The sequence below is a fragment of the Gopherus evgoodei genome, chromosome 10 (assembly GCF_007399415.2).
Source record: "Gopherus evgoodei ecotype Sinaloan lineage chromosome 10, rGopEvg1_v1.p, whole genome shotgun sequence".
In the NCBI taxonomy this organism is placed as follows: Eukaryota; Metazoa; Chordata; order Testudines; family Testudinidae; genus Gopherus; species Gopherus evgoodei.
The window spans coordinates 61,314,567-61,386,655 of NC_044331.1; positions in this window are offsets into that span (position 1 = coordinate 61,314,567).

The window sequence follows — 72,089 nt, forward strand, 5'->3', positions numbered from 1 at the left end:
ATGATTTAGTTCTATGAATGCCATTGTGTCTGCACAGGCAAATTGTGCTGACAATCAGCATGTCATGCTATAGTTTTTAATTACCTCAATTTTTTAATTTTTTTTTTACTTTGAGGTGGGGGAAAAGAGGATCAGGCCCAGGATTTTTGGTTCTTTTTCTTATATAGGCTCCTATTACCCTCCATCCCCGTCCCGATTTTTCACATTTGCCATCTAGTCACCCTAGGGAAACTACAGTTATGTCTTATATAGGTCCATCATCCTGTGCCAGTGCTTTCCAGTTCAGTGTAGAAAAGCCCTAGTTGTCTCAGGTTTGAAGCTGCAGTTTCACTGCGCATCTCTGGAAGTGAGAGCTGTGCGTATAGGAAGCCACTGGTGCTGCCAGGTAACATTCAAGAATTTGCGTGGGCAGAGTTTGTCTTGTGGGTTGAGTCTGCGACTGTCTTATTTGCACAATCCCATACAAGTGTCCCTTGAGGAGCCGAGTAGGCCTCTTCAGTGTCACCTAGAGAGGAAACGCTGGAGCTGACTCTTATTGCATTCCTATGTTCACAGAAGTGACAGAGGAAACGCTCAAAGCAAAGGCTGCTATAGGCCCATTTGGCATTCCCTGTGTTCTGGGGCAGGATAATTTCCACTCTGTCCCTGCAGCTCTCTATGGGTCATAGGAAACAGAAGGTCTACAGTACAGTGCATTCCAGCCACACCCCAAATTGCCCTCTACACCATTGCCTGACAGCAGGATTTGTGCATAGCCCTTACTCCAGCTCTATACTGGTTAGGGAAGCAGGTCATTAACACCCACTTTAAGGCCTCTTTACATTGCCAACCAAGCTCTCTGACATCAGTATGAAAACCCGAGACAATAGGGGTCAGGAAGTATCTGAAAAGAGAGAGCAAAGAAAGAGTGAATGAGAATGAAGACTGAAATTTCAGTATTGTCAAAACATTAATCTAAGCCACGCTTCAGTTTTCTCTCCAGTAGCATCAACATTTCATGGCCTAAGCCACAGGCACCACCCAAATGGCTCCTTTTGAAAATAAGTGGCTGAGTTCACCATGATTCACCAGTATGGAATGAAATGTTTGCAACCTTGACTGGAGATCAGTATATATTACATTTCATTTTGTTGTTGTTTCTTTCTTGTGTAAAGTTTACTTGAATGGCCCTCTTTACTGTGCGGCTTGCCTTGTGAAGAATTATGGTACAACTAGTTTTTTTCAGAGCTGGAGAGAGACAAGTTATAGTTGAAATTCCACCAGCTGGAGGACATTGTGTTTACCCCAGCAGTGCCGTAAGTGATTGAAACAAGCTAATTAATATTTCTGAAGCATAATTTCGCTGTCAAATATCACCAGCATTTCCAGAAAGAAAAGAAAATGCAGTACTCGCTTTGAAAGGATTTAGGACAGATCAGACTGATCCTTCTTTCTGCAATGCCTTTTAACCTGCTACAAAGTGTGTGTTTGTCCGTGTGGCCATCACTGGCTTTCCGGGCATTCTGAGAAGTACAGTAAGATTTATCAAGGGAGTGATCAATGGAGAAAGACTAACAGACTTGAGTAAATATAGGCAGCTTGCTGGGATTGGGCATGATCAGTTAACAGTACCCACTAAGGGCTCAGTTGTGGTTTTATCACAAGTCCCAAGTAAGCGGCAGTGCATAATTTTGCTGTTACAGGAGCAGATCAAGAACTAGATTATGACTTTGGGCACTCAGTAAATAAATACTAAGTACTGATGCTATTAATTAAAGCACTGGCAAGGTGCTTTATTGTGTACCAGACACAGATATCAAGACAGCATTGCCCTGGAGATCTAACAGTACAAGGTCCAAAATTTTGGCAGAATGATTCTTTCCCCACTCTATATTCTCCAGAACCTCTCTTCCTCTGGAGCCAACTTTGTCCAGAAAACTGCACAAGAATCATGAAGGGAGACACCAGGGATCAAAAATGAGTTAGACCAGTGACTCTCAACCTTTCCAGAGCACTCTACCCCTTCCAGAAGTCTGATTTGTCCTGCATAACCCCAAGTTTCATCTCACTTAAAAATGATTTGCTTACAAAATCAGACATAAAAATATAAAAGTGTCACAGCCACTATTTCTGAAAAATTGCTGACTATATAAGTGTGAAATAAATAAATTGCAATATAAATATTGTACTTATATTTCAGTGTATACTATATAGAACAGTATAAACAAGTTATTTGTATGAATTTTTTGTCTCTACTGACTTCACTAGTGGTTTTTTTGTTTTTTTTTTTGGTAGTCTGTTGTAAAACTAGGCAAATATCTAGATGAGTTGATGTATTCCCTGGAAGACCTGTGTACCCCCAGAGGTACATCTATCCCTGGTTGAGAACCACTGCATTAGACTTCCTTGACTCCCCTGCCATGTTTCATCCCTTTTTGGGTTGGGGAAACAAACTAGCCCCTGCTCTTCCCTTCTACTTTAGCATATGCTAATCAGGGGCAGCTCCAGGCACCAGCACGCCAAGCGTGTGACTGGGGCGGCAAGCTGCGGGGGATGCTCTGCCGGTCGCTGCAAGGGTGGCAGGCAGGCTGCCTTTGGCGGCATGCTTGTGGAGGGTCTGCTGGTCCCACGGCTTTGGCAGACCTGCCGTCGAATTAGCGGGACCGGGGCCTCCTGCAGGCAAGCTGCCGAAGGTAACCTGCCTGCCCTGCTTGGGGTGGCAAAATGCCTAGAGCCACCCTTGATGCTAATGCTGTGTTTCTAATCTGGCCAAATATTCTTGTGTATTTAAAGCCTTTAGTTCATGGCATTTCATGTGAATCCCTTTGTACTGAAGTCTATAATGTGTAGCATATTTATTGTGATATCTATAACAAGATAACCAGTGTTATGAAACTTTCATTTTCTTTTAGTCATTTGCAATAAAAGGTCAAAATATCTTAATTCTGAAGCGAGGCAGTTGCCAGTGACTGACTCAGTGTTTTGCGTTTATGTATTCTACACCTTCCCTGGCTAATCTACCTGTTCAGTGAATTGAAATTAAATTGATGGAGAGTCACGTCTGTTCTTTTGCCAAGTTTTCAGTCAGATGCACTGGGATACAAATATTTTGGCTGAGAGAGCAGGAGGGAAAATTACTATAACTGTAGGAAACTGTATCAAATGTTAATCTGCTTCTGTTGGGCTTCACATAAATTAGGTGATCTTTATAATAATAATCAAAGATCTCTGCTGTCTAGCATGCAGTTGCAAAGGTAAATAGCAGAGATATAGCCAACTGCTCTGCATTCCAGCAAGCATACCCTTTGTGAAACTCGGGAGCATAGTGGTTGGATCGTTTTTCAATCTGATTCTACAAGTTGTGATATCAGGGGGCTAGGTGGTGGTGGTTTAACCAAATTAGTTGCTGGTGTCCCCTGTGGCCAGTTTCCAGTGCAGTTAAAATGAGTGGTTCCCCAGAGGCAAAAGACCTTGGATTTTGCTGAGACATTGGGCTCATGGGATAAGGTGAGACCTTGTGGCCCTCACATGCTGAGGGTGAGACCTTCTGCACCCTCTGTCCTCCTCATGGGTGGTAGGGAGTGGTAGGACTCAGAACGAGCTGATTCCTGATTGGGGTAGACCCTAACCTGAGTTACAGGTTATATGATAGGAACTCTGCAATCTCTGCACTGGAACCAACTAAATTCCTGGTATAGAAGAGTATGGGTGATGTGTGGGAAGCACCCTTTCCATGTATTTAAATGTAATTAAAGCTGAGGTCTGTGGCTTAAAATCCATCCACGTATCTGTCTTCATTTCATTGCTGTGTCCAGATCAATGTGTCACTGAGTAAGCAGGAGGTTCAAACTTTCAGAAGGTGAGGAGGAGGAAGCTGTTAAAATGTAGAGTGCAGGTGTTTACTGCATCATAGTCCCACGGCAAAGCACATTACATATTGCCATAACTAAGGGGAGAGGAAAGGGAGCTTGATATGTAGATGTCTGCTTAGCAAGAAGGAGATAGGCTGAGTTCAAACAGCTGCTCTTGCACAGTGGCTGCTAGTACTTGTAGTGCTTGGCACAGACTGAAAAAGGCGAGCACTTCCTCTGTGTGTTTTCGGATACATTGCATGTTGGCAGGTTCCTCAACCAAAGTCCTTGTTTACCATACATAAACACCACAGAGATAGGGGTTTTCTGACCTAGTCCAGTGCTGCTTCAGCTGCACTTGTTTGTCAACAAGTGAGTTGCTTAGTTAAAACTGAGTAAAATAAACCATTGAATTAATATTTCCCCCCATTATTCAAAGTAGTAAAATCTGCAAAAAAATAATTCCGTGGCTATATTTGTGAATTTATTTAGTTAGCTTTATGCATCTGGTAAATAGAGCCTGATCTGAAACTCACTGAAGTCTGTGAGAGTCTTTCTAGTGACTTCAAAGCGCTTTGGATGAGACCTCATAAGGTGCAAAATAAGAAGTCAGATAATTTATTTGAAAACTGTTTCATAAAGACTGTAATACAATGTTTTCATTTCATAAAGCTGATGAATATTATTGAACCAGATACCAAATAAGTTGTAAGAAAATTATGGTCTGATCAGTTTGCTCACAGAAAATGAATGTGAGTTATTCATCCAGTGGTAGTAGAACACCATTTTCATCACAGATACACCATGTGCAGCGTATACAACTCAGTCAACCTGCTTATCCAACCAGAGCTAGTCAAAAAAGCCAATTGTTTTGGGGGAAGAAGGGAATTTTAAAAATGTTCATTAAAAAATATCCTGTGAGACTATTTCAGTTTTTCAAACAAAAAATTGAAACTTCAATTGAAAACACTTCCAATTTTTGAAATTATTTTAAGAAAGTATTTCAAAAAATATTTTTTAAAATAATTTTTGCCAAAAACCGAAATTGTCTTAACATTGTAAAACAGGAATATTTAAACTAAAATGAAATGTTTCTATTTAAATATTGTTTTTGGTCAAAAATACATCTTTATTCAAAAAAAGTGTCAGTGGAAAAATGTCAGCCTGCTCACTGTGTAACCAATGATAGCTGTCTCCATGTCTGTGACCCCATTTTCTTCTTAATTTTATGGGGTGAACGTGGAAAACAAGAGGAGTGAGGGATCACAAGGACTCTTTTTCACACTAGAATTGTAGACTTGCCTATCATAGCCTGCAAGTGGATGGCAAAATCTACACCAGTGGTCCCCAACCTTTTTGTGACCAATAGCACATTCATGTTTTCAGAAGAGCGTTGCGGGCGCCAACAATTTTTCAAGGCTTATTTTGTATTTGTATATTAAATAATACAAAAAAAATCATATTTAATATTACATAATATATGAATCCAGAGAGAAGCTGGAGAGAAGTCATGAGGACAGAGAACAGCCGTGTACACAGCCCCGGAGTACTCTGTCCCCAGCAGGCACAGGGGCCCGGATTCTCTCCCCTGCTGGGCACTAGGCGAGTCCCGTGCCTGCTGGGGACCGAGAACACCAGCGCCTGCAGCCTGCAGCCCTGGAGTTCTCTGTCCCTGGCAGACACGGGGCCACAGCTTGTCTCCCTTGTGGGGCATTAGGCAGGCCCCGCACCTGCCGGGAACAAAGAACACTGTGTCTGCAGCCTGAGTTCTCTGTCCCCGGCAGGCGCAGGACCATGACTTCTCTCCTCTGCAGGGCATTAGGTGAGCACACATTGTCATTAACAGATAGCTAAGGGTTAATGTCTCTTTCACCTGGAAAGAAGTAACCTGAAACACCTGACCAGAGGACCAATCAGGAAACAAGACTTTTTCAAATCTGGGTGGAGGGAAGTTTGTGTGTGAGTCCTTTGTTCTTTCTCTTGAGCCTGTCTCTCTCTCGGCTATGAGAGGATTTCTGTTTCCTGCTTCTCTAATCTTCTGTTTCCCAGTTGTAAGTAGAAAAGATCAGATAGTGATTTAAATTTTTTTTTGTATTTTACATGTGTGTAGTTGCTGGAGTGTTTTGAATTGTATTCTTTTTGAATAAGGCTGTTTATTGATATTTCTTTTAAGCAATTGACTCTGTATTTGTCACCTTAATACAGAGAGACCATTTTTATGTATTTTTTTTCTTTTTACATAAAGCTTTCTCTTTAAGACCTGTTGGAGTTTTTCTTTAGTGGGGAACTCCAGGGAATTGAGTCTGTGCTCACCAGGGAATTGGTGGGAGGAAGAAGTCAGGGGGAAATCTGTATATGTTAGATTTACTAGCCTGACTTTGCTTACCCTCTGGGTGAAGAGGGTAGTACTTCTGTTTCCAGGACTGGAACTAGAGAGGGTGGAATCCCTCTGTTTAGATTCACGGAGCTTGCCTCTGTGTATCTCTCCAGGAACCCAGGGAGGAAACACCTGGAGGAGGGAAGGGAAATGGTTTATTTCCCTTTGTTGTAAGACTCAAGGGATTTGGGTCTTGGGGTCCCCAGGGAAGGTTTTTGGGGGGACTAGAGTGCCCCAAAACACTCTAATTTTTTGGGTGGTGGCAGCTTTACGAGGACCAAGCTGGTAACTAAGCTTGTAGGTTTTCATGCTAACCCCCATATTTTGGACGCTAAGGTCCAAATCTGGGACTAGGTTATGACATGGTGGCAGCGTTTGTGGGAAAGATAGAATCCAGAAGCCAGTAGGAATATTATATTTTTCTTTTCTCTGCTAGGGGCTTTTAAGCAGAGACAGTTTGATTTTAAAGGGAACCAGAGAGAAATTTTTTTTCTCTGCTCTCTCTGGCAGTTGTGGCTTGCATATTAAGCAAGAAACCATTAAGAAGCTATTAAGGGTCTTTTGTCACACAATAGCACTCCCATTAGGAGGCAAATACCAGCACTATACACATGCAAATAAAGTGGTTTTTCTGGTTTACTTTACATTGAAAAGATTAGCTAGAGGAAGAAAGGGAAAAAGGCACTATTGCTAGGCAGACCCCAGGAGGCAACAGAGCCTGCAGTTTGGACAATAAACACCAGAGGGCACCCCAACACAAAAGAACAGGAACCATGACTTCCAAGGAAAAAAGGGAGGCAGAAGAACAAATCAAAGAAGCTGAACACAGGCGACAACTGGAGCTGAAAGAAAAGGAAGAAAGCATCAAACTGGCAGCCTACAAAAGAGAACAAGCAGCCAAAGAGGCAGCCCACAAAAGAAAACTAGAAGAAGAAGAGGTGGCCCACAGAAGGAAACAAGAAGAAAAAGACATGGCTCACCGCCGAGAAATGGAAAAACAAGAAAAAGAAAGTGAAGAGAAGGAAAAACAGAAAAAACATGAACTGGACTTAGCGCAAGCTGGGCTGCATGCGCCAGCCAATCCTAACAACCCCTCGCCAATTATGGTTCCACATCACAGGAAATTTCCCACCTACAAGGCAGGTGATGACACTGAGGCCTTCTTGGAAAATTTTGAAAGAGCCTGTCTTGGGTACCGCATCTCTGAAGACCAGTACATGGTAGAATTGAGGTCACAGCTCAGTGGACCTTTAGCAGAGGTGGCAGCTGAAATGCCTAAGGAGAACATGAACGACTATAAACTTTTTCAAACCAAGGCCAGATACAGAATGGGGATAACCCCGAATCATGCCCGTCGGCGTTTCAGAACCCAAAAGTGGAAACCAGATGTGTCATTTCCCAAACACGCCTACTACGTTGGGAAAAATTATGAGGCCTGGATATCAGGACACAATGTTAAATCCTTGTGCACCTCCTCATACAAATGGAGCAGTTCTTGGATGGTGTTCCTGAGGACATAACACGGTACATACAAGATGGAAAACCCAAAAATCTCACTGAGGCGGGGGAGATTGGAGCCAAATGGATGGAAGTGGCAAAAAGCAAGAAAGCTACTGTCAAGGGGAATCAATACCCCAGGGGGCACACCAACCATAAACCCTACAGCCGAGGACAGCCAAAAACCCCACCTACAACCCAAGTAAAGCCACAGACACACTATTCTTCCACCTCACCAGTCTCCAGTAACTCACCTCGGCCCAGTGACCCATCAGATGGAAGATGCTTTAAGTATAATGAACTGGGACATATCAAGGCCAACTCTCCAAAGAACGCCATCCGAGTGCAGTTCATTACACCACCATCACACCAAAGATCCCTAGGCCCAGATGCCTCTCAAATACCCTTGGAGCAAAGGGAAAATTTGAGAGTGGGTGGAAAAAAGGTTACTGCGTGGAGAGACACAGGGGCACAAGTGTCAGCTATCCACCAATCCTTCATAGACCCCAAATTCATCAATCCAAAAGCCCAAGTGACAATTTACCCATTCATGTCACAAGCTGTAGACTTGCCTACAGCTGAACTGCCTGTCCAGTATAAAGGCTGGTCAGGAATGTGAACTTTTACAGTCTATGACAATTATCCTATCCCCATGCTACTGGGGGAAGACTTGGCCAACCAGGTGAAGCGGGCCAAGAGAGTGGGAATGGTTACACGCAGCCAAACCAGACAAGCTTCCAGACCCATTCCTGTTCCTGAGCCGTCCACAGGTGCCCCGTCTGTGTTACCAGAGACCCAGACAGAGGTAGTGGACCCGAATACCATGCCAACCACTGAAACAGCCACAGCACCTCCAGTCCCAGGCCCGGAACTGGAACAGCAACCAGCACCAGCAATTGCAACCACATCTTCAAACTCAACGCCAGAGGGCACCAGCAAGCCAGAACTGGCAGAAGCAACAGTCAGCCATACCCAAAAGGCTCAGCCAGAGCCTAAAATACCCTCAGGTGCACCAGTGGAGAGCGGTTCACCAGTAACGGAAACAACCCCATCACGTACATCGCTTCCAGAGGGACCAAGCCCAAGTCCCCAGTCTGAGGAAGAACTGGTGACCCCAGCCTCAAGGAAACAGTTCCAGACTGAGCAAGAAGCAGATGACAGCCTTCAGAAAGCTTGGGCGGCGGTACGAAGCACCCCACCACCTCTCAACTCTTCTAATCGATCCCGGTTTGTTATAGACCAAGGACTTTATACAAGGAGATTCTTTCTGGTGGACCCCGGGAAGAATGGCAGCTGCAAAAACAGTTGGTGGTTCCAACTAAGTACCAGGGGAAGCTCTTAAGCTTAGCCCATGATCATCCCAGTGGCCATGCTGGGGTGAACAGAACCAAGGACCAGTTGGGGAAGTCCTTCCACTGGGAGGGAATGGGCAAGGATGTTGCCAAGTGTGTCCGGTCTCGTAAGGTATGCCAAAGAGTGGGAAAACCCCAAGACCAGGTCAAGGCCCCTCTCTAGCCACTCCCCATAATTGAGGTCCCATTTCAGCGAGTAGCTGTGGATATTCTGGGTCCTTTCCCAAAAAAGACACCCAGAGGAAAGCAGTACGTACTGACTTTTGTGGACTTTGCTACCCGATGGCCGGAAACAGTAGCTCTAGGCAACACCAGGGCTAACACTGTGTGCCTGGCCCTAACAGACATTTTTGCCAGGGTAGGTTGGCCCTCCGACATCCTTACTGATTCAGGATCTAATTTTCTGGCAGGGACCATGAAAAAACTGTGGGAAACGCATGGGGTGAACCACTTGGTTGCCACCCCATACTACCATCAAACCAATGGCCTGGTGAAAAGGTTTAATGGAACTTTGGGGGCCATGATACGTAAATTCATCAACAAACACTCCAATAATTGGGACCTAGTGTTGCAGCAGTTGCTGTTTGCCTACAGGGCTGTACCACATCCCAGTTTAGGGTTTTCACTGTTTAAACTTGTGTATGGTCACGAGGTTAAGGGGCCATTACAGTTGGTGAAGCAGCAATGGGAGGGGTTTACGCCTTCTCCAGGAACTAACATTCTGGACTTTGTAAGCAACCTACAAAGCACCCTCCAACACTCCTTAGCCCTTGCTAAAGAGAACCTAAAGGATGCTCAGGAAGAGCAAAAGGCCTGGTATGACAAACATACCAGAGAACGTTCCTTCAAGGTAGGAGACTAGGTTATGGTCTTGAAGGCGCAACAGGCCCATAAGATGAAAGCATAATGGGAAGGGCCATTCACGGTCCAAGAGCGCCGGGGAACTGTGAACTACCTCATAGCATTTCCCAATTCCTCACTAAAGCCCAGAGTGTACCATGTTAATTCTCTGAAGCCTTTCTATTCCAGAGACTTACAGGTTTGTCAGTTTACAGTCCAGGGAGATAATGCTGAGTGGCCTAACGGTGTCTACTACGACGGGAAAAAAGACGGTGGCGTGAAAGAGGTGAACCTCTCAACCACCCTGGAACGTCTGCAGCGGTGACAAATCAAGGAGCTGTGCACTAGCTTCGCCCCATTGTTCTCAGCCACCCCAAGATGGACTAAATGAGCATACCACTCCATTGACACAGGTAATGCTCAAACCATTAGAACCCCACCCTACCGGGTGTCTCCTCATGCCCAAGCTGCTATAAAACGGAAAATCCAAAACATGCTACAGATGGGTATAATCCGCTCATCTACCAGTGCATGGGCATCTCCAGTGGTTCTGGTACCCAAACCAAATGGGGAAATACGCTTTTGCGTGAACTACCGTAAGCTAAATGCGGTAACTCGTCCGGACAACTATCCAATGCCACGCACCGATGAGCTATTAAAGAAGTTGGAACGTGCCCAGTTCATCTCTACAATAGACTTAACCAAGGGGTACTGGCAAGCACCGCTAAATGAACCTGCCAAGGAAAGGTCAGCATTCGTCACCCATGCGGGGGTGTATAAATGTCCTTCCTTTCGGGCTGCGAAATGCACCTGCCACCTTCCACAGGCTGATAGATGGTCTACTAGCAGGACTGGGAGAATATGCAGTTGCCTACCTCGATGATGTGGCCATTTTTTCAGACTCCTGGCCCGAACACCTACTACACCTGAAAAAGGTCTTTGAGCGCATCAGGCAAGCCGAACTAACTGTTAAGGCCAAAAAGTGTCAAATAGGCCAAAACAGAGTAACTTACCTGGGGCACCAGGTGGGTCGAGGAACCATAAACCCCCTACAGGCCAAGGTGGATGCTATCCAAAAGTGGCCTGTCCCAAAGTCAAAGAAACAGGTCCAATCCTTCTTAGGCTTGGCCGGGTACTACAGGCGATTTGTACCACACTACAGCCAAATCACTGCCCCACTGACCAACCTGACCCAAAAGACCTAACCAAATGCAGTTAAGTGGACTGATGAGTGTCAAAAGGCCTTTACCCAGCTTAAGGCGATGCTCATGTCTGACCCTGTGCTCAGGGCCCCGGACTTTGACAAGCCATTCCTAGTAACCACGGATGCATCTGAGCGTGGTATAGGAGCAGTTCTCATGCAGGAAGCAACGGATCACAACTTCCATCCTGTTGTGTTTCTCAGCAAGAAACTGTCTGAGAGGGAAAGTCACTGGTCAGTCAGTGAAAAGGAATGCTATGCCATTGTGTACGCCCTGGAAAAGCTACGCCCATATGTTTGAGGACGGCGGTTCCAGCTACAAACTGACCATGCTGCACTAAAGTGGCTTCATACTGCCAAGGGGAACAACAAAAAACTTCTTTGTTGGAGTTTAGCTCTCCAAAATTTTGATTTTAAAATTCAGCACATCTCAGGAGCTTCTAACAAAGTAGTTGATGCACTCTCCCGTAAAAGTTTCCCAAAATCCAGTAAATAAAAAGTGTTAGTTATATACTTAGTGGTATATGTAAGGGTGCACATGTTGTATTAATCTGTTTATTTTAAAGTTCTAGGAGGAAATCGCCGCCAGTGAGCTTCCCCACTGTCTGCAATTTGGGGGGCGTGTCATAAACAGATAGCTAAGGGTTAATGTCTCTTTCACCTGGAAAGAAGTAACCTGAAACACCTGACCAGAGGACCAATCAGGAAACAAGACTTTTTCAAATCTGGGTGGAGGGAAGTTTGTGTGTGAGTCCTTTGTTCTTTGTCTTTAGCCTGTCTCTCTCTCGGCTATGAGAGGATTTCTGTTTCCTGCTTCTCTAATCTTCTGTTTCCCAGTTGTAAGTACAAAAGATCAGATAGTGATTTAAATGTTTTTTTATATTTTACATGTGTGTAGTTGCTGGAATGTTTTGAATTGTATTCTTTTTGAATAAGGCTGTTTATTGATATTTCTTTTAAGCAATTGACCCTGTATTTGTCACCTTAATACAGAGAGACCATTTTTATGTATTTTTTTTTCTTTTTACATAAAGCTTTCTCTTTAAGACCTGTTGGAGTTTTTCTTTAGTGGGGAACTCCAGGGAATTGAGTCTGTGCTCACCAGAGAATTGGTGGGAGGAAGAAGTCAGGGGGAAATCTGTGTGTGTTAGATTTACTAGCCTGACTTTGCTTACCCTCTGGGTGAAGAGGGAAGTACTTCTATTTCCAGGACTGGAACTAGAGAGGGTGGAATCCCTCTGTTTAGATTCACGGAGCTTGCCTCTGTGTATCTCTCCAGGAACCCAGGGAGGAAACACCTGGAGGGGGGAAGGGAAATGGTTTATTTCTCTTTGTTGTAAGACTCAAGGGATTTGGGTCTTGGGGTCCCCAGGGAAGGTTTTTTGGGGGGGCAGGGTGCCCCAAAACACTCTACTTTTTGGGTGGTGGCAGCTTTACCAGGTCCAAGCTGGTAACTAAGCTTGTAGGTTTTCATGCTACCCCCCATATTTTGGACGCTAAGGTCCAAATCTGGGACTAGGTTATGATACACATAAATGCCCCTCCAGGCGCCATGGTGCCCTTGGGCACCACATTGGGACCACTGATCTACAGTGATATCCCTCAGGCTCTAAATTGCTCATATCTGACAAGATAAGCAAGGTCCCACCTTGTCAGTACTTAATGTACAAAACTGCAAGGAAACTCTAGTTTACTACAGCAACTAGTACTGGTGATGCAGTAAATTACTGCAGTATTGGCAATCTGGAGCACTCAAAAATAAGTCAGGCCTCAACAAATCATGAGATGTTAAAATAATAAAGTTGGAGGTTTTATTTGCCTTTTGTGTTTTTGAGCCTTTAGGTTCATCTTTTCAGGTTGTTTCTACAAATAGAGGTAAAAGCTGACTTAAAAACAAAGAAAAGAAAAAACTGGGATAATCACATCATCACATGGCTTCAGCTTTCAGAAAAACATGACTTGTGAAAAAGAATGTTTTGGCAACACTATGACTGATTTCTCTTTGAGGCCCTGACTCAGCAAATCATCCCAATTCAGCTAAGTGCTTAAGCAAATGGATTTAAGCATATGGTTATTTGCTTTGCTGAACCCTATGCCCCAATATGTCACTTGAGCTAAGATGAACAGTTGGAGGTGTTGACCACTTTTATTCTTTTCATTTGGTCTCCTCCTCCTCCTCCTCCCCCACAGAAAACGCACGCTAGTCTAAATCAGGCTGGTTTACAGCTGATCTGTTACAAGACCTGGAATTTTATATCAAGTTATATTTTAGTCCAATGGTTAATTTGTCTTCTCTCTATGCTTTCTCATTAATAGCATGCTTGATCCATGCCAAATATGAAGCTACGGTCTTCTACTCATGTAATGACTTATATTTGCATAAAGACCTTAGATTTGAGCCACAAGGCTCAAAATAATGCACAAGCCTTAAGATTCCATTGTATTAGGAAGATGGGTCATTATCTAAGCACTAGCAATCTGCTTAAGTTGTCTGACAATGTGGGAGCATAAATTAATTGATCCATAGAAGATGTAGAAACCATGCTGCTGAAAGGCAGAAAAGGGAAAAAAGGCGGGCACATGGATAAAGCTAGATGAGTAGAAAATAATCACTGGCAAACAAATAGTACATTGCTTGGATTAAGAAATCCTCAAGGAAGCCTGCATTTATTGGGCAGTAATGATTTCACATCCTTTTACTAAATTAAGTACATTTGATGGAAACATTCAATTGCTTTCTGCAGTGCCCCACTCTTTAGTTTTGGGCTTCTGCCAATATTTTTCATTACAGTTTTGGAGGACAGAGCTCCAGGTTCTGTGGTACCCATGGTGGCCTGCATGTCTGTGCCACCTCCCTGAATATGCTATGCAGTCTTTTTTGCCACTAGTTCTGCCAGATTCAGTGTAGTGACAGATGGCAAGGAGCAGCCAGTCAGCAGGGACCCCCTTTCCAAGATCTGAATTTATTTTCATTGGAGTTGAGAGAGGCTCCCCCACTTAGTTGGGATCCCATCCAACAATGATACAGGGAAGACATCGCTGGGAGTCCTGGAGTGGGGCATCCCATCCTCTTTACTTGACCCATAGCAATTGTGAGCACCTACTGTGCTGGGCTTGGAAGACGGGGGCCTGACAGTCAGGGATGGCTCTTCCTTTATCTGGGAGGCTGCCTGGCATTAAGGTGAAGCAATTTTAAATTTCATGATTGACATTAATTACACAAGTTTATGGAAAACAGAAACCATCCGACTAGCTTGATAAATATGGATTACAAGTTTTGTTGACAGAGGCCATAATGTTAAAGTAATAGACTTGGACATCAGTAAAGCATTTGATGTTGTATCACATGACATTTTTAATAAGAAAAAGACGGTTACTCACCTTTGTAACTGTTGTTCTTCGAGATGTGTTGCTCATATCCATTCCAGTTAGGTGTACGCGCCGCGCGTGCACATTCGTCGGAAAACTTTTACCCTAGCAACTCAGTGGGCCGGCAGGTCGCCCCCTAGAGTGGCGCCACCATGGCGCTCCATATATACTCCTGCCGGCCCACCCGCTCCTCAGTTCCTTCTTGCCGGCTACTCCGACAGTGGGGAAGGAGGGCGGGTGTGGAATGGATATGAGCAACACATCTCGAAGAACAACAGTTACAAAGGTGAGTAACCGTCTTTTCTTCTTCGAGTGATTGCTCATATCCATTCCAGTTAGGTGAATCCCAAGCCTTACAAAGGCGGTGGGGTCGGAGTGAAATGTGGCAGAATAAACTGCTGAGCCAGAGGCTACAGCCTCTCTTGACTGCTGAACCAGGGCATACTGCGAAGCAAAGGTATGGACCGAGGACCAATGGAGCTTCGCGACAGATCTCGTGGGTAGAAACATGAGCCAGCAAGGCGGCAGATGAAGCCTGAGCCCTGGTAGAATGCACGTTGATGTGGCTTGTGGAAATATGAGCCAAATCATAACAAGTGGGGATGTCCGCCATCACCCCAGATGAGATCCTCTGAGAGGAGAACAAGCAAGCCCTCCCTTTGGCCCGCTACCGGGATAGAGCTGGGGCACCTTAGGAAATGGTTCTGTCAGCACAATATAATGCGAGCACTCCACAGATGTCCAAGGAGTGCAACGGTTGTGCCCATTGCGTTGAACTGTGGGTAACATGAAAAGCCAAAACCACCTTAGGGAGGAAAGCCGGGTGCGGTCATAACTGCACCTTGTCATTGTGAAACCTAGTGTACGGCGGAACCCCCGTAAGAGCTCTGATCTCAGAGATCCGTCTGGCCAAGACTAGGTTGAGGTCCCAGGTCGGGGCTGGGCGGCGCACCCGAGGGTGCAAGCGCTCCAAGCCCTTGAGGGACCTCGAACCCATAGAGCGTGAGAACACTGAACGTCCATCTCAGCCTGCTGGAAGGTAGAGATGGCTGCTGAGTGTATCCTCAGCGCTGATACCGCCAGGTCCTGCCGCTGAAGGCCAGAGGCAGGCCAAACCGAGGGGATCGAGACCTCAGCAGGAGCAATATCGAGCGTATTGCAGCTGTAAAAGAAACGCTTCCACCTGGCCCGGTACATTGACCAGGTGGAAGGCTGCCTGTCACCCCGACTCAGGTACGCAGCAGCCACCGTGAGGCGAAGAGGCTGCAGGTCCGAGTGACGAAGCCTGTCGTTGCCCTGAGTGATGAGGTCTGGGGTAACGTGGTATGTCAGCGCTGCCTGGACCATTCTGGAGTGATCATGATGATGCACGCTCTGCCCCTGCGGAGTTTGAGCAGGACCTAATGAACCAGTGGGAACAGTGGGAAGGCATAATGCAGTTGGCCTTTCCACGGCATCAGGAATGCGTCCAAGATCGATTCCGAGGAGAGATCTTGGAAGGAGCAGAACACCTGGCATTTCCTGCTCTCGCGGTGAGCGAACAGGTCTGTGTGAGGAAACATCTCCACTTCCGGAAAGCGGGACGCCTCACATGGGGCAGAGTGATCACTCGTAAGGCAGGAAAGACCTGCTGAGGCAAAGAGTTAGGACGTTCCAAACGCCTGGGAGAAAGGACGTCGCCAGCTCCATCGAGTGGGCCATGCCAAAGACCCGGAAATGGATGGCCTCCTGACAAAAAAGGGGTGGGGGGAGGACTATGTCCCCCCTGAATACTTATGAAGCACCTGGTCGTTGTGTTGGCTGTAAACACCGAGATACAATGGCCTCGCAGCTGCCGCTGGAACCCCTGGCATGCCAGGCGGACTACTCTCAATTTTTGGGGCATTGAGGAGAAATGCCAGCTCCCTAGAAGACCAAAGGCCTTAAGCTCAGAGGTGACTATGAACACTCGAGCAGAGAGATGAGGCGTCCTCCGTCAGGGGCAGTGAGCCGGACTTGGAGAGGACGGAGGCGGAGCTTGGCGTGTTTTGTTACAAACTTGCGGGCAACCATGGACCCAGGAGACTGAGACAAGAACGAGCTGAGGTCGTTGGGAAAGCCTTCAGACCTCAGATGATTGTTGCCATCGCCTAAAATCTCAGTTGCGATAAGCAGGCTCCGGCTAGGTAGGAGACCAGGATAGCCCCTAGGGAGCCCAACCTCTGCGTCGGGACCAGAGTGGATTGCTCTATAATAAACAGCAGGCCTTGACCTGTGAATAAGACCGTGGCGATGCCCACGTGCTGAGTGGTTTGTGTCTCAGAGTCTCCGTGGATAAGCGAATCGTCCAGATACGGAAAAACGCATATCCGACATCAGCGACGGTAGGCGGCGACTATGGCCGTAAACCGGGAGTATTGACAGTCGGCTATAGAGCGGAGGCATCTCCCGTGCGGAGGGAAGATGGCATTGCGAAAGTACGCGTGCTTCATATCCAGGGTGGCACCGTAGCCCCCAGGAGGCAAGGATGGAATAATGATTCTCAGGGATACCATGCAGAACTCCAACCTTATCCTAACCCGGTTGAGTCCGTGCAGGACCAAGAAGGTCTGAGACCTGTGTTCGAGTGGGGGACTAGGGCATAACGGGGGTAAAACCCCTTACCCCTTTCGTCCGCTGAAGTGGGACAGGGCTGGAGCAAATTAAAGGTGGTACCTATGCTCCATCGTGCGCAGGACCCAGCGATCTGAAAGTAACTGGGGCCATGCCAGGAGAAAGCGGGATCGGGATCCCGTCCTGCGACTGGTACACCGCCCTCAGGTGAACCTTGGAAGGTCCGTCTTTGGTCCCAGTGGTAATTGCGAGGGACCTTGACTTTGGCTCTTCAGGGGTCCTGACGTTCGTCTGCGACCACCTTGGCCCTGCCGTTTGCCAGAGTTCTGCCTCTGGCTAGGCACAGAGTATGGCGGCTGGGGCCAGAAAGGCCTGCATTTTGTCGCTGGCGTATACATGCTGAGACGCATTAGGACCCTATTGCCCACCAGACTTCGCAGTCTGGGGCTGTCTCTGCCGCGAAGATGCCTTTACCAACAAAGGGTAAATCCTGAATGGCATACCGCAGCTCCGGCCGGAGGTTTAAAACCTGAAGCCATGAAATGCACCTCACGGCGACACTCAAGGCCAGAGTGCCGGCCGCAGAGTCTGCTGCGTCCAACGAGGCCTGGAGGGACGCTCTGGGAACCTTCTTTCCCCCCGTCCTCCAAGACGGCAGCGAACTCCAGGTGGAAGTTTTGAGGGAGAAACTCCTTCACTCAGGTGCTATAATTATCGCAGCTAAGCAAGGCTTGTTGCTTTGCTACCCCGAGCTGCAGGGCCCCTGCAGAGTACACCTGGCAGCCAAGCCTGTTCATTCGACAAGCCTCTTTCTGCTTCGGGGCTGGCGCCCGCTGGCCATCATATCAGGATCGTGGTCCTGAGCATAAAATCTGCGCATATGGGATGACACGGATGCGTGTCTGGACGGCCATGGAGGTACTAAAAGAAGGCACAGGCAGAGTCTCTGACTCACTCGGACCTTGCCCAACTCGGCACCGGGGACCGGCATCGGGAGGCGTATCGGTACCTGGAACGAGATCCAGACCCGCAACCAGAACGGTGTCGGGAGGTCGACCGAGATCTCGAGGCTCGGAGAAGGGCTACAGGAGTCAAGGTACCTGCCCCGGTGCCAGAGGTCAGAACGGTGCCGATAGCGGGTCGGCGAACGGGATACCGACCGGTGCAGCGAGTGTGACCAGTACCGAGGAAAACAGCACGGAAGCAGCGGGAGCAGGGGGCTCAACCACGGCGCGTGCCGGGGAGCCGCCAGGCACCAGCAGGAATCGTAGGCTCTCTCGACCTCGGAAGAAGGGAGCGGTGCCGAGTCGACATCGGTGCCGGCGACGGTCGGTGCCGAAAGGCCTTGGTAGTACCGGCGGGGTCCGGTGCCGAGGAGGCGCTTCTGCCCGCCGCTTGAACATCGCTCGGCGCCAAGGTGGAGGGGTAAGTGAAAGTCCCGCACCTTTTTGTTCTCGGCTTAAAAGCCTTGCAAATGGGGCACTTATCTGTCAAGTGTGATTCCCTGAGGCACTTCAAACAGGAGTCATGTAGATCTCTCTTCGGCCGCAGCTTCTGGCAGGCCGGGCCCCTTTTAAAACCCGGTGAGCCATGCATGGCTCCGGCACTGGGCTCATGGAAGGGGCTACTTCCTGAACCCCGCTAACTAAACTAACCATGTTAGCAAAGAAAACACGTATAACCATACAAATATATATATAAAAGGGTTATAACTGCATAATTATATACGAGAAAACGAGTAGCTAGGGAAGTGGAGGTCAGCTAAGCCGCGCTCCACTGTTCCAACGACCGACACGGGCGGTAAGAAGGAACTGAGGAGCGGGTGGGCCGTCAGGAGTATATATGGAGCGCCATGGTGGCGCCACTCTAGGGGGCGACCTGCCGGCCCACTGAGTTGCTAGGGTAAAAGTTTTCCGACGAATGTGCACGCGCGGCGCGTACACCTAACTGGAATGGATATGAGCAATCACTCGAAGAAGAACTAGAGTGATACAAAAATCTACCTGGCACACATTAAGTGGATTAAGAACTGGCTAACAGATAAGTCTCAGTCTAATGGTAAATGGGGAATCATAGAGAAGTTGTGTTTTTAGTGGGGTCCTACTAGGATAGTTTCTTGGCCTTGCACTGTTTAATATTTGTATCAATAAGCTGAAAGAAAACATAAAATCATTACCAATAAAGTTTTCAGATGATTGAAAAATGGGGGAGTGATAAATAATGAAGAGGACAGGTCTCTGATACTGAATGATCTGGATCACTTAGTAAAGTGGGTGTGAGCAAATAATATGGGTTTTAACATGGCCACATGTAAAGTCATACATCTAGTAACACAGAATGTAGGCCATTTTTATAGGATGGGGGAGTCTATCCTGGGAAGCAATGACAGTGAAAATGACTTGGAGGGTTTATGGTAGATAATCTGTTGAACATAAGCTCCCAGTGAGATGCTGTGGCCAAAAGAGCTAAATGCAATCCTTGGATGTATAAACAGTGGAATCTCGAGTAGGAGTAGGGTCTGGTTATATTACCTCTGTATTTGACTGCTGCTGTAATGTGGCCTTTTCTGGTGTCCACAATTCAAGAAGGATGTTGATGAACTGGAGAGGGTTCAGAGAAGAGCCACAAGAATGATTAAAGGATTAGAAAACATACTTTATAGTGAAAGGCTCACTGAGTTAAATCTGTTCAGATTAACAAAGAGAAGCTTAAGGGGTGACTTGATCAGTCCTTTACATGGGTATCAGATATTTGATAATAGTGGGCTCTTTCACCTAACAGACAAAGATATAACAAGATCCAATGGCTGGAAGTTGCAGCTAAGCAAATTTAGATTGGAATTAAGGTGCCAGTTTTTAACCAGTGAGGGTAATTAATCTTTGGATCAATTTACCAAGGGTTGTGGTGGATTCTTTATCACAAGACATTAAGTCAAAATTGGACATTTTTCTAAAATATATGCCTTAGTTCAAACAGGAGTACATTCCAGGAAGTCTGATGGACTGTGTAATATTAGATGATCACAGTGGTCCCTCCTGAATTTATAATCTATGAATGCTTCTCCCAATTTATGACAGGCTCAAAAGCCAAGGCTGCTTCTCAAGAATCTCCAGAAGGTCTTAACCTCTTCAATCTCAGGGCATACTGCTGTCCTTTCAAGATGGAATACATGCAAGGTGGACTGCTGGGACTTCAGTATCAGAGGGGTAGCTGTGTTAGTCTAGATCTGTAAAAAGCGACAAAGAGTCCTGTGACACCTTATAGACTAACAGACATACTGGAGCATGAGCTTTCGTGGGTGAATACCCTCTTCATCAGACCACATGTAAGGGAAATTTCCAGAGGCAAATATAAATATGCAGGCAAGAATCAGGCTAGAGATAACGAGGTTAGTTCAATCAGAGAGGATGAGGCCCTCTTCTAGAAGTTGAGGTGTGAACACCAAGGGAGGAGAAACTGCTTTTGTAGTTGGCTAGCCATTCACAGTCTTTGTTTAATCCTAAGCTGATCGTGTCAAATTTGCAAATGAACTGAAGTTCAGCAGTTTCTCTTTGAAGTCTGGTCTTGAAGTTTTTTTGCTGCAGGATGAGTACCTTTAAATCTGCTATTGTGTGTCCAGGGAGATTGAAGTGTTCCCCTACAGGTTTTTGTATATTGCCATTCCTAATATCTGACTTGTGTCCATTTATCCTTTTACCTGGGGACTGTCCAGTTTGGCCGATGTACATAGCAGAGGGGCATTGCTGGCACATGATGGCATGTGTTACATTGGTGGATGTACAGGTGAATGAACCGGTGATGTTGTGGCTGATCTGGTTAGGTCCTGTGATGGTGTCGCTGGTGTAAATATGTGGGCAGAGTTGGCATCAAGGTTTGTTGCATGGATTGGTTCCTGAGTTAGAGTTACTATGGTGTGGCGAGTGGTTGCTGGTGAGAATATGCTTAAGTTTGGCTGGTTGTCTGTGGGCGTGGACTCTATCGCTTCTTGGTACTTTGTGTGTAACTGCAGAAGAACCTCCCTCAATAGCTCTGTACTCCCCATGCGGACTGGTCAACATTGCTCCCTATGCACAGAGATCAAGTCACTTGTAAAGGGGATAGGAGGAAGAGCAACACCTTGTACTGTCCAGTGCTCCTCCAGAGTCAGCATGACTCCATTCTGCCCTCTACATATGCCTATGGCATAAATGGAACAAGGTAGCTTTGTATATCAAAGATGATCATCCTATTATACAGGTAGTATTCTTATGTGAGAAGATAGTTTCATGCAGAATTTCAGGGACTGGCAGAAAATCCTAGGTAGGCACAATTATTGATATCTCATCCTTTTCATTGGGAATGAAAAGCCCAAATTTTTAATTTTGGTGTAAGAAAGAAATGACGTAAAAATCGCCTTTAAAATGAAGGGGTCACTTTTTTCCTGTCCGAGGCAAAATACTTCTATCTTACACATTTGCATTTTTTTTATTACTTATGGATCAGAAATTTCTTAGTGAGAACAAAATTTGAGGATAATAAAACTATCCACATACACGCACTGGAGAAAATGCTTTTAACTGGTGACAGCATGGGAAAAGCTATTTCTTCCTTTCTCTAAATCCCGATTAAGATATTCTGGTGGCCTAAAAATAAAGAACAAGGTCAATGAAAAGACTTGAATTTGTGGTCTTTAAAGATCCCATGTTACATATTATCAGTATGGCATTGATAACTCTGGTGAAATTCTAGTAACTTTACTGAGTGGCAGCAGAGTTCAGGACCTTGCAAGCTGGTTTTCCATTGAAGGACAAATTAGTGATTCAGAATTTGGGTATTTTACTTTACACTAATCACTATACACTAATCATTTAGCAGAGATGGTGAAACACACAGGCAGTCACCTGTTTCAGAAATCTGAGCCAGGCCATCAATTCCTGGTTCTCAAGAAGCAGCTCAGCCCTAACAATGACTCTAGTTAGAGAGATTAAGGCAAAGAACAAACTAATGTTTGCACCAGCTTCTCCAAAGAGAAATTGCATCATAACAATGCAGCATTTCTTCAGATTGAACAGTGTTTGGATAATGTTACTAGGCACTGAAAACTATTTTTTCTGTTCTGACTCATTGCAGTGGTGGGTGCAGTGGTTCCTTAATGTGTGTATATGTGTCTCATAAAGTGTATAGGAATCCATTGGGAAGAAAGTTACTACATAAATGATAATAAAAATAATAATACATTTTAGTTAAAAGTAGCTAAAGGAGATGTTTGAATTACTAAATACTAAAATCTGATAATCAAATCGCATGATTCAGGACATCAGTAGTAATTGAAATTTACAGATAAGCAAAATAGGGGAAAATGCTGCTTGACAACTTATTAGAGTCTGATGTAGAGATATTTACTTTGTATACTTTGACATGTGATGTTGTGTTTTAATGGTTAAAACACTTTTACTGTTTTAAAGCTTTAACTTTTGTGTCTTAACATCTACTGTCATTAAATAATTGTCTGAACCAGCCTTCCCATAATTTCTCATGTGCGAAAATTTAAATTGATGAAAATTGGAAAAAAAATGCTTAAATCGCATAATTTTGTGCAACTGTGAAAATTTAAATTGATAACAAAATGAAACAAATGCTTAAAAATAAACATTGATATTAGCCATCTAACCTATAACAAAAAAAAATCTATTTCTGCCAAGCCTACTTACAGCTAACATTTTTTTTCCCCTAGGGACACAATGATCCTCAAACACTTTTATTATTTCTGCAAAGCTTTCCTCCCTCCATCTATGTGGAATGCATTGAATACAACTAGGTCTTCTGTGCCTGTTAGTGTTACAAGCAGGGCAGTCTTTTGCTCTTTCTTCAGTTTATTTGCCCTTGTGGCTTTCACAGCTGTTTGAACCTTTTCTAGGCACTTTCTGCATTTCTCCTGATTTTCAGGGCTGGTGGGGGAGTTACCCACACTAGCACAAGCTGTAGTAGCTAGCCACTGAAAAGTTACCTCTCCCTGGGTCTTTGTGCTTTCTACTGCTGGGCCCACATAGTAGCTTACTGAAGAGCAGAGCAGTGTCAAGATAAACCCTTTATGAACCGAACTATGTACAGGGATATGGTAGCAAACTTCCTACTGCTCTGTCCTGGGCTGCTTTGTTTCTGCCCCAACAGGAAGTGATGTCACTGGAAAGCCAAAGGTTGCAAGAAAAGAGTCCAGGGAGGGTAGCATATGTACGCTTCCTGGAGACCTTACTCTGTAATACATCCCTCATCTAGCATTGGTACTGGCTGTCTCAAGTGGTGATTGTTCTTTTCCCAGTGACGATGGTCAAACATACAAAGGTCATCTAACACACCTACCTGTTATACCCACTCCACAAAGAATCAATGACAGAAAGAAGGAACTATCATCTATCAATGGCTCTGTCTTCCTAAAGATCAGAGCACCACACGTAGGCCTGGTCTACACGACAGAGTTAGATCGATGTACGTCGAACTAATTATGTCAGTGTACACACTACAGCCTTGTCTAAGTGCCCTACTATGCTGACATCATAACTCCACCTCTAGGAGAGGTGTAAGGCTTATATTGGTGTACTTATGGTGGTACAGCATCTGTATTGACTTGTCAATTTCTTTGACAAGAAAACTGGGCAGCTAGAACCCAGCTGCCCCAGGCTCCCCGCTCCCAGCCAGGCTGCTGCCTCAATGCTTCCTGCTCAGGGAGCTGAGAAGTCCGGGCAGTTGGCCCCAACTCATAGCTGGGAGGGGGGTATCCAGGTGTCCAGGGAGGCAGCTGGGTTCCTGGTGTGGAGCTGCGTGGCGCTGAGAGCCTGGGCTCTCAGCCCCCCATGCTGCCCCTCTTCAGTTGGTGCGAGTGCTCTTGGTGAGGACATGCACCACCGACAGAAGGAGGGTAGTGTGGACATTAGGGGTGATTGTAAGTTGATCTAATATAGATCGACTTAGGATGGTAGTGTAGACATGCCCAATATAAAAAGTATTGTACTTGTAACTGTAGCTTAATTCAACTTGAAAGAGCCTGGAGGAACCATTAAAACCATGCTACCAGGTGACTCTCAGATGATTAAGCCTAACTACATTTCTGGGTTATCATGAAAATGATGAAAGCTCTTTTCACAATCCAGTTTGTGTGTCACATTCTTTTTTTTGTTGTTGTTTTGAAAGACTTAAAGAGATGGTGTCTGTCAGCGATTGCTGCTGTCAGTTGGCATGCATGTATGTTCTCTCCATAGGCTGTCCCTGCCCTGCACAGATAGTTGGTTCAGCATACCTTGATAGTACTACCCAGAAAGACCAGAGGCCCAGTTCAGTGGCAAAAAGGCTCCGCCAGGTTTAATGTCTGCAAAGCACTGTACCAGCATCCCGTATGCTGCATGCATGCTTGTGACATGGTACCAGCACATCCCCTAAGCCAGTACAAAGAATCATGGAGTGGTACTTTGATATTTATAGAGTGAAACAAACAACTGATATACCTCAGACGAAGTGGGTATTCACCCACGAAAGCTCATGCTCCAAAACGTCTGTTAGTCTATAAGGTGCCACAGGATTCTTTGCTGCTTTTACAGATCCAGACTAACACGACTACCCCTCTGATACGTACCTCCTTATGTATTTCATAACATCTGTTTAACTCTGTCTGATGTCTCAGTCAAAGCACCCCTATTCATCACTTCTGTCAAGCCATCTTATCTTGTGCTAGGTTGGGGCATGCTTGTGCTAGCCTTCTAGAATGTGTTTACATGAATATCTAGTGCTTAGCACTTCTTAGGAGCACCTGTGTTTTAGCAATGCTAGCAGTACTGTTGTCAAGTTCATGTACCAGACAGTTAACTTGTAAGTGTCTGCTTTAATACATGGACTGACTTTTTGGTTCAGACCTCAGGTCTTGCAAAGTCCCCATGTTCCAGTCTCTCTCTTTCTCTCTCCCTCTACAATTGATTCTGGCTCAATTTAAGGTACTTTTGCAAAATTAAGACTATTAAATCATAAAAAGTCGATCGCTTGATGCAGATGTAAATTGTATAATAGTGTGGGCAGAATTTGTAATGCAGACAAATTTTTATTTAGGTCTGGATCAAATCCAGCCCTGCACAGCTACAAAAGGCATAAGATCTCCTTTGGGACATAGAAATTGTCATTGCAGCTCAGACTAACCTGATATTCTGTCTTTGACAGTAACCAGCACCTGATGCCTCGGAGGAAGGTGCAAGAGATCCCTGGGTTGGCAGATTCACCCTGATACATAATATCCAAACATCTCCATTTCAGGCATAGGAACAGCATGGATTATGCTTCTCTGGTACTTGCCCCCTGCACTGGGCAAAAAGGAGATGGAACTTTTGGTTCTGCCTCCTCCAATGAGCTGGCCAGTGCAATTTGCCCAGGATGAGGATGATGTCTGGGAGCAGGAAAGAAATTGAGCCTATCTGAGGTATGATTCTTTCCTGCGGTGCTCCTTGGATGGCCCAGCTGCACAGGATAGACTTTATCAGCACAGTCTAGCCCTGGTTTTCTTCAAATGTACACAGGCTGAGCATCTTGTGGATTACAATACCATTGAAATGATATGACATTTAAATTTATTTCCATGGTATATTTGTTGTTTGCAAATGTCCAACAGGAGAGGAAACCAGGAGGGATTTTGAAAAGCCAACAGGATCAGCCTCAGTTTGTTCCCATTGAAGTCAATGGGGGTTTTACCATTGAGCTCAATGAGAGCAGAGTTAGATTAGTGCTTTGTGCTTTTGAAAATCCCACCCTATAACTATCCCAGTGACTGGACTGGAATGAAGGGCCAACATTTGTAATAATTAAAATCCAGCTTGCACAGCATTAGAAATGGGCCAAACTAGGGGTACTCAGTAGGTGCATATATACGTCTTGGAAACCAAATGAACTTCTCTGTTGGCACTCAAAGTGGAGGATGGAAGTATGTTTGGCTAATATTCCTTAAAAGTATACAATGATTTTAGAAAGAGCTGTTCTCGGCATTACTCTGCTGTTTAGCCAACAGACCATTCTGATTTGTTTCCAGCCATGATGTGCTCACAGGAGGTATCTCTTTGGTTGGGAGAAGAGAGAGTTCTTGAAATGCAAATATCCATGATGATTGGAGACAATTTGGGTAAAAATAATAGAACATCAGGGTTGGAAGGGACCTCAGGAGGTCATCTAGTCCACCCTCCTGCTCAAAGCAGGTTGAATCCCCAACTAAAACATCCCAGCCAGGGCTTTGTCAAGCCTGACCTTAAAAACCTCTAAAGAAGGAGATTCCACCACCTCCCTAGGTAACCCATTCCAGGGCTTCACCACCCTCCTAGTGAAAGTTTTTTTCTAATATCCAACCTAAACCTCCCTCATTGCAACTTGAGACTATTACTGCTTGTTCTGTCATCTGGTACCACTGAGAACAGTCTAGAGCCATGTCTAGGTCCCTCTGTATGCTATCCCTACCCTCCCAGTTTAGTGTCATCTGCAAACTTGCCGAGAGTGCAGTCCACGCCATCCTCCAGATCATTAATGAAGATATTGAACAAATCCTGCCGCAGGACTGACCCTTGGGGCACTCCACTTGTTACCAGCTGCCAACTAGACATGGAGCCATTGATCATTAACCTTTGAGCCCAACGTTCTAGCCAGCTTTCTAGCCACCTTATAGTCCATTCATCAAGCCCATGCTTGTTTAACTTGCTGACAAGAATACCGTGGGACATCATATCAAAAGCTTTGCTAAAGTCAAGGAATAACACATCCACTGCTTTTCCCTCATCCACAGAGCCAGTTTTATCATCAAAGAAGGCAATTAGGTTAGTCAGGCATGTTGTCTGCTGTACCCATGATGTATAATAGCAGCCATATGCAGGGGTAGGTTGTTTTTGGCAGAATCTATTTGTCCCAGTTTTTTTCCTCTGTCAAAAAAGCAGTTAATTTTTTTGGAAATATGAGTCATAACATTGGAGACATAAAGTGGGGGAGATAGTATTTATCATTGGAACAGCTTCTGTTGTTTCATTCTTGATCCAATACAAGGTATTGCCTCACCCACCTTGTTTCTCTAATATCCTGGGACCAACATGGCTACAGCAAAAGTGCAAACAGATAAATAACATTGAATGTTTCCACCCTAAATAACCCTTCCTCCATACTTCACATGGAGTTTTTTACAAATGTCTTCATGGCAATAAGTAAAATTAACTGTCTGAAGCTATATTTGCAGGTGTGAACTGACAGGGATTGCATAGTGGGGAGAGGGAGAAAGGGAAAGGAAGGTTTCATTTTATTCATTCTGACCAAGATTTCTGCCAAAGCACCCCTCTCAGTGATTACTTTATTCCTCCTCCAGAGATCAATTATTATATTAACAATTCTTTTCTGTTTCAGCATTTGTAATTCCAAAGACACCTTCCAGAAACATTACCTCTGTTCTGATCATGTCAGGAGTTTATGGTCCAGAGATCTCTGGAACTAGTGAGTGAGACCATGACTCGTTTTGCTTACCCAAATGATCTCCAATCACCTTGGATATTTGCATATCAAGAACTATCTCTAAGTGCTGGTCTACACTACGGGGGAAAATCGATCTTAGATACGCAACTTCAGCTACTTGAATAACATAGCTGAAGTTGAAGTATCTGAGATTGATTTACTCACCATCCTCATGGCGTGGGATCGATGTCCACGGCTCCCCCTGTCGATTCTGCAACTCCGTTCGGGTTGGTGGAGTTACGGAATCGATATAAGCATGTTCGGGGATCGATATATCGCATCTAGAGGAGACGCGATATATCGATCCCCGAGCAATCGATTGCTACCCGCTGATATGGTGAGTAGTGAAGACATACCCTAAGTTACACTCCTGAGAGGAAGGACTGTGTTGCCATGTGATATATCACATGGTTTTACTTTTAAGTTACATTGCCACATGATGTTTGATGTTTAGCCTAAGGACACACTGACATATTTCAGGTGCAGTGTTACAAGGTATCAGTTTGCCACATAGTTAACCCAGGAGGAGTAGGTGCCGCTGTTTCGCTTACAGCAAGAATGTACTGACAAATCTAACAATGTATGGCATACTCCTCATGTCTTCACAAGTTTGTTTACAGCATAGACACCATGATTCCGACAGCCCTGCTCAATGGTATCTTGTATTAATTGGAAGCAACAGGCAGGAGGCATCAGGTGTCACTGTAAATAGGCTGCTGCTGCATGAGGACCGTATGTCCTGATAGCAATATAAGATGAAGAATAAGTACACAAACCTGCTAAGGCAGTGGTTCTCAAACTTTAGCAAGCCGAGAGCCCCCATTTTGATTTAAAAATGTTCGGGGACCTCCGAGCCCTCCCCCCCCAGCCCTTGCCCTGGCCCCTTCCTTGCTCCTTCCCTGAGGTGATGACCCTGCCCTGCCCTGCCCCATCTCCAAGGCTATGTCCCCTCTCGCTCCATTCCCCCTTCCTCCCCCACCCTCACTCATTTTCACCAGGCTGGGGCAGGGAGTTGTGGTGCAGGAGGGGGTGCGGACTCTGGAAGGGATATTGGGTGCGGGAGGGGGTGTGGGCTCTGGGCTGGGGAAGGGGTTTGGCGTGTAGGAGGGGGTGAGGGGTGTGTTGTTTACCTCGGGCACTTCCGAAGTGACTGGCACATCCCTCTGGCAGCGTCTCCTAGGCAGGGGTGGGGCAGGAGGTCTCTGTGCATTGCCCCTACCCACAGGCACTGTCCGCAGTTCCTGGCCAATGAGAGCTGCAGGGTCACCGCTCGTGGTGGAGGCAGCATGTGGAGACACCCCTTCTCTCCCTGGGGCTGCAGGGATGTGCTGGCCACTATCAGGAGTGGCATGGAGCCAAGGCAGGTAGGAAGCCTGTTCCCTGGCATTCTAAGAGGGAGGGGGAGAAGTTTTTCAGCGGGGTCCTCTGGAGTACCCTTGAGGTCCCTCAGGGCTCCGCAGACCCTAGTTTGAGAAACACTGTGTTAAGGTACATAAAAATCTGGTGCAGCCTATTACTTCTTATCCAGCCAAGTAGGCTATCCCCGCCTTCAGATTCTATCCAAATCAATCACAAATCCTTTCTGCGTTTACTCTATTAGACAAATCTTTCTTAGATCTAACTGATAAGTGTATGGTTCTATATGAAGGCTGATGATTCTTAGATGTTCAGATGCATGCAGTATATATTTTCAAGATTGCCTGCATCAATTAGTGTATTTGTATGGCCTGATGCCTATTCACGAAATGGCAACATCTGTCCTCAAGGCAAACGTTATGAGCATCCTGCAGAATAAGAGTATTAAAATTTCTGCTAGTAATAATACAGTTAATGTGTTCTGGAAAGGTTCCTCTGCACTGTCTTACCTTTAAGTGCCTTGAAGTCTATGGATTGAAATCACAACTTAAATGTAGCTAATGATTTGAGTGCATCAGATTTTGGGTACCCTATTTTATGCAGCTTAAAGGGTCCTGATTGTCATAGGGAAGACACTCAACACTTTCTGTAAGTTATCTGAAGCTGATCACCCTAAGTCACTTTTGATCATTTAGACTAATAAAATTAAATATGAATTTATCACTGATTGTGTCACAAAATCCTCCTCACAATTGTGCTTGTGTTCACAATTATTGGGGATACAGGTTCCTGAATGGAGGATTAAAAGGAGGTTCAGCTCCTAGGAACGTCTCTGGCTGACAGCAGATTAGTTTTCAATACACCAGAGCCCTGGGAAAAGCATGCAAGTGACTTGGGGTGCCAGAATGTCAATACCATAAGAATATTGCCTGGAGGAGCTCCCTGTTTGTTGGCAATCCTGTGCCACACGATTTTACCAGACAAAGTGATCTGTAAATAAATGAATCACATATGTAAATACAAGATGCGTGTTTCCTCTGAAAAATGACCAACTTGGTGAAAGAGAACGGTATGGATGGTAGGCAAATTGGCCTTGTGATGTCATAGGATAAAGGAAGAGGTTAGGAAGTTCGTTAGCTGGAAATGAATTGGTAATAGAGGAGCTAATAAAATATAAAACATGGACTTATTGCCTGGCAGATCTCTCATTGGAGGAGAGAGGATGAACTCTCGTTTTCAAAGCATTCTAATCCTTTCCTAAGTACTATTTTTATAATATTTTGCATGAATATTCAAAACTTGGAAGGAAGGTTAAATAAGGTTTACTTCAAAAGAAAATTATAGTTCAAAAATTCAGAGGCTAGAGGCACATTGGGGGGAAAAAAACAGATGGAAGTCAGATTTCTTCCTTCAGGGTGAATGTCATTCTTGACAATCCAAACAGATTCCCTAGTTAGTAGCAAGACAGGGAGAAAACGCTGTATTTATATGCATTGGCATCATCAGAATGCTATCAGCATTATTTTGGGAGACGTCTATAGACTGGGATAGATTTTCGGAAACACAAAGTATTTTAGTAACATGTCTTTATTTCTGTCATAAAGAATCTTAGCAAATGCCAGAAAACTCCTGGCTAAGAAATAGTCTTCAGCCTCCCTTTTATTGTTGGCTTCATTTACACAAATAATAATAAATACATTTCACAAAATTATTTGTATCAGGCAGCTAACAAAGTTTCCAATAATGAAGGTGCATGAAAAATTGCTAGTTACCATATCTTATGAAACTGAATTAGGATGGCTGATATGCCAGAACATATTACTGAAACAGTTTGCATTCCTACTAGATTGATTGATTAATAATTATTACAAGCATTGAATTCTACAGGGGATTAGAGAGGTAAGTGAGACCAGAATTTGGCCCATTGAGGTATAGAGCAAGGGATGGATATATATTCACAATTTTGCCACTGGCTTGCTATGTGATGAGTATATCATTTAACTTCTCTGTACCTCAATTCGCATATATGAAAAATGGTCATAGTATTAATAATATAACACTAATACTTACCACGGAGAGGTAAAGCTTAATTGAGAGGAAATCAGGTCTAAGACCTCATTCAGGAAAGCACTTAGCAGTGGGACATGAATATATGCTTAAAATTAAGTGTCTATTTAAGTGCCCTTCCTGAGTACTGATGCTTTCCTGAATCTGGGCTTTAATGATCACAAGCATTGGATCTACATGGAGGAGATCTGCATTCTGTTCCCACTTCTACCATAAATTTGCTGTGTGTCTTTGGAATAGTCATTTAACTTTTCCTGTGACCCTGATTTCTCTTCTTCAAAAGAAGGGTTGATAATACTGCCCTACCTCTAATGGGTGAAATATACAACAATGCAGAGTCTTAGGCTTCCCTTTACAGCCAGGTTGAAGGGTTTCAGAAGGTCTCATTGTTACATAGGATCTTGTAGGGGCCTTCAGAGGTGAAATTCACTGTAGTATTTGTCAAGTGTTTTGAGTTCCTTGGATGGAATGGGCCTTTGCTAATACAGCTTGTCCCCATGACTTCAGCAATGTTATTTCTGTAAAGATTACTTCTCTGAGTAAAGGTTGCAGGATTAAGCTCCAGTTGAAAAGTTTTGTTATTAATTAGACTGGAAAGTGTTTGGATGAAACCTGCTGCAGTTTATAAATCCATTTATTATAACCAGTGATTCAAATACTAATATTAGGAGATATAAGATTAAATCTGGCTTTTCACATCATAGGTAGAAAAATATGGAAAGATGCCAGTGATCTGTTTAGGATAACCACAAAGTTCTTTTTTGTATACATGAAGATGGTCACTTTAGCCACATTTTCATGTCACCCTATTTAGTAGCCGTCCTTCTGTCTATAAGAAACTCAGTTTGGTATGGGTATATCTTCGAGTAGTGGGGCGGTGAAATGAATGGCCAGAGGGTCTGATGGTATTCAATTTCCAGTCTGGCCTTGGAATTATCAAAATTGACCATTGCAAGAAATCAAGTTCTCAGTAAACAGACTCATTACAAGTGTTAGTAGATGAAATTCCTGTGCTGTTGATGGATTATGGCCTGTGCTGTTCAGGTTAGACTACACAATCATAATGGTCTCTTCTGACCCTAAATTCTGTGAAGCTATGAAAATGTCCAGGATTATTTCTACACGAATGATATTCAGATACCTATGTAGTCTTAGAAAGAATAGATTTTTGTCGGGTAAATGTCAGTAAATGTTGATTTCACCATATACAGACACACTGATGAAAAAAATTTCCATCAAAGTTAATAGAGATTTACAGATCAGCAAATAAAGAAAAACGCTGCTTGAAAATATAGTAGAGTCCCATCTGAATGTGTGTAACACCTATTGTAATGAATGCTGTGTGAAGTATGTATTACAGCTCTGCGAAAACAGCTGGCTCTGGTGTTACCGGAGCTGGAACTGCAGATAATTATGCAGCATTCCTGAAGCTTTAACTTTTGAATCTCAACATGTGGTGTTGTTAAATAACTATTGTCTGACCTGCCTCCTCCATAATTTCCTGCAACTGTGAAAGCGAAATAGGTAAAAATTTTAAAAATGTAAAATATGCATTGATATTTCCATTGAACTGGTGTATATGTGCACATGCATGCTTGCGCACGCACACACACACGCAACCTGCCAAGCTTGTGTTTATGAATTAGCTGCACATAAACATAAGGGGCCATTTGGACTGGAGCTGCACCAGATTACACCAGCTGAGGATCTGGTCTCAGAATGTTTGGATGGAGCCTCCAAACCTTTTGAGGTGCAAGAGTGTGGGTATATACTAAGCACAGGGTGAAATTCTCCTCTCTGCTGCATTAATACAATCCCTCTGACTGCAGAGAAGAGAAATACATCCATAATGACTTCCCCCTTTGTTGGGGATACTTCAAATGCTGCTTCCGTGCTGACATTAATGCCAGTTTCTTACGTCACTGGGCCTGCACTTGGTGCTCTCTGGTGACTGCATGGCTATTAACTGATTGCTTCACTGTGCTTAACACTGAAGGTTAAAACCTCAGAAGGAGGGTTGGGGTATTTTTCAATCTTGTCAGCTCTGAACAGCCCATCACAAGCCTCATGAGTAATTGGAAGTCATGGCCAACATTCATAGAACACCTATAGGGCTTACTCAACGAAGCCTAAATTTCAGCCATACAGTTCTGTAGATTTAATTTTACATAAAATACAGTAGAGAGGCCAGATACATGTCATATAGCAGTACATCACACTGCCACATGGGAAACCTAGGTGTAGAAGATGAAGTACTTACAATTCCTGGGCTTTGGAAAGTACAGCTATGACCCTGTGCCCCATATTCTTCATAGGGATATGCTTATGATATTAATATGGCATAATGGGAGAGGTGGTGGAGAGGCGGGGCAGGGGGAAGCTGTACATATCTTCTTCCACATTGAGGGAAGGGATGAATTTCATGAGCTTATGCTGTATAGATCTCTATACAATGCAAGACAATACAGTTTTGGATTTACACTCCAGAAGGTGAGTGCACCAGAGTACTGGGAAATTCCCTGAGCTGAGTCTTCCCACAGAGAGCTGATTGCAGACTCTGTGTGATTCTACAGCTGGGTGTGTGCTGAAAGGGGGATTAACAGCCTGTCACAGCAGCACAGAATAAGGGGAACCCAGGCAAGTGGAACATGCAGGCTCTGTGGGACCCCAGCACAACAGGTGACACCACAAAAGAGAGGTCCAACCTGTCACAACAGCGTGTCACTAAGCTGATGTACTTATTCTTTCTGAGGCGAAGTACCAGCTTTCTTGCCTGTAGAAGTCCTGGTTTAGGGAAACAGCTGAACGTATGATTGTCTGTCAGAGCACTTAAGCACATACTTAACTTTAATCATAACATGGAATCATAGAAGATTAGGGTTGGAAGAGACCGCAGGAGGTCATGTAGTCCAACCCCCTGCTCAAAGCTACTAAATCATCCCAGCCAGGGCTTTGTCAAGCAGGGCCTTAAAAACCTCTAAACATAGAGATTCCACCAGCCCCTTGTAACCCATTCCAGTGCTTCACCTCCCATCTAATAAAATAGTTTTTCCTAATATCCAACCTGGTTCTCCCCTATGGCAACTTGAGACCATTGCTCCTTGTTCTGTCATCACTGAGAACAGCCTAGCTCCATCCTCTTTGGAAGCCCCCTTCACGCAGTTGATGGCAGCTATCAAATCCCCCCTCACTCTTCTCTTCTGCAGACTGACTAAGCCCAGTTCCCTCAGCGTCTCCTCATAAATCATGTGCCAACCCCCCTAATAATTTTCATTCCCCTCCGCTGGATTCTCTCCAATTTGTCCACATCCTTTCTGTAGTAGTGGCCCAAGACTGGACACAATACTCCACATGTGGCTTCACTAGTGCTGAATAGAGGAGAATTATCACTTCCCTCTATCTGCTGGAAATGCCCCTGCTGATGCAGCCCAATATGCTGTTAGCCTTCTTGGCAACAAGGGCACACTGTTGACTCATATCCAGCTTCTCATCCACTGTAATCCCCAGGTCATTTTTTGCAGAACTGCCGCTTAGCCAGTCAGTCCCCAGCCTGTAGCAATGCATGGGAGTCTTCCATCCTTAGTGCAGGACCCTGCACTTGTCCTTGTTGAACCTCATCAGATTTCTTTTAGCCCAGTCCTCCAATTTGTCTAGGTCACTCTGGACCCTTTCCCTACCCTCCAGCGTATCTACCTCTCCCCCTAGTAGGGTGACCAGATCACACAGGTTAAATATTGGGACACGGGAGGGCAGAGCAAAAAAAAATTAAAAAACAGCCGCAGGAGCTCTACGCCCCGCCCCACCCCGCACCAGCTTGCCTCCACTCCATCTCCACCTCACCCCTCCCTCCAGCGCTTGCGCTCCCGTACAGCTGATCAGCGCAAACCTGGAAGGGAGAGGGGAGGAGGAGGAATGCGGCATGCTTGGGGAAGAGGCGGGGCCAGGGTGGGGATTTGGGGAGGGATCTGAGGGGGCGGGGCTGAGGAAGTGGGGCCAGGGCAGGGATTTGGGGAGGGATCCAATGAGGGAAGTAAGGGGCGGAATCGGGGTGGGGGGGTGAGCCCCCTTCCGGGCTCCGCTCCGCCTGCGAGTGGAAGCAAAATATTGGGACGATTTGCATCCCGACTTACCTTCAGTTGGGACATGGGACAAATAAGCTAATATCGGGATAGTCCCAATAAAATTGGGAGGTCTGGTCACCCTATCCCCCAGCTTCATGTCATCTGCAAACTTGCTGAGGGTACAATTCATCCCATCATCCAGATCATTAATGAAAATGTTGAACAAAACCAGCCCTAGGACCAACCCCTAGGGAACTCTGCTTAATACCGTCTTTCAACTAGATATCGAGCCATTGATTACGATCCATTGAGCCTGAGAATCTAGCCAGCTTTCTATCCACCTTATAGTCCATTCATCCAATCCATACTTGTTGGCAAGAATATTGTGGGAGACTGAATCAAAAGCTTTGCTAAAGTCAAGATATATCATGTTCACCACTTTCCCTGTATCCACAGAGCCAGTTATCTCATCTCATCATAGAAAGCAATCAGGTTGGTCAGGCATAACTTGTCCTTGGGGACAAGTTGACTGTTCATGCTTACTTCCAGTTAAAGTCAATGGACAGGAAAGAGAGCTCTGGAGACATGAGGGCCTCAGTTCATAATGTTTTGCTTGGCTTTCACTATATAATGATTATTTAAAAATTATTAGGTTTAGTTTCAAACTTTTAAACACTGTCGTGTTATCTCTGTTAATGGCTCCTTCGTTTCCTTTCTCAGACTTTACTCTCCTTTCATTGCTTCCCTCTTAACTGTAGCTCAATCTTGCATCCCTTATCAGTATGCAATGCCCAGACAAATGAACATGAGATTTGTTTGTGTGGTCACTGCAGGACTGATCCTTATTAGACAGATGACAAGCAAGAGCCCTGCTTTGGCTGAGTCTATATAAATGTAACAGAGATGAAATATACACCAGGCTACAGTGGGAGTGCGTTCAGGCTCCCGATGTTCATGCACTCAGCACACCATTTCTATGTATAGTATTTTTTCTATTTTGTTTAGTTATGTAGCATATGCTGCTGTAAAGAGAAAAGACACTACAGATGTATGTGACCCTGAGAAGGAAAGGAGAGCACAGGGTTAGATAAGAAAAATGCCAGCAAGCTGAACTGTATAAATTAACATTGAAAAGGGAGAGCAGATGGGCCCTGGAGATCACATTTTAGTCTTCCTTCATTACCATGTTGAGGAGAGCGGCAGAAGAAGAGAATGGACAAATACCAAACGTATCCAGGAAATGAGCAGATCAAAACCTTCAAAGAAGAGAAAAACTTGGAAGGATTTTTCCCTCAGTCAGTAGAACCAACGTGGCTACATTTGTATTATTCCATCTTGAAGGAAAGTACATGGTTTCTGAATCCAGTGGCTAGTCAAAGCCATGGCCTTAGAGGGTCATGACTCAGGCTCTTTGGATGCTTCAAGATGCAAGCATTTCACCTACATGACTGCCCTCTCTCTGCTCGATTTCTAACCTCTCTCTTCAATTTGCTGTAATTTTTTTCTATACTATAGATTGAGTTTGTTCCAAGGGTTGTTACTGTGCTTAGCCTAAGGAAATATATGTCTATAGTTTCTTTTCACACTTGTATTACTTTAAGAAACATAAGGGTCAATATATAGCATAATAAATTCTTACTTCTCTACCCATCCCTCAAGTCCTTACTGCAAGATAAATAATTTGTTTCCACTCTATCAACGATTGGTGTTTCTTTCACCATGTGAAAAACTGGATTAAAGGTTTGATCTTGCTACCACTGAAGTCAAAGGCATTACTCCCAAGTCAGCTTCTTGCAATAATGATACTAGTCAAAGTCTGCCAAACCCATTGTCATTACGTTATAATTTTGATTTCTGTTCTGATAAAATTCCAACTTGGTGCCAAAGCTGTACTCACCATTATTCTCAAATCACACGTGCCGTGGCACCAGTTATACTGAAGGACCAGCTGGTGTATTCATCAATACTGAGTATGTATTCTTCTGATCACAGTCTGAATGAGTTTTGCCAGTAAACAACGAGGCCTTGATCCAGCAAAGCACGTAAACATGTGCTTAACGTTAGGCACATGAGTAGTTCAATTAAAATCATTGGATGTACTCAGGTGCTTTGCTGGATTGGGGACTGAGAACTTCAGGAGCAAACCTGACCCTTTCAACTGCAATGTCTCACTTCTACGATAATGCACACATTTCTTTTGTGTAAAGCAATGATGGTAAAAGGAGGCACTTTTCAGGTTTTCAATTAAAATCAATTCCAAATGTTGTGCTGAGCCTGGGGCCAAGTCCTGCTTGCCTTCTGTAGGTGAGATGTCCCACTGAAGACAATGGAATTATTTGCCTGTGGAAAGCCAGCAGGATTTGGTTCATTTTTTAAAAGAATGTGATGAAAAAAACAAATCATCAGAAGCCAACTTTGCTGCTTTGTGTTGTGTGTGAAATTATCTTCACCAGTTCAAATGTTAAACTACTTAACTAGCAGAGCCATCACTTCACTATCCTCCCAGATTCCATTCAATTACATATATATTACAAAGCTTGTGGGTAAGGTACTGTATTTATTGTAGTAACTCTCGTATATTTTGATACTGACTGCGGGACAGTGTTTTAATTACAAACATGTTGATTTATATCGCCGCAGGTAGCAAGCTGACAAGAGTCATTGTATGTAATGGCCAGAGTTTGAAAAATGTATTCTAACGAGAAGCATGATACATATAATAAGGTATAGATATTCATGGACAGCACCTCCAATGACATATCATTTGTACTGGCAATGTAATACAATAGCTAGAGGCAAAAGAGAGAAAATGTTCTGATTCTTTTGGAGATGATCTAAAAGACGTGTCTTAAAAAAAAAAAGTCATCCCTACCATCTGGAATATGTTTAGTGTAAACCACCAGTAACAAACATTGATTGTTTTTAAAGCCTCATACTCAGATTTTAAATATTAAAAGTTTCCTGTCTGGTAAATTCGATTTGCTTAAGCTGTTCAAATTGCAAAGGGAATGTGTAATTCTAAGTGGAGTTTCACAGTGCCTGGGAATTTGTGTGGATTAGTCCGAATGAGTGGAGGGGGTAATTTGGATTTTGGGAAACTTGACTGTGATGGGGACATCTTTTACTCTTTCCTCCATCCCTTCCCCAACTCCTCCCTCTCCGTTTCGGAAATACCTACTGTTGGATGGCTTCTGGAGTGGAGAGGCACGGATGTGAAAACTGAGTGTCTTCTCGGGCTTCAAAGTGAAGTCTGGCAGCAGATTTTTACTGTGAGGTCAAACAAGAAATCAGTGAGATGCTTCGGAAGAAGGATGAGGTTAAAGGCTGTATATCCCACTTGTGTATGCCACAGGAGAAGCTTTAATAATCTGTGTTTTTTAAAAAGCAAACTTGTTTCCCCCCCCCAATCAATGGATTTTTTTTGTTGTTCTGTGATTTTTCACTCAAATGAAAAGTTCTGAATGGCAGAGTCCTCTAAAGTAGTGCATATTTTGGGATTCTCCCATCCTCATTCAGAGGTCCAGAGAAGAACAAACGCATAGACAGATACAGGCAAAGTGGCAGCATTAGGAAGATAGTTAACTGGAAGTAGTTTGTGCATGGGTGTGGCCAGTGGAGAATCCATTACCATACCTACGTTGTTTTCCTTGATTTGGGACTAAGGCCCTGTTTATGCTGGCAAGTTTCTGTGCAGTAAAGCAGCTTCCTGTGCTGTAACTTCCGAGTTATATACACTGCCAAGCCACAGAAACTGCGCAGTTGTAGCGCTTTAAAAAAACCACCCCAACGAGAGGTATACAGCTTTCTGTGCCAGGGCTACAGCGCTGCGGTGCCAGTGTAGACACCATGGTCAATTACAGCGCTGCGATGCCTGTTCTCACCTCGCTGGTCATTGGTTTGAACTCTACTGCCCTGCCCTCAGGTGACCAACCATCAGCCCCACCTTGTAAATTCCTTTGTAATTTTAAAGCCCCCTTCCTGTTTTCTCGGTGATGCGTGCTGTGGTCTCAGTGCATCTTTCCAGGTGGCCATGCCTGCTCCACTCACCAGGCAATCCAGGATGGGCAGGAATGGTATCCCTAGCTTCTGTTTGCCAGAAGCTGGGAATGAGAGACATGAGATGGATCACTTGATGATTACCTGTTCTGTTCATTCCCTCTGGGGCACCTAGCACTGGTCACTGTCAGAAGACAGGATACTGGGCTAGATGGACCTGTGATGTGACCCAGTAGGACCATTCTTATGTAATCCCCCACTTGGAGCAATGCCGAGCTTCTGGACGTCATCGGCTTTTGGGGAGAAGAGGTTGTCCATTTCCAGCAATGCTCCAGCCGTAGCAATTATGATACGTACGTACAGATTTCAAGATGCATGACAGAAAGGGGCCATGACCGGGACATATTTCAGTGCAGGGTCAAAGTGAAGGAGCTGCGGAAAGCCAACCACAAGGCGTAGGATGCAAACCGCTGCTCCAGTGCTGCGCCCACAAGCTGCCAGTTCTACAAGAGCTGGACATGGTACTCGGTGGTGACCCCATCTCCACTGTGAAGACCACAGCCAATGGGAAGGCTCTTGTTAAAATTGAAACAAGACTCCCCTTTTGTCTGTCTGTTTTTTGTTCTCCGGAGAGAGGAAACAGGGCAGCAACTAGGCTGTAAGAAACTTGGGGCCAGGTATGAAAAATCATCGGTATCATACCTAGAAACTACTCATTTGAAACCCCAGATAAGTAAGTAGATCAGGAAATGTCTAGGAAGACACAATTATGTTTATCTCTTTTTTATTTATGGCTTGTGGACTAACCCCAGATGCTTTTGTTTGCTTGTAACCTTTTAGCCGGACCTCAAGGAAGTTATTCTTGGTGATTAATTCTTATTCTTGCTCTTTTAAAAAAAAAACAACTAGCAATAGCCTGAGTTTTCAGATGTATTTTTTTTTAATAAAATTTACTGTTTTTAAGAACAGAATTGGATTTTTGAGTCCTAAGAGATTTGTGCACATGTTGTTTAATTAGCTGGTGGCAACAGCTGATTTTCTTTGTTTTTCTTTGTCAGCTCTTCCCTGGAGGGGAGTGAAAAGGCTTGAGGGTATCGCACAGGAAGGAATTCCCAAATGTGCCTTCCTGGGTTCTCAAAGGGGTTTTGCACTTGGCTGGTGGCAGCATCTACCCATCCAAGGTCAGAGAAAAGCTGTAACCCTGGGAGTTTAGTACAAGCCTGGAGTGGCCGGTATTAATGTTTAGAATCCTTGCGGGCCCCACCTTCTGCAGTCCGAGTGCCAGACTGGAGAATTAGCCTTGACAGTTGGTTTGAAAGCAATCTTTATTCTATTAATTGAAAGCAAGAAGAGCCTTGCAAAGCAACATACAATTATGTTAAACGCACATATTGCATCGTGCACCAATCACTTCCTAGCATTACAAGCACTGCACTCCCGAGCATGTCAACAAATATTAGTGGCTTTCCGCTTCAAATTGCTGCCTCAAGGCATCTTTGATCCTTATGGCACCGTGCTGTGCTCCTCTAATAGACCTGGTCTCTGGATGTTCGAACTCAGCCTTCAGGTGCTCAGCCTCTGCGGTCCAGCCCTGAGTGAAGCTTTCACCCGTCCCTTCACAAATATTATGGAGTGTACAGCACACAGCTGTAAGCATAGGAATATTGTCATCGACCAGGTCCAGCTTCCCATAGAGGCAGTGCCGGCGGGCTTTTAAACGGCCAAAAGCACACTCAACAGTCATTCTGCACTTGCTCAGCCCGCTGCTGAACTGATCCTTGCTGCTGTCAAGTTGCCCCATGTATGGCTTCATAAGCCATGGCATTAAGGGTGGGCAGGGTCTCCCAGGATCACAATGGGCATTTTGACTTCCGCTATGGTGATCTTCTGGTCCAGGAAGAAAGTCCCTGCTTGCAGCTTCCTGAACAGGCCAGTGTTCTGAAACATGCGTGCGCCATCCACCTTTCCACACCAGCCTACGTTAATGTCTGTGAAACACCCACATTGATCCACAAGTGCCTGGAGAACCATTGAGAAATATCCCATGCAATGAATGTACTTGGTGACTAGGTGGTCTGGTGCCAGAATTGGAATATATGTGCCAGCTATCACCCCTCTGCAGTTAGGGAAGCCCATTTGTGCAAAGCCATCTACAATGTCATGCACATGCCGGAGTCATGGTCTTTCGGAGCAGGATGAGATTTGACCCTGTCAGCAGGTAGGGGATCTTGGGGGACAACTACTGCACTGGTGGGGTGCAAAATAAACTTTATTAAGAAAATGCAAAAACAGGGAAAATTCAGTAGTGACGGGTATGGGGTTTGTTAAGGTAGACAATTGGGGAGGGGTTTCTTTTAGTAAATAGTATAGGGGGTTTCAATAGTGGGGTACAATACAGTGGGGTACAATATAGTTGGTAACCAATTAACACTGAAGTATAAATGTAACAGGTAGCTAACAATTTCTATGTAAAGGGTTTGTCACAGCAGCATATAACCAACTAACAGTTATGGGTAAAATGTGTTAAATAACCAACAACTCTAGGTAAAAATGTGTCACAGTGGTGTAAATATAAAATGTGAGGTGTGTCAGAGAGAAAAAGGATAACCAATGGGGTTTTGTGCTAGACTTCAGTTATACAATTGAGGTTTGGCAGCAGTAGGAGCAGGGTGAACACGTGGGGGAAGGGATTAAAAGAGAGAGAGAGAGAGAGAGAGAGAGAGAGAGAAAGGCAGTGGTAGAGGAATGAGGTTGGGGGATGGGGGAAGAGGAGCACATGGTGGAGCAGAGACCAAAAGCAGAGGCGCTGCGGAGGGAGATTTAAACTCAGGGAGACACAGAGAGCAGACAGGCTGCAAGTTTAAACAGCAGAGAGACTGCAACGAGTGACTGGGGAGCTCGGGGGGAGACACAGGCAAGCTTGGGGCTGGGGGTTAGGGCAGCGGGAAGACAGACTTAACCACAATTATACAGAACACAGCAAAATCTTATTTATGATCTAACTTAACCAAGACTACACAAATTAGCAAGTAACAGAACACAATGCAACAATTCTTTTTTAAACCTAACTTACAGAGCACAATACAAACAATTCTTTAAATCTAACTTAATCACAGCTATGCAAAATGAAATTACAACTTATCTAGACTAAGAACCTGATTCTAATAGGTGCACCTTATACTATGCCAATTCTTTGATCGGGAGGGGGAGCAGTTCCAGAGGGCAGAGTGGTGTGTGCCCAGGGTACAGCCCCGGGGGGGGAGGGTGGTGGCTGCAGCAGTGGGGCGGCTGCAAGCCAGCAGCCCAGGATACAGTCCAGGAAGGCACAGCTTAGCAGCGGCACAGGCTTATTTTTAGCAGCAAAGGCGCTGCGGAGCAAGAAACAGATTACAGATACAGACCAAGGAGTTAGCTTGGGTCTGTCTGCTGGGGAAACAAGGCCAGCAGCTAGGACAGGGGGAGTCTGCAAGAGGGAGTTCTTACCAATCCCCAGGACAGCAGCAAGCACAGAGGCAGGAACAGCAGTAGCATTGGAGGATGGAGAGAGGACTCAATTCGCTTACAATAATCAGGAGATCTCCAGGCACAGATTCGTTGTTCGTGGGAGGGGAGTTTAAAAATGGGGATATGCTCAAAAACAAACGAAAGCGGGGAGAGGGCCCCCCAAAGACCCCTAGCTGATCAGATCAGGTGGCAAAGCAAGGACCTTCTCCGAGGTCTGATCAGAAAATGTCCGGCTTTAAAGGCAAACTTAGGCAGTTTCCCACCAGTACTTTTGATTGGCTCCTCTTGATACAGGGGAGGAGAGAAGGCAGGGAAAGGCTGCAGGTAAGCATAGGCATGCCTGGGCATGTTCTGAGCCACAGGTATGACTCATATACTTAATTAGTTGGCCACTTCAGGTCTTGCATTTCTGGGCAGTGCCCCCCACACCGAGCCCGGGTCTGAACAAAGGAGCCAAACGAAGAAGCAAGAAGCCCCCTTCCTAGGCAGAGCAATGGCTCCAGTTAGTCTGTACAAGACATTCCAATGAATAGGGCTGTGACTTTAGTTAGCACAATGGCCGGGAGGGGCGGCCACACAGGACAAACAGAAAGGAGAGGGGAAAAAGGAATGCAGCAGAGGGACAGCTGTAACAGACACGATTAATGGCCCTTCACACTTCCATCAACACGAATCAAAAGTAGATTTTCCCACTCTGAACTGATTAGCGACCGAAGGGTAGCAGTTTGGAATAGCCAACTTCCACAGTTCAATCACTACGTGCTTCGCCAGCAACGGGGCAGCTCTCATTCTTGTGTCCTTGTGCCACAGGGCTGGGGTGAACTCATCACACAGGCCCATGATTGTGGCTTTCCTCATCCGAAAGTTCTGCAGCCATTGCTTGTAGTCCCAGACGTGCATGACAATGTGATTCCACCACTCAGTGCTTGTTTCCCGAGCCCAAAAGTGGCATTCCACTGTGGTCAGCACCTCCATGAATGCCACAAGCAATCTCGTTCATAGCTACTATGCATGGTAAGATCAATGTCGCACTCCCTTTGCCTTTGTAGTTTAAGGAATAACTCCACTGCCACTCATGACGCATTGATCAGAGCGAGCAGCATACTGGTCAACAGTTCGGGATCCATTACTGCAGCCCGAAGAGGCAGGGTGCGCAGTACACATAACTTTGAAAGATGGTGCCAAATGTGGATGGAAGCACAGGGATTGCTGAGATGCCAAGCAATACATCATTGGGACAGGACCCAGGATGCCCCACGATTCCCTCTGCCTTCCCACAAGTCTTAGTGACAGGAGAGGAAGAGATGCTCTGTGGGATAGCTGCCCAGAGTGCACCACTCCAAATACCATTTCAAGTGCTGCAAGTGTGAACATGCTGTTGTGTAGGTAGCTGTCAGTGTGAACACACAACAGTGGTTTTCCTTCAGTGCTCTCTGAGCGGTGCTGTAACTCTGCCAGCATAGACATGCCCTAAGGGAGCAATATCAGGACAGCATACTGAAGTTAGATCTTCTCATGCCTTGTGCTAGTGGGAGGGACAGGGTTGGGATTAAGGGATTGGCAGAAAAGGCATGTTTCTAGGACTTCCTCTCTCAGGGTCATGTGATGTCAGACTCTCAGCATTCATTAAATGATTCTATGTATTGCTGGTGTGAAGAAAACTTTGAAAATGTGAACCGAGCATGACCAGTGCCTGCAGCCACCCTCTGGCAGAAGAAGGAACAGCAGTTAAACAATAGCATAGCTGGGGGGCGGGGCGGGGCGGGGCAGCGGCCTCTCCTCCACTGAGCACAAGTGGCACCTTTTTAATTTTTACTCACCCAGAGGGAACAGGGAGAATAATCCAAAAAAAAAAATGCGCCATCCACTGTGGTGCTTTTACTCACCCAGTGGCACTCTGGGTCTTTGGCAGCACTTGGGCAGAACCTTCACTCACTCCGTGGGTCTTCAGTGCCATTTCGACAGTGGGTCCTTCAGTGCTGCAGAAGACACCCGGAGCAAGTAAAGGGCCTGCCGCCGGGTGAGTAAAAGTGCCGCAGCGGGTGGCACTTTTTTTTTTGGATCAATCTCTCTGTTCCCTCCACCTGGCTACGCCACTGCTATTAGATTCAGGAGGAAGCTGCCTAGTTTCATGCCCACATCTAGATCAGTTCATGTTCCCACTGCAGGGAGGGTGGGAGGGAGAGGGAGCTGTTGCTGCCCTGAGTGAAGTGGGGGACACTTTGCCACACTCTACCCTGCTTTGGAGCAAAGGGGGCTTGGGTTGGAGGGCTTCATAGAAGTCTGTGCCTAGGGCACTTGGATTGCCTTACTCCATCCCTGGATGAGGGTACAAATAGGAGGGACCTTCAGACAGACCTCAGTGAAGTCCCTTTGCATAGGGTGAGCCAGATGACATGCTTCTCATCTTTTTATCATCTGTAACAAAACCTAGTAACCACTTGCCTGCTCTTACTGCTTGGGGAGCGGGTGGGGGGGAAGACACACACGACTGGAGTTTGTGTGGGACTTTTCTTCCAAAATGCAATTCAAGGTTTGAAATTCCCACATGCTAGACAGCTCTCCTGATTGCTTGCCACACAAGATGGGAGGGAGGGAAGAATGTTACATGCCTGGCATTTCAAGTTCCCAAGTTAATTTCTGAGAGGAGAAAGCTCACTCATAGGCATGGTTAAGACTACGAGCCCGAGTAATGTGGATCTAGGACCTGATCCAAGTGCAAATGAAGCAAAACTGAAGACTCCTTTCAAGTAAAGTAAGACTAGTCTCCTCTGAGTGTTCAGTCTTCACTTATTTCAAAAGAAGAGGTTCTTGGAGGCTCCTGTGCATTGGTAAAAAGCTAATGAAGCAGACGTGAAAATCCAAAGGGGCAGTGATCATTGAAGAGTGGCTAAATGATCAAAGTGATTTATGGTGTTATAAAGAGTTGTCTATGAAAAGATGAGATTGCAGTGTCATAATATTTTAAATCACTTTGGCTGTAATTTTATTACACTCTGGCTGCACTTAGATTTCCTTTCATCCAATGACTTTAATGCATATTAATGTATATTTTATTGTTACAAAACATGTATATGGGTCTGTAAATGTGCTTGTCATTGTAATGTATGCTTCGTGCTTACAATCTAATTAAGAAAAGAGAAATAATACGTGTAAGAGTAAACAGTGGACAACACTTCAAGAAAGGGAGGGTGAGGTGATTTTTATTTTTTTTTAAAAAGGAACAGGGCTATCTTTATTGAAGAAGAGCTTTGAAGTAATGGTGGAAGAGGGACATTGACATATGATGTGCACTAGGAGGTGAAGATCTAGCTACTGCAACACTTGCTCATATACTTAGTCCCTTTTGAAGGCTCTAACATTCAAACAAAAACAACCCTTTCAAACGCTGATACATACAAACATAACAGAAATACGTCATGTAATTATTTTCTCTTGTTTTAGTAGTTTTTTTAGAGTTGCTCAAAATTTTGATATTTCATTGAAAAAAACAACCCACAAAAATCATCCAGTTTTTCCACCAGTTGTAGTACTGGTTGAAAGATTTTGAAATTTAAAATATTGACTAACTAGTCAAAGCTTTTACAAAAAAGTTCCAATTCCAGTTCTATTTTTTTTATTTCACATCAGTAAGAACATTAAACAAAATATAAACAGAAATAAAAACATCATTATCTATGTTAAGCATGAGGAGCAGTCTTTCATTTGATGACTCAAGACTCATGTAAATCAGGTTTTCTGTGATTCTTACATAAATGGTACTTGGATATTCATTATGGTTGGGATTTTCAGAACAGTCTAAGGGAGCTGGATGTGCAAGTTATATGCACTTTAAATAGGAATTGGGCATCTAACTTCTTTAAGCTCCTTTGAAAATCCAAGTAATAAATTTCTAATAAAATGTTAACAATATAGGGAGAGGTTTTCAAAAGTTCTAAGAATTGGCCTACAGCTGCTTCCGTTGCAGTAAAACGGAGTTTTTAAATTGATTTCACTGAGAGCAAACTCAGTCCACCACACACTGAGCACTTTTCACCCACTCATAGTGCTTCAGTTCTAGAAATGCGTATGGGTTTCTTACCTGGACACATGCACATTTTTTGTAGTGTCAGATAAGTAGATGTAGCAAAATTCAATTTTTATTTTTTAAATAATTTCAGTGGATAACATCAATGTTTATTTTTAAGCATTTTAAATTTTTTATCTTTAAATATTCAGAATTGGAAATTGGGGGTCAGATTATTTAATGACAGTAGAAACTAAGATGCAAAAAAGTAAGGCTTTATAACTTTTAAAACACAAATTGTCAACATCACATGTCAGAATATACAAAGTAAATATCCTTAAATCAGAATGGAAGTTCTCAATCAGCATTGTAAATTTTGATCATTATTGATGGAAATATTTTTCTATTTGTTTGTGTGTGTGCGCTGAAATAAATGTTTATCGACATTTACAGATACAAATCTAATCCTTCCAAGCCTAATGTTAAGGAATGATGATATCCAAGACAGGAACTGAAGAGGATTGAATCCTGTGGGAAGACAATAAGTGGTGTACCTCCCAATTTGAGTAACAAGGGGCACGACTAACAATGTGAACAGTGCGAGTCCTTGCCAAATAGCTCTATCAATGTTAAAATGTAATTCTGTGGAAAAAATGCCGCCCTGGCTAATCACATTTAGTGTGTTTTTAAATGAAAGTTTATCATATCCAGTGAATGATGTGAGCAGAAGGAATAGTGTTATAAATATTGTATTGTATACTCAGAAAGTAAAACTGTTCTGCAAAGCAGAAATGGCATTCTTTTTATTACACCTACAGAGAATAAATATGTTAGTGTTTGGGATCCTACAATTCTAAAATGGTGGATTTACTACTACTTACACACCTTTGGAGTTATAGTAGGTAGGGCAAAAAAAAAATCATAAATTACACTACCCTAAATTAAATTGACTAGAGAACAGACAGCAGATCTGTCAGCACACATGATATGGAACTTGATGTGTTCTACTTACATTTTTTTTAATAGTTGGGAAATACTCCACCCAAATATATATAAAATCCTATACCTCTCTCTGAGGGGTAATAAATACTTTCCAGTCCTTTTCAACTAGGAATGAATTTAATATTTTTCACTAAAATGGCTCCATTTAGTCATTTATCACAACTCCACAGTTATCGTAGATTTCAGTATGTTAGTGTAAATTTCAGTGAGGAATCACATATCCTTTTTTCTTCTTTCTTTTCCTCATGCTTCTTAGGGCTATTTGTGCTGTTTGAAGTTATTTTTTTCTTATCTTGTCATTATTTATTTTTGATTTCTTAGAGAGTTTTCTTTTGAATCACCTACCAAAAGAAATCCTGCAGATGGCAAAGGTTAATCCAAAGTGAGTCCCTCTACAAATATTGAGAGTCTCACCCTCTATCTCAGCTCATTTTGATGTGTCTGCTAAACTAACAATGTCATACATGATTCCTCCGGCCTAAAAGGTGGAGTAGGAAATAAAAAGGCAATAATAATGTGTTTGGATTTAGAGTTCAACAAAGCTGCTTGTTAGCTAAATTTTCACAGCAAAACCAGAAATTTTCATTCAAAAAAGAGAAAGCTGAGGTCAGCTGGTTGGTCTTATGACATGTGGTATCACTAGTTGGATTCAGATTACTAGCTATTGAGTCATTGTCTCTCAGATAGTTTGATTAGTCTTCCACTCCTATATCCATGTCCAATGACCCATAGACACATCAGAACAACTGTGCAACTCTACCAGTTTCCTCCAGTTTTGCCCTCGCTAGGCACGTACCGTCATCTGTTGGGTCCTTCCACCAATGCTTGTCTTACGACCCAAATAACAGGCCATTGATCCACCTTCTGTGATTTTGTCCTCATATCCCTACCTCTACTGATGTATACTGGTCTTCACCGTCAGTGCATAATGGGGCTTTCATCTGAGCCTCTGGCTGGCACAATTGTTAAACTTCTTGGTCTGTGTTTCAAAATTGGTCAGGTGGGAGTCACAGAGACCAAGTAACTGGGCCAGCTTTATAAAGAAGATGTGCTGTAGATGAGAAAGTATAAAAGAAAATTAATGATCTAGCACCTCCAAAGGGATATTATATCTTATATTCAGAACCTTAGCATTCCACAATTCCACAGTCAATAAGGCTAAAATATTTAGGCTGCTCATGCCAGTGGCTAGTTGGATGTCCAACTGGTCACTAATACCTGCATATTTTTGCCTATACAGTTGTACAAACATGGACATGATTTTTTATCTCAATTTCCCAAAGGCCTGCTACCCTACAACTGCCTTAAATACAGCAAGACAAGCAAGTGCTTTGGGGTCCTGTGCTTTTGGGAACTTCAGCTCCCCTTAGCAACTAGGGGCTTGATTCCTACAGTCCCCAGCAGTGAGACTCGATGAGGAAACATTCATCCCTCTCTTCTAAGTCCAGGTACAAAGTCTGGAGAAAAAAAGGCTACAATATGTGCAAGAGAGCCACTGAATATATCTTTATGATTTTGGTGGCCCTTCCTTTCTTCAGCAAACTGTAAGACCACTCTGTATACTCTATATACTAAAGGAATTCTTCACAGTGGTACAATGGATGCTTTGCATTGCCTCCTAACTTTGCTACACTATATGACCTTGTTGGTACCAGTTTCTGTCTCTTGTTTTCTCTACAGTTGCTTGGTTTGCTTCTCTTCCTAGTTCTGTAGACTTATGATACTCTTGCTGAAAAAAAAATTCCAGATGGGCTGTGGGATGGTTGCAGATGTATGAGTACTTAGAACTATCTCAAAATAAAATGTATTTTAGCTGGCAGCCAATGCAACTATGCAGAGTGCTATAGAATTGTCAGGATGTTTGGTTTCTCTATTTAGAAACCTGGCAGTTGCATTTTTTTTTATCACCTAAAGACAGCATCTACTGAATGGTGGTAATGTCATCAGGAAGAAATATATATGTGACAAGCCATTTTATGATCAGACTGCAGCAAAAAGGAATGTGTCTTCCACTATTTGATTATTTAGTCTTGGCTTTATTTTTACCGCATTGAGCACTAGCTGTGTGTGCTAATGCTATGCAAAGAAAATCCAACTTCCTGTCATGAAAGGAATCAGTTATGGGAATATATCTTAACAATATAATGCATGTGCATTGGAGAAAGTAAGTGTGGCTCAAATGTGATGTCTTAGCTAAAGAAAATGAAAAAAATGTGTTTCCATCAAAAGACAGGAAAAAAGTGAATGAACTGTTATGCTGTTATGCTTTATATTTAGAACCATCTCATTATCAGGACTGAGTCTGAGCAAATTCTAAGATTAGACATTCATCAAACTGTCTGACAACACTAAGACTGCATTTTGAAATATTATTTGGGATGGTGGCATTAATCTGTATATTATCTACATATCACTGGTCTATAACACAAGGCCAAGAATAGAGCCCTGAAGTTCTCCTCATTGTACAATAGTAACATTGTTTTTCATTATAGCTTGAACTCAAACAAAAGGAAAGAAATAAGTACCACCTTTGCCAAGTCAACTGTATGTCCTAATCAATCATGCTGCACTGTGATTAACAGGGGTAAAATTTAAAGGGCTTGTTCTACAACCTTTACTCATGCTGAGAAGCACTTGCTCACTTGAGTAGTCCTATTAGTTTAATGATAGTATTTATTTGAATGCTTATTAACAGACATCAAGGAACATATTTGACATACACATTTTGTGTTCAATATATTCTTCATTCATGACTAACTCTTCAGATAATCAGGTCAGTGTGAATAGCGGGTAAATCACAGCACTAATTTACCAGTGCTAAGAAGTGCTGGCTGTTTGGTCTGCAGAGTTTTAATTAAATATTTGCTGCTCAGATATACCACACATCTCCAGAGCATTTAAAATTTATGATACGCTATAGCATGTTATGTTGCATTGCAATTTAAGCTGAAGTGATTTAACAGAAAGTGACACAAAAATAGCATAGTGTGATGTGACTACTGGCCAGTTATGTTAAAATACCTGTAAATTACATGTTACATCTTTGGAAATGAATTACGTTACAAGTGGAAGCTCCAAAGAAAATTAAAGTAATTCTTCCCGTGATTGCCTAGACTTTGGCTCTAATGATCAACTGTAGTTTTGCTCCTTGGCTGCACTTATCAGAATGGAATACAGAAGAGGGCAGACCTGATTCCAAGGCCATTAAAATCAGTGGAAAACCATTGATTGCAGTGATCTTGGGATTCCATTCATTTCAATGGGCTTTACATCAGGTCCTTGGCCAGTCGGGTAATGTGTTACAGTCAAATGTTTATGGTCAGTCATGGCATCATAATAGACAGTTTTAAAAGACTTGGTCCTGTGAGGGGATGAACATTCTCAAAATGCGTCTATGACGGTGGAAGTTGAGTGCCCTTAGCACTTTGCAAGGGTGTGGAACATATTGCCGGATCAAGCCTTCATAACATACTTTTGTTCTTGACTTTAACTCATTCCAAAAGTAGCATTGTAAAGAGGCTACAAATCTCCCAACAACTTTTGGTCACAGTCAACTCTGTCTGATGTGGGCTTGAAGATAAACTGCCCCTCATTTCATAATCTTTTAAAAGAAAACTTCTCTTTAATGCCCTTCCTTCCCCTCTCTCACCTTCCTTTTCTCTCAGCTTCACAAAAACAAAGCAACTCAGGAAATGCAAAGTACAAAAGGAGGAATGGATGTGAAATAAACCTCTGGCTCAGATCTCCTGTCTGCATTGTAAGAGCTGAAGTCAGACTGGGATCTGAATTTTATGACTGGTCCTGACCTGTAAGATAGAACAAACCAAAACCTGAGAGCCAAATACTCTGGAACTTGGGAAAAATTTGGATCAGAAAAGAGATTTGTAGATACAATATATCTTTGTGCCAGCTGGTGGCAGCCCAGAATGGAAGTAGAAGTACAGCATTAATATTCACACAGTATTTCCATACCATTTCAAACCAAGAGGGACTGAAAACCCATTCTTGTGGGTTTCCAGACTGAGGATTTTTGTTTATGTTCAGATTCGAGCATCAGTAATCCTGAGGCATGGAGCTGAGCCTCAGGCCAAGGGGATCCACTCTGGATAGAAAGGGAATGTGCTATCTCAGTAAGTCCTTAAAAATAAAAAATGAACAGTGAAGAGGCAAAATTGGCAGATGATACAAAATTACTCAAGATCGCTAAGTTCAAACTATATTGTGATGAATTACAAAAAGATCTCACAAAACTGGGTGACTGGGCAAGAAAATAGCAAATGAAATTCAAAGTTGATAAATGCAAAGTGTAATTCACATTGGAAAACATAATCCCAACTATACATACAAAATAATGGGGTCTAAATTAGCTGTTACCACTCAAGATAGAGATCTTGGTATCATTGTAGACAGTCTTCTGAAAACATCTACTCATTGAGCTGCAGCAGCCAAAAAAAGCTAACAGGCTATTGGGAACCATTAGGAAAAGTATAGATCATAAAACAGAAGATATCATAATGCCACTCTATAAAGCCAGGATACACCCAAACCTTGAATATTGCATTCATTTCTGGTTGCACCATCTCAAAAAAGATATATTAGAATTGGAAAAGGTACAGAAAAGGGCAATGAAAATGATTAGGGGTAAGGAACAGCTTCCAGATGAGGAGAGATTAAAAAGACTGGGACTGTTCATCTTAGAAAAGAAACTACTGGGGGAGGATATGATAGACCTCTATAAAATCATGCATGGAGTTGAGAAAGTGAGTAAGAAAGTGTTATTTACCCCTTCACTTAACACATGATGCAGGGATCACCCAATGAAATTAGTAGGCAGCAGGTTTAAAACTAAACAATGAAGCACTACTTCACACAATGCACCGGTTGACTGTGCATTGTGTGAAGTAGTACTTCCTTGTTTAGGTTATGTTGTGAAGGCCAAATGTTTAATTGGGTTAAGAAAGAATTAGATAAGTTCATGGAGGATAGCTCCATCAATGGTTACTATTCAAGATGGTCAGGAACACAACCCCATGCTCTGGGTGTCTATAAACCTCTGAGTGCAGAAGCTGAGACTGGACTACAGGGGATAGATCACTTGGTGATTACCCTGTTCTTTTAATTTCCTCTGTAGTGTCCGTCACCGGCCAACATTGGAGGACAGGATACTGGGCTAGATGGACCATTGGTCTAACGCAGTATGGCTGTTCTTATGTAACAAAATGGTCAGTCAGTATTAACCTCAGCCATTTCTTTTAACATGCTTAACAGTATGATTTCCTGAATGAAATGCATGTCCAATTACTTACTTCTGGAGCATGATAGGGCCCCACCTTTGGGGTGGAAATGGATCCCAAACTCTCTCTCAAATGATTGCAGGGTATTTTGCAGGGTATTTACAAAGGCTGGTGCCGGATCTGGTGTAGATAATAAACTGTTCATGACTGTCATTACCCCCATCATGTTATCTCAACTCAGGAAGCCTTTGCTTATTATAAAAAAACAAAATGATGCCTGACTAGGAAAGGAGTTATGCCTGCTGGCCCTAGCTTGGATATGAATTATTACACTGCATAGAAATAAGACGTCCTCATTGTTATGTGATGGCAACTTTATTCTCTTATGTAGCCATACTTGGGAGTCCAATACAGCCTTGATTCAGTCATGGATTGCAAGCTCTTTGAGGGCAGTAACCATCTTTATTTGTAAACATAAGGTGTACCATGGCTGAGGCTTTGAGCAGCAACCACAATACAAATAAATAATCACAATAAATGGAAATCAGAGAAAGTAAGAGAGTCCAGCAAATACCTGCAGATTGCACTAATTTGACCGCAACATAAATATTGCAAAGGTTTAATAAACCTATCAATGCATCCCACCAGAATCCCTTCTAAATAATGCTCAGCCTCACCAATCCCCTAATCAGGGCCGCCCAGAGAATTCAGGGGGCCTGGGGTCTTTGGCGGTGGGTCCCAGGGCAGAAGAACCCCCTACCGTGAGTCTTCAGGGCACTTTGGCAGCAGGTCCCATCGTGGAAGGATCTCCTGCCACCGAAGACCCAGAGCGGAAGAAGTTCCGGGGGCCAGGGCCCCACGAGTGTTTTCCAGGGCCCCTGGAGCAAGTGAAGGACCCCGCTCCAGGGGCCCCAAAAAATTCTCGTGGGGCTCGGGGCCTGGGGAAAATTGCCCCACTTACCTCTCCCCCCCCGGGCAGCCCTGCCCCCAATTCTCAACAGGCCAGACAGGAAAAAGATGGACTTTGAAGCATAAACTGTGGGCTAACAAGCTCAGGCTGGCATGGACCACGGTAGGAAGTGAGCTGTAAATGGTGTAACATGTCTGTCATTTAGACTGGGGATGTGGTTGCCTACCTTTTCATCTGAAAATAAAAAAAAGTTAGAATAGACCATGGCTGTATACATCATGTATTTACTTATAGTGACATAATAGTAGTTAGGCCCTAAATATTGTTTTTACATGTAGATCTCAAAGTGCTTTCCACATGGCAGTGAGTATCTCGGAACTACCATCGTTTGAAATGCAGATCATCCTCTATAAATGAAATTGTGAGGTGGCACATGGTTGCAACAGCATTGACTGGGCCCCATCAGCTGTCTATTCTAATTATCTGTAGTGCCAAAGAGCCCTTCCATGTGCTGCTGTGCATGAGATAAAGGGGGAAACAATTACACTGTTATATTGAACAACTAGGGAAGCAGTGTGAAAGCCTGGTCTCTCTTGCTGAGGTCTGACAAATGCAGTTCTTAGACATGCACTTGGAAAGCAGGGAGAAGGAGCCCTTGTCAACAACCTGGGAGAAGGACGTTTCTATGTAATGCATTTTGTGTGAGTTTAATGTTATACAAATGGTTTGTTTTGACAGTAAAAGGACACACCAGTTATTTTTGCCGGGGATTTTGTTGTTAGATAAGAAAGAACTGGATAATCTATAATAGAAATCTAGAAAAACAACCTTTATTATTAAGAGACTAAAGGCAGAAAAGGGAAGTTATTTTCTACAGAGGCATAGTGTTTACTGATTTCATTTGTGAATCTTTATCCAAGAGAGAGGCTGGGACCATAACATTAGCAGATATAGGGGCGAAACACACAGCTGTCTGTCTGAGGAAGGCGCGGAGAAAAGAGTTATCCCACCTAGCATCAGAAATACTTCACAATCCTTAAATCTAGTATGAGAGGGGTAGCCGTGTTAGTCTGGATCTGTAAAAAGCAACAGAGAGTCCTGTGGCACCTTTAAGACTAACAGATGTATTGGAGCATGAGCTTTCAAGGGTGAATACCCACTTTATCAGACGCATGTACATCCTTAAATCTACATCAATTAAGCCAGCTTTAGAGGGCATTCTTGGAATAAGTGATGTATTATGCATGCCAATATTGGTAAGTTTCAACACCAGACATGTTTTGCATCCTTAGCTGGAGAGTGAAGTTCATTTTGGTGAATCAGGCAATTGCAGAGATCCTCAGTAAGATATTAGTCCTGCATCCTCTTATGTATGAGTTATTCCACTGTGTCCTACACACAACCTCATTCAGCCGGACTCCACTGTCATGTATAAAGTTACTCACTTACATAATTGCTTGCGGTATCGGGGCCTATATTGTTTTGTCCAGAAGAGATCTCATTTAGGTCACATGCTGTGTTTAATTCATATGCTCCTGGATATGTGTAAACCTGTCAGTGACATGAACTGAAGCTCCACAATGCAAACTGAGGCCATGGGGCAGTATGGCCTGTAAGTCAGTGTTTGGAAATACACATGTGGATTTGAAGGTAGGATTCTACCCTCTGCATTGTTAACTTTGCTTCAGCACATAAGGTAGGGGTGGGCAAACTTTTTGTCCTGAGGGCTGCATTGGGTTTTGGAAATTGTATGGAGGGCCGGTTAGGGGAAGAAGGGATGGGCTGGCCCTACCCCCTATCGACCCCCCCCCCGCTTCTGGACCCCTGATGCCCCCCTCCCGGACTCCTGGCCCATCCAAACCCCCATGTTCCCTGATGGTTCCCCTGGGGTCCATGCTCTGTCCACCCTCTCTCCCCTAACCCTGAACCTCTGCCCCTAACTGCCCTGCGCTGCCCCATCCAACCCCTCCTGTTCTTCCTGACTGCCCCCACCCAGAACTCCTGCCCCCATCCAGCCACCACTTCTCCCTGTCCCCTGACCACCCCATCCAACCCCTCCTCTCATCCTGACTGCACCCCTGGCATCCCTGCCCCATCCAACAACCCCTTCTCCCTGACCGCCACTGGAACCCCTGCCCCTGACTGCCCCCGCTGACCCATCCAATCCGCCCTCCTTCCTGACTGCCCCCCGGTATCCCTGCCCCCATCCAGCCCCTGTTCTCTGCCCTCTGACCACCCCAACCCCTATCCAAACCCCCTGACCACCACTTCGATCTCCCCTGTTCTCTATCCAACCCCCCTACTCCCTGCCCCCTTACCGTGCTGCTTGGAGCACCAGTGCCTGGAGGCACTGCAGCTGCGCTGCCTGGCTGAAGCCAGCCACACAGCACAAAGCTGGGCTCTGCAGCTGCGCTGCCCCAGGAGCTCACCACCCCACCGCCCAGAGCATTGCGCTATTGGCACAGTGAGCTGAGGCTGCAGGGGAGGAGGAATAGCAGGGGAGGGTCCAGGGATGGGGCCGTGGGCCTCGTTGACATAAGGGGTGAAATCACATAGACTTCAGTGAAGTCTATGTGAATGTTGCCTTTGGGGTCTTTATCTCTCTTCCCCTTTATTTTTTGACAATTGAACAATCCAGGACTTAAGATAATAAATAGAATGATGCACATGACATAAATGACTAACAGTTCCATTTTCAGTGGCTAGATAAAATAACTGTGCAGTTGTGATTAGGATGAGCAATGCAGTCCCAGTACTATTCTAAGATATGTGGACAGGTGGGAACTTCAGTGCAGATATCCATATTCAATACTTTATGGAAATAAGGCCTGAATACCAGCCAAGCAGGAATATTTCATTAAAGAAGCTTTGGGCTTATCCACACTGCCTCACAGTTCAGGCTGGAGTGTGTGAATAGGAGTTCCCGCCAAAGTGCTGCACTGTAACTTCCCCATGTAGATGCTGCAGGCATGAACTAAAAGGTTCCTAATTCGCATTAACGTAATCTGCAAAGAGGATTATATCATTGTGAACTAGAACCTTTTAGTTCGTGCCTGCAGCATCCACATGGGAGAGCTACAGCGCAGCTCTTTGGAGCACACTGTTATTCACAGCCTCTGGGCTGATCTGAGGCAATGTTGGCATATTCTCAGTGTGGGTACCTGATTCACACTCTCTGGGCTGATCTGAGGCAGTGTTGGCATATTCTCAGTGTGGGTACCTGATTCACACTCTCTGGGCTGATCTGAGGCAGTGTTGGCATATTCTCAGTGTGGGTACCTGATTCACACTCTCTGGGCTGATCTGAGGCAGTGTTGGCATATTCTCAGTGTGGGTACCTGATTCACACTCTCTGGGCTGATCTGAGGCAGTGTTGGCATATTCTCAGTGTGGGTACCTGATTCACACTCTCTGGGCTGATCTGAGGCAGTGTTGGCATATTCTCAGTGTGGGTACCTGATTCACACTCTCTGGGCTGATCTGAGGCAGTGTTGGCATATTCTCAGTGTGGGTACCTGATTCACACTCTCTGGGCTGATCTGAGGCAGTGTTGGCATATTCTCAGTGTGGGTACCTGATTCACACTCTCTGGGCTGATCTGAGGCAGTGTTGGCATATTCTCAGTGTGGGTACCTGATTCACACTCTCTGGGCTGATCTGAGGCAGTGTTGGCATATTCTCAGTGTGGGTACCTGATTCACACTCTCTGGGCTGATCTGAGGCAGTGTTGGCATATTCTCAGTGTGGGTACCTGATTCACACTCTCTGGGCTGATCTGAGGCAATGTTGGCATATTCTCAGTGTGGATTCACATTCTCTGGGCTGATCTGAGGCAGTGCATGTTCTCAGTGTGGGTACCTGTCCTAGAAAGCAGTTAAAGAAACAAACAGTATGATTATACTATTCCAACTACCAAAACGCCAAGTGCACTAAAATTCTATTGCTTAATATGTTGATATTTTTTAAAAAAAAGACTGATATTTTAGTGTACAAACAAAGAGTAGTTGGGCTTGCAGTGTTGGAGATGTTATAGTGGTTTGCTGGGGAATTTCCATGAATATTAGGAAGAAAAGACAACAGCACAGATTGGAGAGAATCTGAAAAGACATTAAAACTGTTGTACCAGAAATGTATTCTAATGGTACCAGCATCAATGGAGCCTGTAAATCCAGCCTTTTAGAAAAATTGCACCATAAAAAACAGACCATCAAGTTTGGGCAGCTGAAACTTACCTCTTTGACCTTCTCCCACCATAACTCTGAGCAAGAAGCACAGTTTCTTTGCTGTGAAGAAAGGATTTAACAAAATGAGGAATATGACATGTAATACTTAGCTTCAGGGAGGCTTACCTGCTGCAAAATGCATTACCATACTGCAGCATCAGGAAGGTAACAATTCAAACACTAAATGCTTCTCCCATGAAGCCATAAAAACAAACAAGGTCAGTGTCAATATTTAAAAATGACACATAAAAATGTATTACATGATTAATTCTTTAAAAAAAACCATGACCAATAAAAATACCTTGCTACAATGCACATAGGTCCTTGTATAGTCATGTATCACAGCAGATAAACTCAACTTTGTATAGGAAATTGTCTTTAGTTCATGCAGATTTGATGCCATTTGCAAAATGATTGAGCTTTGAGTTCATAATGCTGCCAGGTAGAACCAAGTTGCCACTGATTTTTGCCCATCTATGCTATTTTCATTGATTCTTTAAACAAAGGCCATTTGCTAGTCTCTGTCTATACTTTTAAATGGGATAGTCTTTGATTGCCTCTATACCTTGTGACAGATTGGGTCACAGAAACCCCCTTGGGGCTGCCAACTGATGTGCCAAGACAACTTCTGTCCCTGCTTTCCCTGCCAGCTTGGAACTCCAGCACCCTGCCTGGTTGTGCCCGACATGCTTGCTGTCCACAAACACAGACTCAGGTCTGAACCACATCCCACAAACTGAAAACTTAACTGAAAGCAGCTTAAGAGGTGTTCCTATCTTTAACACTCAGGTCCAAACCCCAAATAAATCCAGTTTACCCTGTATAAAGCTTATACAGGGTAAACTCATAAATTGTTCGCCATCTATTACACTGATAGATATGCACAGCTGTTTGCCCCTCTCCCCCAGGTATTAAAACATAATCTGGGTTAATTAATAAGTAAAAAGTGATTTTATTAAATACAAAAAGTAGGATTTAAGTGGTTCCAAGTAGTAACAGACAGAACAAAGTGAATTACCAAGCAAAATAAAATAAAACATGCAAGTCTATGCCTAATACAGTAAGAAAACTGAATACAGATAGAACCTCACCCTCAGAGGTGTTCCAGTAAGCTTCCTTTTGAAGACTAGTCTCCTTCTAGTCTGGATCCGGCAATCACTCAGACCCCCCCTGTAGTTACTGTCCTTTGTCCCAGTTTCTTTCAGGTATCCTTTGAGGTGGAAGGGCTATCTCTTGAGCCAGCTGAAGACAAAATGGAGGCGTCTTCCAGGGGTTTAAATAGACTTTCTCTTGTGGGTGGACACCACTTACTCCCCCTGTGTTGAATCCAGCTTTTGGATTCACATGGGCAAGTCATATGTCCATGCATGCCTCAGTTCCTTACCAACCAAGACACATTCCTGGGAAAGCTCAGACGTAACTTGGCGTCTCCAAGTTCATTGCTGGCTTAAGTGATTCTTGATTGGCCACTTACTGAGAATAGGCTTTTCTCAGGATGCTGACCAACTCCTTCACTGAGGTTATTTAAAATTAAACAAGTACATAGCCAATATTCATAACTTCAAATACAAAAATGATGCTTGCATACAAATAGGAGGAATGTATTCAGTAGATCATAACCTTTGCAGAGATATGTTATATAGCATATGTAGCATAAAACATATTCCAATCATGTCATAGTTACATTCATAAGCATATTTCCATAAAGCATTGTGGGGTGCAATGTCACAGCCTACACTGTATATCCTCTGGGCTCTTGATCTGTGGGGTATTTTTGGTTTTGGTTTTAAAATTAAACTCTCATGGTGTAGGTCCTCAAGGAATCCATTTTGAAGCACTTAGAGGAGGAGTAGGTGATTAGGAACAGTCAACATGGATTCACCAAGGGCAAGTCATGCCTAACCAACATGATTGCCTTCTATGATGTGATAACTGGCTCTGTGGATATGGGGAAAGTGGTGGATGTGATATATCATGTGTTTAGCAAAGCTTTTGATACGGTCTCCCACAGTATTCTTTCCAGCAAGTTAAAGAAGTATGGATTGGATAAATGGACTATAAGGTGGATAGAAAGCTGGCTAGATTGTCAGGCTCAATGGGTAGTGATCAATGGCTCAGTGTCTAGTTGGCAGCCAGTATCGAGTGGAGTGCCCCAAGGGTCAGTCCTGGCGCTGGTTTTGTTCAACATCTTTATTAATGATCAGGATGATGGAATGAATTGCACTCTCAGCAAGTTCGAAGGTGACACTAAGCTGGGGGGTGGGATAGGGTCGAGAGTAACCTAGACAAATTGGAGGATTAGGCCAAAAGAAATCTGATGAGATTCAACAAGGACAAGTGCAGAGTCCTGCACTTAGGATGGAAGAATCCCATGCACGGCTACAGGCTGGGGACCGACTGGCTAAGCAGCAGTTCTGCAGAAAAGGACCTGGGGATTACAGAGGATGAGAAGCTGGATATGGTGTGCCTTTGTTGCCAAGAAGGCCAATGGCATATTGGACTGTATTAGTAGGAGCATTGCCAGTAGATCGAGGGAAGTGATTATTCCCCTCTATTCAGCACTGGCGAGGCCACACCTGGAGTATTGCGTCCAGTTTTGGTCCCCCCACTACAGAAGGGATCTGGACAAATTGGAGAGAGTCCAGCGAAGGGCAATGAAAATTATTAGGGAGCTGGGGCAGATGACTTAGGAGAGGCTGAGGGAAAGGGGGTTATTTAGTCTGCAGAAGAGAAGAGTGAGGAGGGATTTGATAGCAGCCTTCAACTACCTGAAGGGGTGTTTCAAAAAGGATGGAGCTAGGCTGTTCTCACTGGTGGCAGATGACAGGACAAGAAGCAATGGTCCCAAGTTGCAATGGGGAAGGTCTAGGTTGGATATTAGGAAACACTATTTCACTAGGAGGGCGGTGAAGCACTGGAATGGGTTACCTAGGGAGGTGGTGGAATCTTGTTCCTTAGAGGTTTTTAAGGCCTGGCTTGACAAAGTTTTGGCTTGGTGATTTAGTTGGTATTGGTCCTGCTTTGAGCAAGGGATTGGACTAGATGACCTCCAGAGGTCTCTTCCAACCCTAATATTTTATGATTCTATGATTCTCTTAGTCTACCTTGTTCTGTTGTCCACTTCCAAAATCCAGATCAGTAGCATTCAAAGCAGAGTCTAGACTGATGGAAAACATAGAATAATATAATAAAATCAATGGTTATTGTCTACAGCAGAAGTAAGGAAGATCAAATGATGCATGCTACCAATAAAGTGAGAGGAATAGAAAGAAGTGAGAAGTAAACGGAAAAGAGGAGAAGAAGAAAAGAGATTGTGTTTCATGGAGCCTTTGACCTTGGGTCACCTGTTTAGCAATATGGATTTTGGATTTGTCTTGCTGCCTGAGTGGTAATATTATACTTGAATTGCCAGGCTGCATAAGTCATAAGTCCTCCTCATAAGTCATGTGCCCTAGTCCTCATTCCTTGTGTGTGCAGAGGTGCATCATTTATTGCTGTCTGTTTACGTGAATAAAAGCACCTTGGCAGGATAAGATTATGTGAAAGTTTTAAAAAAGGAGGAATTGAGTCTTGTCTTGTTTGTTATTCCCGGGCTGTGATTTGTATTTATTTTATACAGAGAGAGAGAGAGAGAGAGAGAGAGAGAGACAGATCCTGTGCTGTATCTTTCAAAAGATGATCTTTGTGCTTCTCCAGTCCATGGCATAAGTTATTGCACGTCTATTTGCCATCCAGTGGGGTGATCTCCATCTCAGAATTGCCAGAATGCAGAGAAATGCCACACACCTGCCTCAACAGCGGGGGAACTTGATGGCGCAGTGGTGAAAGGAGATAGCCCCAACAGTGAAGGAGGGAGACATTAGCTGAGGGACACCAGGTAGCTCCTCCAGACCTGAGAGTCTCTGGCACCCATTGGCCAGCTGGGGGAGAAGGGTGATAGTTGACCAGTATTCCCCACCTCCCAGGATTTAACCTGAAGTGGGGCCATGTGGAACCTCTTTGGACTCCATTCCAGCAGCCCAACACTCCCCACTCTGAACTAAGAGCCTAGCCTGAAAGGTGTGCTGGTCTAGCTGATTGCACATTTGGGTGTCATGAAGGAATTTTTCTCCCACAGATGCAGTTGCCAGAGGACCAGGGAGTTTTTTGCCATCCTCACAGCATCTTCAAAGCTACAGCAGGTTTAAATAGAAATGTGCTTAGTACCTAACTGAGTTCATCACAACTTGCAGCTGGTTTCCAGTGCAGTTAAAAGGATAGATGAACGATTCACAGAAGTAAAACACCTGGGATTTTGAAGAGGGGCCTTGGGTTCATGGGATAGGGTCAGACCTTGTGGCCCTAACAGGCTGAGGTCTCCCACCCTTCTGCATCTTCTGTCTCCCTCATTGGGGGAGGCGGGGAGGGTAGGACTCAGAGTGAGCCGAATCCTGGAGGGAGGGGTAGGATAATAAGTAAGTAAATAGTAAGAGCTTTGTTATCCCTGCACTGGAGTCATTGAAATGCTTGGTATAGGAGTGTATGGGTAATGGGCGGATAGAGAACCTCCTCTGTGTTTAAGTTTAATAAAAGTTGCAGCCTGCTGCTTAAATTCCCTCCGTACAACTGTCTTCATTTCACAGCTGGGTCAAGATCAGATCCAGCTACTCCTGCCCCCAGTGTGCTCCTACCTCCAGTCCCATCGCTAGCATGCCATCAAAATGCCGGGACTGTGAAGGAGCAGTATGGAGTTGTGTATGTAACACATACATATCCCAAGGGGAACTCTCTGTTAGAACAGAGATTCCTCTGCCCTTTATTCAGGGGTGACCAGGACCAGGGTAATGTTTCTTGTATAATTTTTCTGTTTTATTCAGGTTCTCATACCATGCCCATCACCAGAGGCATCTGAGTGGCTTCCAACAATGCAAATAGCAGTTCTCTTTCCTGTCATTCCCCTTTCCATGTGCATATGCATTAGGGCCAGACATGATCTGACTTGAAATAAACAAACTTTAGGGTAGAATGAAATTAATGAAATGAAATAGAGGAGAAATAACAAGGGGCATTTTTAAAACTGTTACTGTGTAGAAAGCACTTTTCTGTGTACCACTTACTAATTCATATTACAGTAGCACCCAGAGGCCCCAGCGATGGTCAGCTCTCTTGTGCTAGGTGCTGTGTACACACACACACACTCTCTCTAAGAGAAAATCCCACCCTGGAAGAGCTTCCGATCTAATCAGGCAAAGTATGAGAGGGGAAACAGAAGTGAAGTGACTTGGCCAAGGTTACCTAGCAGGTCAGAGGCAAAACCAGAAAGAGAACCCAAGTCTCCTGACTCCCTCTCCAGTGCTCTGTCATCTAGGGCACAATATCCAATACAGAACTGTGGAAACTAAAGGTTGAAAAGCTCTATTATAATAGGACCTGCCATCCATCTTCCTGCCAATGCCATTCTGAGCCCTGCAGTTATTCTATCAAACATATGACATCTAGAATGGGTACAGTTATTGGTGTGTGTATAGGCTTTTGTATTTTAAAGCAAAGATCACAATATCAAAACAAGTAGAAAATATGTTCAAGAGCACATTGGAAAGACAGCCACCATTGTTCAACATGTAGCTTCCTGATTACGGAAAAGTGCGTAACAGGTAACATTTTAACAGATAAATTAGTGAATATCATTGCTTTAATAACCATGCTGAATTCTGACACATCATAACTATAATAAAAAATAAAGAATAAGATAAAAGAAGTACAGCTATTACTTAGAGTTCTTTAAAGTGATCAAATTATGGTTCATCAAAGAAAGATCAGTAAAATGCAACCTGGTGGGAAAGAGGGTGGGGAGCTATACTTTAAATACACTTTCAGATTATGCAATTTAATAATTCACCCTTATTATGCTCTACTGGTAGCAGGTTTAGAGAAACTGTAAACTGTGGCAAAATTTAGTACCTTAAATGGACCAAACTATGGGAAATAAATACCAGAATATAGAAAATAAGTGCACTTATTTGGCTAGATAATTCAAAAGACTTAATTTATAGTTTCCACAAACTCATTAAACTTTATGGATTGGATTCTCAATTGGTTTAAATTGTGATAATTCAGCTGAAGTTGAGGGAGCTGTTCCAGTTTATACCTGCTGAGGATCTGTCCATTTGTCTTTAATAAGCCCAACTCAAAATTCTCTTTTCAAATAACATGACTAGCCTCCAAGGTGGATATGTCTACCTGTATTTAACCTCCTTAGTTTTGATAAGTTAAGCCATAAACTCCATAGAGAGAGCCAGTAAATTTTAGACGTAATGTGTAAGATGGGGAAAGTTATACATCCAAGAGAAGGTAGAAATAGGGTGACCAGATGTCCCAATAAAATCGGGACTGTCCTGATATTTAACCCTTTGTCCCACATCCCGATTGATGTATGATGTACCCCTTTCGTCCCGATATTCAGGTAAGGAGGCGAGCAAGAGGGAGGCACCAACGCCATGTGTGATCCGAGGCTAGAGCATCCACAGGGAAAAATTAGCAGGTGCTCTGCACCCACTGCTCTCTGCTCCTTACCTCCTTCTCCCCGCACAGCATGCTGCTGTTTCGAGATGCGTAGGACTTTCCTGGATGGAGGGGGAGAATCAGGAATGCGGCACACTCAGGGGAGGAGGCAGAGAAGAGGCAGGGTAGGGGCAGGGACTTGGGGGAAAGGGGTGGAATGGGGACGAGGTGATCGTGATATGGGGGTGGGAAGAGGCAGAAGGGCTGGTGAGCACCCACCGGGAAGAGGGAAAGTCTGCGCCATAGAGACTGGTAGTGGTGGGGTGAAAAGGCGAGCGGCAGGCCAGTTATAGGAGGGATGTGAGGAGGTGAGCCAGCGGCGGGGGGATGGGGGGAAAGGAGGCAAGCGATGGGTGGGGGACTGAGGAGGGACACAGGAAGCCAGTGGCGGGCCGGGGGATGAGGAAGGGCTTGGTGGCAGGGGTGCCAAGCGGGAAGGGAGCGGGACCCGGGACAGAGTGGGGATGGAGCCTGGGAGGACTGAGTGTGGACTGTGGGTGGGGCTGACAGCACCTTGATGTGTCCCGATATTTTACTGTTGTGATCTAGTCACCCTGGATGGAAAAGACTTAAGGAAGGCAGATTCTTCAGTGTGTGATTCCACTGAAGCTAACAGAGTTACACCAGGGATGGAATTGCCTCAGCGGTCTAAGTTGACACCTTATGTGCCAAAAAGCTGTAAGAATGTGGAAGCTGGAGTTTGTGTGGTGGGAAAGAAGCTACTGTATATTACAATCTCTAGAGGAATCAGTTTATTTAGGTAATTAGGTTGTGGATTCAGCATTGTAGCCAATTTCTGCTGCCCAAACTTTTTTTCATTTTATCTCTTGTGACCTAGTTGATGTAAAAGTTTAGCTTGTATCTTTCTTCAGTCTTTATCTCCATAACAGTGAAAGGAAGAAGAACAAAATCATCCAAGACTTCCCAAAATTAATGAGAATTAGGAGTCCAAATTTCTTAGATCAGTGATTCTCAACCCAGGGATACGGGGGTCTTCCAGGGGTATATATATATATGTAGAGGTCTTCCAGGGGGTATATCAACTAATCTAGCTAGTTTTACAACAAGCTACATAAAAAGCACTAGCGAAGTCAGTACAAACTAAAATTTCCTACAGACAATGACTTATTTATTCTGCTCTATATACTATACCCTGAAATGTAAGTACAATATTTATATTCTAATTGATTTATTTTATAATTATATGGTAAAAATGAGAACGTAAGCAATTTTTCAGTAACAGTGTCCTGGGACACATTTATATTTTTGTCTGATTTTGTAAGCAAGTAGTTTTGAATTGAGGTGAAACTTGAGGTACACAAGACAAATCCAACTCCTGACAGGGGTACAGAAATCTGGAAAGGTTGGGAGCCACTATTTTAGATGACTTTGAAAATCTCAACCAGATATTCTCTGCTGGTGAGAGGGCAGGGAAGTGTATGTGTTGAGAGCTCATGCACACACACACAAATTCCAGCTGCTAGTCTTCAGTTCAATTTCTTTTTCTTATGAGAAAAATGCATACATAAGTAGGCACTATTCATGGTTACTTACTTTTAACAAATATTTAGATGTCCAAATCCTTGTTTTATGTTAGTGGGTACCAGCATAAGCAAAGCTACCGTAGGAAAACTGACCACTGCATCCTTCTCTGTAAGGACTCAGAGTTCATTTGAATTTAAGCCTGTCTTAAGCGGACACACAAAGGAACTGCAATGATTGCTTGCCTGGCAAAGGTGGGATTTAAGTAAAGATCATATCTCAGGGGGTTTGGTAAGGTGGGCGCTTATGGCAGAGTTGCCTCTTTTAAGTTCAGATTTCTTGGCAGTGCACTGATGTGTTTTCAGTTTGGAAACAAAAACATGCTCCTGCTATTAGGGTGGCCAGGAATTTCATGAGAAAAATCTCCCTCCTTTAGAGTGTCTCATTAAACCCCATGACAGCTAGCTAAGATCAAGATGGCACGGCTATCTTTTGAACAGTGATGTGAAACCTACTGGCTTTTCTTGCAGGTCCTCCCTTGAGAGGTAAAGGCTGTGTCTGATTTCCAAAAGGATATTGTTCCTCCCAATTACTGTGCAAGAAAGAAAAAAAAGAAAGAATTGCCAGTATGTAGTATTCCTCAATCTGCTCGGCTGCATCAGCAAAATAACTGCTAGCTTTCTAGTTAATATAATAGCGCCTCTTGGGACAGCTACCTCCTTAGGTATTGCATGTCAGGTAATGGTAAGCAGTATCTGCTCTGACATGTCTCTTACAGGCATAATACTGAACTGTGCATTAACGCTCTGAAAGCCATGGGGCTGCTGTGGAGTTTTTCAAAGATGGAAGTCCCATGGGTTCATTCTGATAAGGCTTACACAGCTGAACAAACTAAAGATTAATGACCAACCCATTCATATAATCATTATTATTTGTGTTACTGTAGTGTCTACAGGCTCCAGCTGAGATCAGCTCCCCATTGTACTAGTAGGTACTGTAAAAATGAATAGTAAGAGACAATCACTGCCCCAGAGAGCTTACAGAGACAAAAGAAAGGAGGGGAAACATAGGTAAAGAAATATGAATTGATTTGCTAAAGGTCAGTGGCTGAGCTGGAAATAGATCCCAGCTCCCCATAGTTCTAGATGATGCCTTGTCCTTTAGATGCTGCTGCCTCTCATAAGGGGGGGAATATTTTACAACAAATATTGCGGGTAATCATTTCTTGTGCAGCACGGAGTAATTTTCCCCCAGGGATGTAAATGTCCACAGAGCTACAATAATTGATTTTCCGTTGTTTTGTTGGTTGTTGTTTTGTGGCACAGAACAGTTATTTTCAAGAAGCATCAAAACCAGACCGGAGGGCTTCTAAGAATGGACCGAGGTAACAAAAATTTGGTTTTAAATATTAGTCTCATTGGTGTTTTTAAATGCCCCTTTTTAATTGGCATTCCATTTACAAAGGTAATTCTTTTCCATAGTATCCAGGATCAAAATAACAGAGTCAGATTTACTGCTGCTGTGTTGGAGTGTGACATCGGGGTGGATTTGGACCAGATTGGTTAGAAATGTGCATTCATATAGTTTCTTTTACACACTTTTTGGGAAGGAATTTTGTTCTGTTGCACTCTGGTCTAAGAAATATTTTTACCATATGACATGTTAGATGCAGCAGTTTCCAGTATCTGCTTTGTTCCTAGTGGTATCCAGATGTGCTTATCATTCTGTCAACTAACTTCAAAACACTGTATTCTAGAGGTGCTAATTCATTGGCTATTCTGATAAGTGTCGTCTTATTGGAGAAAAATACTGACATATATATTTTCTATTGCAGTGGTTTTCAAACTTTTTTTTCTGGTGACCCAGTTGAAGAAAATTGTTGATGCCCGTGACCCAATACAGCTGGGGATGAGGAGTTTGGGGGTGCAGGAGGGGATCAGGGCTGGGGTGCAGGGATGAGGGCTGTGGGTTGGGGCTGGGAATGAGAGATTCAGGGTGTGAAAGGGGGTCAGAGCTCTGGGCTGGAGCTGCAGGCTCTGGGGTGGGGCTGGAGATGAGGGGCTTGGGGTGCAGGAAGGGGATCTGGGCTTGGGGGTGGGCTCAGGACTGAGGCAGGGTATTGGGGCATGAGGTTGGGGCATGGGCTTACCTTGGATGGCTCTCGGTAAGTGGCACAGCAGGGGTGCAAAGGCAGGCTTCCTGCCTGTCCTGGCTCCATGGACCATGCTGCGCCCCAGAAGCAGTCAGCAGCATGTCCAGCTCCTAGGCGAAGGCATGCAAGGAGCTCTGCGTGGCTCTCGCCAACAGAAACTGGCCCCCAGATCCCACCAGCCGATGGGACTGTACAGCTGGTGCTCAGGGCAGGGGCAGAGCTGGACCTGCTGCTGGCCACTTCTGGGGCGCAGCGCGGTGTCAGAACAAGTAAGGACTAGTCTGCCTTAGCTGGACAACACCGCTGACAGGACTTTTAATGGCCTAGTTGGTGGTGCTAACCAGAGCCGCCTCAACCCAGTGCATTACATCAGGGCTGCCCAGAGGAGGAAGGGGGGCAAATGGGGGAATTTGTCCCAGGCCCAGCAGGGGCCCCCACGAGAATATAATATTCTGTAGTTTTGCAACTTTTTTTTTATGGAAGGGGCCCCTGAAATTGTTTTGCCTCAGGCCCCCTGAATTCTCTGGGCGGCCCTGCATTACATTCTGCAACCCAGTACTGGGTCATGACCCACAGTTTGAAAACCACTGCTCTATTGTATATTACAATGCCTGCAAAGGGACATTTATTCTGACTTTCTCTGATGCAACCCACAGAAACCTGACATACATGAATAAATCCAAATGGGTGCTGAGAAACAAATATGTATCTTTTCATCAAAAAGGATGCAGGGGAGAGGGGAGGGAGAGACAGGCATGGAACATTGACCAATTTGTCAGTTATTTCCCAGTCAATAAGAAATTAAAGAGGTCCTCAGCTGTAGAAGTGGTATGGCTCCCAAACTCTGACATCTGCATCTAAATAATGGAAGTTAATTCAGATCCATTTTCCATTTCATTAGTGGTACGGCTTGGTGGAAAACTTGGTGAAATTCCATATTGTAATATTAAATTTTATTTTTCAAAGCAGAAGTAAATATGTTAAGACTGTATAATCCTTCTGTACTGAGTGTCCTGTCAAAACTGCCAGGTCGGTTCTGTGAATTGTCAAATATGATAGAAAGCAGGAGCTAAAGTAAGGGGGAGTGGCAGCGAGGGCCATTCCCACTCCTTCTCTAAAGCAGAAGAAGAGCTGTTCTGGGGGAGCAGTGCTCTCTGACACCTCCTCATCCTCCATCACTGGTTTAATGAGACTGTTTCAGTTGCTGGAGATGAGCTACAGTACTGATAGACGGACCACAAAATGTGCAGAATTTTAGGCTGTAAGCTTTTGGGGGGCAGGGACCATCTGTTTGTTCTGTGATTTTTACAGTGCCTGGTGCAGGGTTTTGGTCCATGACTGGAGTTCTTAGGCCCAATCACAATATAAATAATAATAGCTCATTGAATGCCTTCTTCAACAACACATGCAAATCTTTGGGATCTAGAAAAGGCAGCTGCAATGTTAGAGGTTCTTTGGAAATTCAGTGCACAGTGCACTTTCCTCACATTAACCACTTAATTTCATCCCAGGAAGACTGCCTTTATGTTAAAGGTCAGGTCATACCCACGGAGATCCCTGTATGAAAGAGTCCTTCTGGCAGGGATCTCTCCTGCTCAGCACAGAAGAGAGAGCTTGGGTGCCTCTCTGGCACAATTTTGCTGACTTCCTTTGACCCTGCTGAGGAGTCTCCATGTCGGAAGGAAATGCAGTGAGGTTTAGGGAAAATATTTTGTCTACCCTTTGTTCTTGCATAATATACAAGAAAAGTTAATATAGCCTGTGGAGAACTGGGAAATAGATGTATTATTTTTTATAAATATCACATGCATTCCAGTTTATCTGTGTGATATTATCCTTCCTGGATGCATACATTGAAATCAAAGCAGTCTCTAAGAGAGAACGCTACAGGAAACTAAAGAATAGCAAAGATAAGACACCTGGAGTCAATAGCTTCAAAACAGTAAAGATGACAATGGCTGGGCTATCAGTTGGGAAGAAGCTACCTAACTAGCTCCATCCAGGCTGGAATTGCCTATTCTTCCCAAGGGTAAGCCTATAATTAAAGGAAGATAAGAAATCATTATGGAACCCCTCACCTACAAAAGGGATAAGGTTGAGTGACTGGCCCAAGGCTACCCAGGGGTTGTCAGCATGAGGGATATGCAAGGAGATATAAAAACTGGGATTCAGGGTCTTCAACAAACAAGCTGTAACTTGGTACCCAAGAGAAGAGGGGGCACCAAGTCTGGTCTATATAGGAGCTTGAGGGGAATGTCAAGCATAGGTAACAGTATGTGTATAGGGCTCTCTGTTGTTTTAAATCAATTTCTCTGAATGCTGTGAATCTTTCTGAATATAAATCATACTTTACATTGAAGATGCTGTTCTGGTGTCACTACATAATACTATCCACAGATTCCTGAAGGAAAACTCTTACAGGTGCCAAGCCCATTGGTCCTGCTAGATATCCCAGTTTGCTACCAGTCGGGGGTGTAAATTGGAGACCCAGTCAGAGAGAGATTGGCTTGTGGGTTCCCACCTCAAAGGGAAGTGGAGGCAGGGCCTCTTACATGAAAGGGGTGCATGGAAGACTGGAAAATGGTCTCAGAAAGGCCAGCCTACCCAAGGACCATGACACAGCCCCAGACTGTATTTATTAATGCCCTCTCCCCACCTCAACCCCACTAAAGCCAATGGATATCCCTAGTAGCTCTCTGCTGCCACTTGAAAAGCTGCTGGGTGGGGTAGGAGAGGAGCCACAATGTGGGCAAAGTGCCTCTACACAGATGGCTCTGACTACCTGGGTATCCCAAAGGTTTGGGGGTGACTTCTCTGTGGGAAGCAAACTCCAGCCCCCTGATGTGATAGACTCATAGACTCTAGGACTGGAAGGGACCTCGAGAGGTCATCGAGTCCAGTCCCCTGCCCTCATGGCAGGACCAAATACTGTCTAGACCATCCCTAATAGACATTTATCTAACCTACTCTTAAATATCTCCAGAGATGGAGATTCCACAACTTCCCTAGGCAATCTATTCCAGTGTTTAACTACCCTGACAGTTAGGAACTTTTTCCTAATGTCCAACCTAAATCTCCCTTGCTGCAGTTTAAGCCCATTGCTTCTTGTTCTATCATTGGAGGCTAAGGTGAACAAGTTTTCTCCCTCCTCCTGATGACACCCTTTTAGATACCTGAAAATTGCTATCATGTCCCCTCTCAGTCTTCTCTTTTCCAAACTAAACAAACCCAATTCCTTCAGCCTTCCTTCATAGGTCATGTTCTCAAGACCTTTAATCATTCTCATTGCTCTTCTCTGGACTCTCTCCAGTTTCTCCACATCTTTCTTGAAATGCAGTGCCCAGAACTGGACACAATACTCCAGTTGAGGCCTAACCAGCGCAGAGTAAAGCGGAAGAATGACTTCTCGTGTCTTGTTTACAACACACCTGTTAATGCATCCCAGAATCACATTTGCTTTTTTTGCAACAGTATCACACTGTTGACTCATATTAAGCTTGTGGTCCACTATGACCCCTAGATCTCTTTCTGCCATACTCCTTCCTAGACAGTCTCCTCCCATTCTGTATGTGTGAAACTGATTGTTCCTTCCTAAGTGGAGCACTTTGCATTTATCTTTATTGAACTTCATCCTGTTTACCTCAGACCATTTCTCCAATTTGTTCAGATCATTTTGAATTTTGACCCTGTCCTCCAAAGCAGTTGCAATCCCTCCCAGTTTGGTATCGTCTGCAAACTTAATAAACGTACTTTCTGTACCAACATCTAAATCGTTGATGAAGATATTGAACAGAGCCGATCCCAAAACAGACCCCTGTGGAACCCCACTTGTTATACCTTTCCAGCAGGATTGGGAGCCATTAATAACTACTCTCTGAGTACCGTTATCCAGCCAGTTACGCACCCACCTTATAGTAGCCCAATCTAAATTGTACTTTCCTAGTTTGTCTATAAGAATATCATGCGAGACCGTATCAAATGCCTTACTAAAGTCTAGGTATATCACA